General features: G+C 37.9%; 2 pseudogenes; one reads left to right on the top strand and one right to left on the bottom strand.

Annotated features, from left to right (window-relative positions):
* Nucleotides 1-14199: 14199 nt before the first annotated feature.
* Nucleotides 14200-14968, bottom strand: LOC149183677 (psbP domain-containing protein 5, chloroplastic pseudogene; annotated as a pseudogene).
* Nucleotides 14969-15172: 204 nt separating this feature from the next.
* On the top strand, nt 15173-52602 carry LOC149183676 (protein MICRORCHIDIA 6 pseudogene; annotated as a pseudogene).
* The last annotated feature ends 19487 nt before the right edge of the window (nt 52603-72089 follow it).

Here is a 72089-nt window from a genome sequence, read left to right as displayed (position 1 = left end):
TGAACCTTCATTCCATCCACCTCGTTGAATGAAATGAAGCTTGGGGGGCATGTACCTCAAATTGAGTCATTATGCGGGGGCATGCAAACTTATCTCAAGCATATTTTTTCGTTTCAAGCTTGTGTAAACATGAAACCGAATTTGAGCAGAGTTCCCCATGGTTCAAGCTTGTGTGAAAAATGAACCCATGCCCAATTTACATCTCGTGATTGCCATTTTTATCAACTAATTTATGCTAGATGAGCCTTGGTTGTTTCATTCCATCGCCACCATCTCTTTGGCCAATCATATGCTTTCACTTGGTTGTTTTACATTTCCTAAGGGATTGCAGTGATGAGTGGTTTTATTAGCTAGCCTTTTGACCATTACATGTGTTGAGCAGTTCCACCATTGCCAGAAACACCTGCTACCCTTTATACCACTTGTTCCTCTAGGAAAGTCACCTTTAAGCTCTTTTCTGACTCATAAAAGATGAAAAGATTCCCGAGTATTTTTTCCTTTTTTGACTTGTTAAAGAGAATAAAAATGGGGGGTATGCTTTCAGCTTTTTTCCAACTCTTAAAAATGAAAATATTGTCGAGCTCTTGTCATTTTGAACTCATTAAAGGCTACGAAATGTCATTCACCCAGTATACGTTTACCCCTTTTTCAGGTTAGGATGCACTATTTATGAAAAAGGTACTCCTTGACTAAAATGATCAAGTGGTTCTCTCAATTATCGTTTTCTACCTTTTTGAGCTTGAGAGACACAAATGTACGAAAAGGGACCATGAGGAGTTATCTTTTCTATGTCTTTTTCAAACTCTCTAAACATGAAAAAGATACCGAGTTACATCTTTGTCGGACTCATTAAAACATATAATAGCATTAGATTCGTCACCATGACGAACATGAGCTTCTCCTTCCTAGGATTCGTTAAACTTACTAGGTCCTATTCATCTGAAGGATGAACTTACAGTGCAAGCATATGCTATCCCCTTCAAGCTTGCGATTAAAAAATAATTGGGGTACCTGGCAGGAATGGTGGGGGAAAATTTGGAAATTCAATCAGTTGTGTCAGCAGCTCACTATTGAACATGACACTTTATGCTTTGTGTCAGGTTGGGATATCCTCCTTTGTATTGTTGACCTTCCTGGGTTGGGCCATTTATTTTTTCCTTCCATTTGATCTCTGCCACATCATCATGACCACCAATCCTATGGATCCAAAAGCTTCCAAACTTCCAGTTGTGTTGTTGATATGTTCAATAGTTTTCCTTCTACAGTTACACTTACCCCTAATTCTCTGTATCATCCAAAATCATTTTGCATCCCTTTGTCTCGTGTTGATGATGTGGGATACATTATGGCCCTCCTTCAACACGGTCACTTCCTATCAACTTCAGCTCATTATCCAAGAAGTTGACTGAGAGACTCCCTTCCAGTACCTTAGAGCTTGCATGCCCTAATGGAAATTTCTTCGCACTCGACGACAAGTTCACATCATCGAATTTCAATCGAGTGATTTCATGAGTGTTCGACTTTAGTTCCTTTATTCACATTTTGTGAATTTTTTTGATAGTACCTTGAGGACCATTGTCATTATTGGTGGTTTCTCTCACGCTTGTTAACAGTTTACATCATCGGTTGGTAATCAAGTAATTTTCTAACATATTCGACGTCAATGCATCTATTCACATGTTAGAATTTTTACTTTGATCAGGTCGTGTTGGAGCGTAAGACCCTGGGCTCAGATTACAAAAGTCCAGGTTGCAAGGCGATGTGACATGATTATGTTGATATGCATGTCTCTCTCAGATGGATGGTTGCGACCATACCATGAGTTATCATATGTGATCCTTCTCATTATTGGATGGTTGTGACCATACCTTGGTTTCGATATGATCCTCTTTGTCGAATGGCTGCGCCCATGCCTAGATCCATTTACATGATCATTCTCTGGATGGTTGCATCCATACCACAATTCATGTATCATTTGATAGAGTTTTCAGTTATGTATATGTATCTATACTTGCTTGTAGGTTTTCTAATGACAGACTCCGGTTCCCCGCACTGATTCATAAAGCATTTCACCCCTCACTCTAGTTCGGTCTTCATGCTTTAGGGGTCATCTGTTACAAAAATTTTTGTCATTGTCCCTGTACTCCCCGTTCCTTGATCTTAGAGGACCTTTACAGTGAACCCTACATGCTTTCCCTTCATGAAGAAACTCCCATTGTGTCCCTCTTCATGATCAGAACAATTCCCTTTTGCACCATTTCCCAAGAATCTTCTGTTTTTCCTAGTTTACAAGACCAATTCTAATGAACCTTGTCCTCCTTGCGTTGATATTTAGGGATTAACACAATCCCTAGCACCGACTGGAGTGACTGAAATTTGTTTCAGTTGCACTGTTCCTCTTTTGGAAAAATTTTAAGTAAGGAGCCGAAGCTTCCAACTCTAGAAGATTCATAACGAAAGTCTGGTAAATGGTTGAGCTGAATGGAGTTGAGGATGTCAGTTTGGGCTCCTTTCCCCTATAAGGATGGAACTACCTCAAGAGATAAGACCTTCTCCCATCAGAAGAGGAACCATCTCCCATCCATTCATGCTATATAAACCTCCCTTTTTCCCATGCACAAGCTAGTGTTGAAGTGCTAATTTGGTGTGCTAGTGCTAGTTAAGTTTGGAGTAAACAACAAGCTATTCGTTTATTTTTTCCTTCCATTTGATCTCTACCATGTCATCATGACCCGTGATCCTATGGATCCAAAAGCTTCCAAACTTCTAGTCGTGTCTCTGATATGTTCAAGAGTTGTCCTTCTGCAGTTACACTTATCCCTGATTCTCTGTATCATCCAAAATCATTTTGCATCCTTTTGTCTCATGTCGATGATGTGGGATACATTATGGCCCTCCTTCGACACAATCTCTTCCTGACAACTTCCGCTCATTATACAGGAAGTTGATCGAGAGATTCCCTTCTAGTACCTTAGAGCTTGCATGCCCTAATGGAAATTTCTTCGCACTCGACAACAAGTTCACATCATTGGCTTTCGATCGGGTGATTTCATGGGTGTTTGACTTTAGTTCCTTTATTCACATTCCGTGAATTTTCATGATAGTACCTTGAGTACCATTGTCATTATTGGTGGTTTCTCTTACGCTTGTTAATAGTTTACATCATCAGCGGGTAATCAAGCGATTTTCTAGCATGTTCGACATCAACACATCTATTCACATGTTAGAATTTTTACTTTGATCGGGTCGTGTTGGAGCGTAAGACCCTAAGCTCAAATTAAAAAAGTCCAGGTTGCAAGGAAATGTGCTACGCCCATACCATGAGTTATCCTATGTGATCCTTCTCATTATTGGATGGCTGCGATGATACCTTGGTTTTGATATGATCCTCTTTATCAGATGGTTGCGCCCATGCCTGGATCCATTTACATGATTATTCTTTAGATGGCTACATCCATACCATGATTCATGTATCATTTGATAGAGTTTTCAGTTATGTATATGTATCCATACTTTCTTGCAGGTTTTTCGAAGACAAACTCCGATTCCCCGTACTGATTCATAAAGCATTCCATCACTCACTCTAGTTTGGCCTTCATGCTTTAGGGGGCATCTACTACACAACATTTTGTCACTGTCCCTATACTTCCGATTCCTTGATCTTGGAGGACCTCTACTGTGAACCCTAGATGCTTTCTCTTGATGAAGAAACTCCCATTGTGTCCCTCTTCATGAGCAAAACAATTCCCTTTTGCACCATTTCCCAAGAATCTTCTGTTTTTCCCAATTTACAAGATCGACGCTAATGATCCTTGTCCTCCTCACACCGATATGCAGGGATCAACATTGTCCCTAGCGCTGACCAGAAAGACTGAGCTTTGTTTCAGTCGCGCTGATCCTCTTTTGGAAAGTTTTTTAAATAAGGAGTCGAAGCTTCAAGCTCTAGAAGCTTCGTAACAGAAGTCTGGTAAATGGTTGAGCCAGATGGAGTCGAGGATGTGAGTTGGGCTCCTTTTCCCTATAAGGATGGAACTAACTCAAGAGATAAGACCTTCTCTCATGAGAACAGGAAACATTTCCCATCCATTCATGCTATATAAACCTCCCTTTTTCCCAAGCACAAGCTAGTGTTGAAGTGTTAATGTTGGTGTGCTAGTGCTAATTAAGTGTGTGGGAACCTAGTTTTATCGAAGGAGAACGACAATGTCAAGACAATGGTTGTAATCTCTTCTTGATTCAATATATATGCAACTATCAATTGATTTCATACATAATGTGTCATCTCACATGTTTATGGTTTAATGTTTCTTGACTTGTTCAGTAGGTTGAATTACAATTTGTCTATTATCATGGTTTTTGTTTTTTGTTGTCTACCTGTTTCAAGTTTTCGAAGAAGGAAACGGGAAATAATTGGAGCGAGTAAGCAAGGTCATAACCAAACGTGATAAGCTTACTAAGAGGTAGGCCCTCTTAATTGGTTCTAACCTAAGGAAATCTTCCATAGAATGTATCGGTTGTGGCTAGACCCACTATTGGGCTAGAGGAATTGTTTGTGTCCGCACTCATAATTTTACTTCACCACACTAGCTTGTACTAGCACCGTTTTAGTTTTTGTTAGCATCTCACTGCTGTCGCATGCATGAAACTGTTTTACACGAATGGTTGCCAATTCGACGACTTGCTTCAGCCACATGCATGTTGTTCCATTTTCCATATCTTTCATTCACTATTTTCATGCATGATCATTCACTCCTACTTACACTGAGTATCTCCATGCATTCACTTTCACATTTGCTTTCAGTTGCCCGTCGGCAAGAATGAGCAGCCTTGGTTCGGACTCTACCTCACCAAGAAATCATTGCGTAATCCTAAGAGGGAAGGCTTTGTCTTCCTCTCAGGAAATATGCATTTATGCCTAGGAGTTTTTCTCCAGTCTTGCATTGCATACTTCTGAGGGATAGTGACTTTTGGGCCAGAAAATTGCGTAATGTAGTCAATGAGCCTGCAACCATTGCTAGCTGAAATTTCACATTGTGCAATTCTAACAGTCAACAGCCAGCCTGGATAGTGCATTGTGCAATTCCACTAGCCAGTCATGCCTCCTAAACAACCCAGACAGTCTTTTGCACAAGTCTAGCAACCATTCTCCTAGCCTCTCAGAGGAAATTGCACAATCCTTGCCAATCAATCCCCAGGTATGTTGCATGTCGTTCCTGACTTTTCTTTGGTTTTCGCTCACAGATTTCTTGCCATGCATGTCGCTTTATCTCTAGATCTACCAGGTGCATGTCCGCCTCTTAGCAATTTAGGATCAATGGCCTCCAAGAGAGCAGGATCAAAGGACACTGACGTAAGTGCAATAGGAGCAGCAGTTGAGCGAGTGTCTACAAGTCTGCCGATCTATGAAGATACCAAATTGATTGTAGACAAGGACATCAAGCTAAAATGGAAAGAGATCAATGATGCATTTGCAGGCACATTTGGGGAAGACCTCGAAGACCACCAAGTATATGTGAACATCCACAAGTCTGGCTTGTACTGGATTGTATACAGATACCCCGCATTCCCATGCACGGACATGATACACTGGATCATCTCAAACATTGATCCTGAGACGATGACTTTGAGTAGTGTTAGTGGGACGAATATTGCAACCTTCAGGGCCTAGGATTATGATGAGATCTATCAGATGTCAGAGCCCGTGACATGGAGACTCCCTTCAGCTTACCCAACAATAATGCCAACTCCAAAGACATTTTGAAGAACTAGGTAAAGGAACTGGCTAGATTCAGGATGACACCCAACCAGATCTACAAGACAAATATACTACGGAAGGCATATCAATACTTGGTCATGTTTGCATGTCGACCGTATGGCCAAGAAAGCATGGAAACCTTCCCACAGAGTTGGGTGATTGCGCTGGACCAACTAGCCAGAGAGGGAAAAGCATGTAACTGGTCCAACATGTTGCCTCATCAATTGAAGGAATAGGTAACAAGGGCTCGAAAACCGCCCAAAGGTATGGAAGCAAAAATCTATATGTCTGCCTACATATTGGATGCAATCTATGCCCGACAGGAGTTCCCGAGCTTGAAATGGGCATGGACATCGGAGGAGATTGTTGTGAACACTTATTGTAAGATGTTGTCCAAATGCAGCTTCAAAGGAGTTATCACATAGTTATCCAATAATTTTTTCACCTCTGTTTACAAGATGATATTCGAACAACATCCACCCTGCATGTCGAAGGCAACAATGGAGGCATTGATAGACATAGTTGATTGGTATGCCTCACCGTCCGACACCTTCATATGGATGTACAATGTGGAGAAGCCTTCACATGTTCTACCGAATTTTTCCTTAGACATACTCATCATGCAAGAAGTAGCATATCACATCTCAGCAGGATTGACAACTAGGCTGCACCGGAAGAAGAAAGTACCTTGGCCCAGTCTTCCACTGTGCATTGGGTTATACGAGATTTAAATTTTCAAGAAAGTGGATGTTGAAGCAGAACAAATGAGGAAGTATCCATTCAACCTCCGAAGCTACAATCCATATGACCCACATTGTCTTGTGAAAGATCATTGCACGAGAGTACAATTCAACTGGATCCACAGGGCATGTCATTGGGTGGAGGAGGACCCATGGAGATATTGTTACAACTCCTCCAGACTCAATGAACCGGTCGGCTTTACTGTGGAATGGTTAGCGAAGCAACGTGAAGCAACATCCTGGAGAGCACCAGAAGCAGCAACAACAACAGAGGTGAACATACCAGTGTGCAACAAGGGCAAGAGGAAGATTGTCAATCGCATGGAGGAAGAGAAAAGCTGCAAGTTCCAAGTAGATCCACTTGTGGAGAAAGTAGCTATTGCTATAGGGGCGAAGAGGAAACAACACGGCAAGTGAAATGTGAAAAGGCCGAGAGAGAAATGGAGAATGGAGGAAACAGAGAAGGAGTTGCATGAGTTGAAGGAGCAACTCCAGAAGGAACAGGAGATGCGCAAATAGGAAAGGGAAGTGCAATAGGAACAAGCACATTAGGGGGTGGAACTTGTGTAGATGAATGAAACAGTGCCCGTATAGGTAGTGGATTCATCAGAATAGATGGCATCAGGAAAATAGGGTGAACCATTGCAGGAGCAGGACTTCGCTCAAGAGATAGAGTGAGCACTTTAACAAATGGATACGAATATGGATCAACAATAGTCAAAGTAGGACATCGACCCCATGCCTCACCACCAAGAGGTCGACCCATAAGCTTCCCTGCACCTAGAAGACAAACAAGTCCCAAGTGACCAAGGAGACACCGAGATCCTTGGAGATCAGTCGAAAGGAGAGATGCACAACATCTCATTCGACGTGTCTCAACATAGAGTTGTGAAATCTCGCAGAGTGTCAACTCTGGAAGGTCACACATCTCTTGCGTAGTATGAGGAACATGTGATCGTGTTTGATGTGCACAAACATCCAGTAGCATTAGCTAATGCTACTAGAGCATATGCCGAAGCCACTAGCCCGAGTGTTCGCTTTTTGATAGCTAAGAATGAGCGAATGACTAAGGAACTACAGACAACCAAGCAAGGAGGAGAGTTGGTTACAACATCCGCCCGAGCAAAATTGAAGAAGTAAATACTTGATGAACTATTGTCCCTTGACACAGTCATTCGTGCATTGTATTCCAAGTTTGGTATCATGCATAAGGCAGTCGTCCATCTCAATGGATGGCAGCAGCGATGTGCTAGAATAACACGTATCTTGTCGAATGTGAATGTTGTTGTTGATTACATGCAAACATGGATGATGAGATACAAGGGAGCCCCACTTCACTTGCCTAAGATGATGAAGCCCAGAGCAGTCGAGCTAAAGGCATGCATCCAAAGTCAAATCTGGAACTATGAAGAGCTCTCGCAACTCATCACTAGTCTACAAGCTTCCCATGCACATGTATTCAAGAGTATGGATGTTGTGGTGCGCGCACATGCGATCCCATCTATTGGGACTCTCACCCAGGTGAAGACAAAGGCACAAGTCTGACTAGAGCTTGAATCGTACTTTGACGAGTTGATGCGCATAGCCACCAGCCTAGACTTGTCAATCAGTGCAGACACCATGCACAAGTATGTTGCTGGTCCAACTGTGTTGAAGACAATGATGCACATGCTTTCAGATGAGTTGGATAGAGGAGCCTGAGCAATGTACAAGGATGTTATGGAGGCAAGAGTCAGGTTCCAGAATGATGTCACCTTGGAGTTCACTGACACCATTGTGGACTAAACAATGTAAACTTTGAAACGGGAATTGATATTGTTACCCGTTTCGTAGAGATAGCAAAAAAGTGACCTGATTTTGAAAAGGGGTGATGCAGAACACACATGTTTTTTTTAGAGCATAGTTTTTGGCACTTTATTTTTTTTTATGTACATTACGTTTTAGAATGGTAGTGATTTTCATACTGATTTAAAAAAGTGGGTATTCTGCATCGGACCCTTTTTTTAAAAAGACCTATTTTTTGACTTTAAATTTTCTAATGTATGAAATGTAAATAATTATTTTTTAAATTTAATAATTTTTGAAGTGGTGATTTTCTTCATATTTTCTTGTTTTCTATTTTAATTTTAATTTTTTTGTAGTGAGGTTTTTATTGTTTTTCATTTTTAAATTAGAAGATCGATATTTTGAATTTTCGATATTATACATATTTATACATCCTTAATTAATTTTTCAATCCACATGAAATAATTGTTTCTAAAAAACAATATTTTTTAACAATGGACATAAAAATAACCATTTTTAACATAAATATATCTAAAAAACTACACATTTTGATAATTTTTTGCTAGAATTGACATGTCAAACCCACAATTTTTATACAAAAATTTTAACTAAAAATGGTTAAATAATAGTTTTTTTTTATGAATTTCATGTCAAAAAAATAATAATAATCATTTTTTTTTTCAAAAAATAATGATTAACTTAAAAATTAATGCGAAAATCACATCTTAGAAATATTGAACGCATAACAACCTTAATTGAGTGTTTATTCTTCTCATAAAATGTCAAAGTCAAAACATTGCAAAGCTTGATTTCCAAGCATAACTTAAATTTAATCAACAATGTCACATAATCCAAACTCTTCGTCCTCTAGGGTTTTATCATTGTCTTCTTCCACAATATTTTCTGCTTCCTTTTGCTCATTTTCCTCTTCTAATGGATCTTTGATGTCTGCGAATCTCCCAATGTATGTCTTTCCAAACATTCCATGTAATGGTGGTTGGGGTTCCTTTGCCTTTTTTGCCACACGTGATTCACTAAAGTCCCCTTTCTTCAACCCAATTTCTTGCATTACATCTGGAAGAAATTGAAGAGCATTAATTCTTTGCTGAATGAAATTGCACTGTATTGGATCTTTTTCAATTGCAATGCAATTTCTTCCTTTTTGAAGGCAACATGCTAGTGTTGTACCTAATTATCAAGAACAAAATAAATAATGAAATAAATTAGTACAATGACATATAAATTAATAAATAACATATTTAAATTCAATTCCATATAATAAAACTTACTTGAGCCAGAAAATAAATCCAAAACCCAATCTCCTTCATTTGACTGCCGCAAAGACATGGCTAAATTGAGCTCCTAAATAACATTGGGTTACATTGTTTAAGTGCTCAAACAGCTCGATCAAGTGCTTAAAAAGAGCTCAATTGAGCAATAATTTTTTCCACCCAAACGTGCCATCTCTTGCCAAAAAGTGTAACCCGGCTCCATGCTTTCACCCTTATAGATTATGAATTTCTAACAATCTATATCCTAATTATTATTATTATCCAATTTTAAGGTCATAGCCAAGCCAAATACCAAATTGGTGTATGAAACCCCCTTGTTTATGGGATAAGAGACCCACCTCCATGCAACGATTTGATTATTGTCTACGAAGGCATACCTACTCTAACCCCTTCTGGTTTTTGAACCTATGACCTCTTAGGAGGAAACACATGCTCTTAACCATTAGGCACTTGACCTGAGATGACTCATGTATAACTCTAATGTTATAGGAGCATTTTCTCAAGAACTCTATCCAATAATTAGACCTCACACTCTATTGACCTCTAATTTCAATGCTGTGTAATTTCAAAGATTACCCTCCAAAACTCATTTAAGGCCATAAATCACACTTAATATTGCTTTACTATATTTGTGAAATTTCTAATTCTTTATAACTAATCATCTAGTTTGGGTTGTTGTTTCTAAAAGGGTATGGCCCAAAGCTTAATTATGTCCAATGTCACTTCATAATCTAATGATATGTAAGAAAGATCTCTTCCACTTGCATTAATAAGACAATAGAAACCTCACATACTCAAAACAAACCTATTGAAAACCAATTTGATTCAATAGACCTAATAAAAAAAAACATACAAGAGAATGTAAAAATGAACATTTTATCATGAAAGGCTGAAATGTTTAGAAATTTTCTTGAATAACTATTTCAAATACCATTTAAGAAAAGATGGTAATGCAAGCACATAGAACCAATAAATAAGATTTCAAAGATGCAAGAGAATGTTATTGCCTAGGGGACAAATCTCTAGTCTCTCTACAAACAAGCTACACCAAAACCATAAAAAAAACTAATCAAGTTATTAAACCTTCCTAATTTTAGTTTATTAAGCACAGGTCACTATGTGTTAAATATCATAGTCTAAAAATAAAATAAGTAACTTGCACCTCATACTTACATTGAAAAGAAACATTAATACAAATGATCCAATTTCAATTGAGAACAATAGTTTATTATAAGGAAAACAAAAATAAAAAACCCTTCTAATTCTAATTGAAACAAAGAGAAAATTTCAATATAAAAAACTCAACACCCATATCTAGATACATTATCACCGCATCTCTTTGACTACAAATCAAGCACTGGAGAAAAATTTTAATATAAAAACCTAAGCATCCATATATAGATACATCAACACCCCATCTTTTTTAGTAAAAATCAAGCACTCCTCTTTGGACACTAAAAAGGAGGGATGAATGAATCTATCTTGGTTTATGAGGAGCAATGAAAGGAAATTTTTTTATAATCTTCTAGTTTAGATCGACTAAATAAAAAGGTCTAATAACTAATCATTTAATTTGGGTTGTTGTTTCTAAAAGGGTATGGCCCAAAGCTTAATTATGTCCAATGTCACTTTATAATCTAATGATATGTAAGAAAGATCTCTTCCACTTGAATTAATAAGACACTAGAAACCTCACATACTCAAAACAAACCTATTGAAAACCAATTTGATTCACTAGACCTAATCAAAACAAAAATACAAGAGAATGTAAAAATGAACATTTGAGTATACTCAAATATTGAAATTTGTGATCCCAATTCATAATTCTTTATTTATTTCTATGTCTAAGGAACGGGCAGTTGCTGGAATGATTTGGATGGCCCTTGCCCCCTAGCTAGAGCAAAAGGTTAGGCATTCGCTCATCTTCGTTTCCCATGGTTGGTATCACATCTCGTTCGAGGGTCAGGGTTGAGGGTAAGTTGGTTGGTGGAGTTAGTTTAAAGCTTGGGAAACGTGGGTAACGAGTCAGGGTACAAATGAGCAGATCGAACAATCAAACTAGTAGAACAACAATACCTACTAAGTTGTTCCCTTTTTTCAAGCATGCGTTCCTTAAGAGAAGTTTACTTATGGCACCTGCTCCAAGCACTAAATACGCTGGAAATCAACTCGTTCATGAGAGTCCCGCAAGATATGAGAGTGGCAGTCGATGTATCATTTGCTTTAACAGCCCCCAGGGGCTCCATTTGGATCCATGCACTCCTCACTAATATCTAAAAGCATGTGTGTGGGATCATTTTTTCCAAAGTCCAGGCAATCTATCCCGTAGTCAAGCATGGTAATCAGAAAAAATGCATCAAATATATCTCCTACCCAATTTGCAAGGAAGATTCTTAAAAAGCATAAAAACATTATGCCATGCCTTGTTCCAGGTGGAAAGAGTGTAGGCATTTCTTTGTTTGCTCCATATCGCTCGAAGCCCAAGTGATGCAATTCCTAGCACATGTTTCATTTTGAAATAGGTAAAAGCTCTCATCTCATCCTAACACTTTGGTGTTATAATTATATAGTTTTTTTCCATCCTGCGCAGCTGGAACCAAATCATAAGTATTTGCCCTTAACATTTTCAAAACACTATATATCACTATGCAATTCCTAGTAAAACTATATATTTATGTTTTCGCGATCCTTCAAATGAACAAATCTTAGTTTATGGTTCTTTTCGATTGTGATTATGTTTTTGGAAAAGTGAAATAATAAGACTTACGTAAACTCTGGATATTAATGAAAATCTGATTATATAAGTTGAGCATATTATTATCGAGTTATGTGATGTGGCAATACACTGATTTTCATATTGTACAACTGTACATCGATTGGTGCGTTTTTCATTTGATTTCATGGCGTACATTTTGCTAACAATGTTTACAAAATCCAATCCATTTAATGTTGACAAAATACGATCTATTTAATGAAGTAAAAAATTACAATAAAATTTTTTCCTTTTTGGAAATGAAGTTCTAAAACATCTTTAATCCAACTCTTTTACAGGGCATTGACAACAAACAAGCAATTCACATCACAGGGCTCAACCGACATATTGTTGAGCATAGATGCTATTTTAGATTTGTTTTTCAACCTCTTCAATTTCTTGCAATGATAATATGAATGTGTTGTGCCTTATTTTCATAAAAAGTTCACATCACAGGGCTAATGTAATTTGTCTTATTTTTTTTTATCTATTGTAACAACGTAAATATCTATCTCTATTTTTGTGTCTTCATATAATTATGTGTATCTCTATGTAAGAAAGAAACTATATAGGTACAAATAGAAAGTAAATAGTATATCTATCTTAAGAAACTAAATAGTATATCTATTTTAAGAGGAACATGATTATTCACAAATGAATGTACTATCTATTTGCGATGAACTTGATGATATATATTGTATTATCAAGATTCATTGTCTCGATTTTTGTTCGTAGTTAGTCACTTGATGATATATATTGTATTATCGAGATTCATTGTCTCGATTTTTGTACGTAGTTAGTCTGTTTTATCCATGTCTCAATTTTTGTACTTAGTTGGCCTGTTCTATCCATGTTTATTTAATGTTTATATATGATATTGTTAAATTTATTTATTTAATTACAATAGTTTTTTCTTTTCTAACATATTTATATTGGTACACGCATATGTATGACTTTTTTGGGACATTAATCAAGAATTTCCATTGCAAATTTGTAAAAGAGAGATCTCAAATATAGTTTTTACTTCTCTATCCTAAAAAGAGCTTTTTGTCTTGAATAAAGCTTGAATGATCTTGGATCCAGTTTCAAGTGCAGATCAAGAAAATGTTACAGAGTATACCTAAGTAAGCAGCAAAACAAAGTCAAAGGTAGATGGTCCTTTCCATTCTTGTCACAGACTTCCATCCACCACTGTTGTGGCTCTTGTTATAAACTCATTTCTTTTATCTACCACTGTTGTGGCTCTCGTTATAAACTCGTTTCTTTTAGACAAATTGGTTAGTTTTCTCTCACGGCCATTAGCCATTTGGACACAGAGTTTATGCGATATGTATATATTCCCAAGCGTAAGTTGCATTTTCTTTAACTTCATGATATTTAGCTGCATTTTTTTACAGTAAATGTTTACTTGTCTAAGTCTTGTTTATAGTGGATATGACTCTTGGTGAAGAAATTTATCGAACTCTACATATAATGTTTATTTCAAGACGGATAAATTCCTTTTCTCTTATACTAGAAAGGAAGAGGGTTTCGACCTATCTATATTTTTCCTACCTTCTTTTAACTGTTTAGAAAAGGAGGTCTCAATTTAGTTGGTTGTAAAACCTCATCTTTCTTCTTTGTAGTTTTATAACAAATTTCTTTAAACAACATTATTCACACACAACCATGATTTTTATTTATTCATAGACCCCACATATACATACATATATAGTATTGGATGCCCAGTAAGCACTGTTTGGGGCGATTCATAGTAGATGTGGCGATTCTGAGAATCGCCGGGTGGTGGGGCGATTCTCAGAATCGCCCCATCTGCTACGAATTGCCCCAAAAAGTGCTTACTGGGCATCCAATACGATATTAAGCGGAGAAATCCTAGCCCTGCGAAAGATCTGCGGTGATGGCACTGCTGGGAATTGAACTGGGGTCGCCTTGGGTGTTATTGTCAGAAAGAACAGACTCGGCGACATCTTTTGCATCCCATGTGTTCTTGTCCTTCGAAGTCAGAAAGCGATTGTTTGGAGGACCTATCGAAATAGAAATAACAAGGTTGTCTTTGATGTCTTGACGTTTGGAAACAATGCGCTGCCAGGCATCGGCAGATAAGGGCGCAACTGAAGAATATCGTTCTGGCTTTCTAGACTCGATCCACTTCAATTTGTATTGTCGCTTGGGTACATTCAGAGGATAAGAAAATGTGTAACCATTTATCTCATCAACCTGTAAACCATATTCTGGCTCTTCAAATATTTTATCTGTATCAAGAGCTCTCCCAGACTCAGCAGCAAATAAAAATGATATTGGCCCCCAAAACCCGTACAATAGCAAATCCCTCCGACAGATATAATCTTTATTTGATCCTAACACTGTCATATCTCTGTTCTCTGGCACTGCCTTCAAATCCCCTTTAAAGTTGAAAGACTTCACTTTATAAGTAAATTGTTTGCAGTGCGGCTATTTGTTCATCAGAGAGGCCGAGACTTCGCCGGTCATCATCATTCAATTCATGGACGAAGACGATCCTCCAAGGTGGCGAAAAAAGATCACGGCAAACTTCTTTGATTAAGTAGATGAGTAACGCTATTGCGAAGAGTACTGCTGCAATTGTCGAAGAGCTAACTAATACCTGCCACTGCGCGTCCATAATTACTCGATTTCTGTTTCCAGATGTATAACGTGTCTCAGGTGGCGATTTTTTTTTTTTTTTAAGAATGTCCCGAGTTGATCTTCTCTAATTTATCAATGAGGTACATGTTTTATATCCCTCAGGCATTTTCAAGACCAATATATAAGCCGACACATATTCTCAGTGATTTTTTTTTTGTCTTAAAATATATTAAGTGTCCCCATGGGGTTACATGGACTTTCAATGTAAGTTGTAACTAAAATTCATTGTCCCTGTCTAATAATATTAGACATTAGACATTAGTTGGAGGTAACATTGATAAAATTATGAGCTCAAGATTTAAGTTACTATGGTGAAGATAATATAGAAAGTTCGGGCTTTCATATGGTCTATCAAGAGTGTTATTTTAGTTCATTATCATTCAAACAAGGGGCCGTTAAGTTTGGTGTTATCCGTGTCTAAGATATTTAGATGAAAATTGATCGAGATTAGGTTTTTACCTTGATTAAGAAGATTTTTAAAATGATTAAGTATAAGGGAATGGAAATAGGAGTAGTTTTTAAAAGCAAAATTCAAGTGTGTTTTCTAGTCAATTCATCTTTATCTAAGATATTTACATGAAAATTGATTGAGATTATGGTTTTCACCTTGATTAAGAAGACTTTTAAAATGACCATGTTAAGCATAAAGGAATGGAAATAGGAGTAGTTTTTAAAAGCAAAATTCAAGTGTGTTTTCTAGTGAATTCATGGAAAGACAATAGATGAGTCTAAAATATTTGAAATGCTTTAACAATAAGGTTATAGTTATGGTACAATAATATATTTTTAGTTAATTTTATTAGGAATTTACAAGAGATTAGATATATTCATTTAACATTGAAAGCTTTTTATTTCGAGGATTAAGAAATACTTCTTTATTATATTAATTTATCCATAAAGGTCATTTACTTTAAAAAAAATAAATTTTGTTACTTTCACTTTAGGTTTGGTTTTTTATCCAATGGATTTGTATAGATCTTGAGGTAATAGATTCCTTAAATATGACTCAATGATTGCTAAAAGTATTCTTCCAATGTTAATGAGTTTCTATGTCTACAATGTAATCACAACAATGAAATAATAAGCATTTACTACCAACTAGATGATCATAGCCCCATAAAAGGTTTTTATATCCCTCGTTACTTCCCCCATTTGGGTGCTTTTCATTTATTTTATTTCTCCCTTTTCTTTTATTTAGATATGAGGATGGGTAACATCTAATTGATAATAGTGGGGGAAGTAATGCACTGAATAACCATATTAATAGGGGTGTCTCCTTATATTGGGTGTAAATTCTTGACCTAATTGACTTTTTAGAATTGTTGCCAAGGGAGATGTTTTTATGCTGTTGTTAAGATATTCACAGTGAATTTGATAAATGTAATCCTTTCTCAGTGGTAATTGATGTTAATGGAGCTCCAAACTTAGTTTGTTCATTTTGGTTGTGTTTCCCATTATGGTATTAGCGTCCATGTGCTCCTCATGAGTCACCTGCAACAAAATAAGACAAACACAAAATACCATGTAACTATATTTAAAACGCCATCAAAGTTATTATAGTGGTTCGTACGATGACAGTGACAGTGACCTTCCTTGAAAGGTTTGGAAAGAAATTAAAATAGATTATTATTATGGCTTTAGATACTCTAATCAAAGTAAATCAAGTGGTCGTAGGTAGCTCATCGTATTCTCCCTACATGTGGGGTATGATTTCACTGATGATGCATTATTAGGATTGTGATTGACACTAGAGTTATCTTCTGGGAACTTGCTTGTTTTTTCCAATTATTTCATTCTTGAGAGAAAATCCTCTGGCATATAGGTTTGGGATTTATTGATAGCAAATGAAGTTATGCTACCTTCATTTCTCGGGAACACATTTATGAGGGAGTAACAAGGTTCTTGAGGTGTAACTGAGTTCTTTAGAACAAATGAAACTTGCTTCTGGGATTCCTTGTGAACTTTTTTTGAACATATTTTATGGAGAGGGTGATCAGTTTAGCAAGGGCCATTAGAGGAGATTCACTATAATCTGACTCCAGTTCCTCTTTTTAACGAAATCTTGGCCTCCTATGAATTTGTCATGCTCAAAATTAAAATAAGGATAATCAGGAAAACGTGCTTGATGTGATATGATAAATTTGTCCATCTATGTTTAGGTGAAATAACCATGGCATGTAATGGTTGAAAACATGTTGAATTTATACTTAGGAAAGAAAAATGATATTCTACCAAAAACATTAATTTGTTTTTTTCCTCATAAACAACTTTGTTTGGCACATAAAAATTTGGTTTTACTAGCATTTTTTAAAAAGTTTGAAAATTGACCCTAAAAAAAAAAAATCATCGTTCCAGTATCATCACTTTTTTGTTTTATAGCTATATTTTGCACGAAAACTTCGTAGTAAATTTCGTAGTCACTGCCATTTTTAAAACATGTTCAAAATTGACCCCTAAAAAATAAAATCATCGTTCCAGTATACACACTTTTCATTTTTAGCACTGTTTTTGATGTTTTTTCGGGGTTTTTGGCCAGAGTTCCCATTTTGAGTTTATAGTTCCCGTTTCAAAGTTTACATTGATACTACCAATCTTGGCATTAGTTCGCTACTATTGATCATCATGAGGATGTTGAAGAGTTGGACTTGCCACTGTTGTCTGAGTCATAGTGATGTCTTGCATGGCTTTCTCAAGCCATTTTTGTCTCACATGGGTACATGTGCATTGTAATGTACCGTCTTGTCAAGTGTAAGTTCAAGTGTCGATAGTTGGTTGTAATAGTGATAGAGTAGATGAAGAGTCATGAGGGTAGATGAATTGTCACAAAGGGGAATGTCAAGGGCCACCCCACCCTTTTCTATAAATAGTCCCTCATAACTCGTTGTAAAGGCCTTTGGTCAGCAAAGCTTCCGATAGTACTATCTTAGAGAGAGCTTCGACAATATTGTAACGAGCATTGGCTTCTCCACTGTGAAAAGCTAGTATATCTCTTTGGAGGAGCAGGAAGTTGTGGCTATAACATTCCGTTGTCGGAACTAGTGGTTGGACATGGATGTATTGTATGACTGTAACTTACACTTCTTAATATAACAAGAGCCAACACGTTTCATGCATATGTTGTATTGTATTTCAGCTATCTGTCTACTCTAATTGATACATGTATCTTTTTGCTTATGCATGCATGTATAGCTATTTCTATGTATGTATGTATGAATCTTTCTGAAATGTGTTGTTGGTTTAACCATCACTTTGGATTACTAGCTAACTTGCCTTCCATGTTGTGATGCATTTTTATTCGTGTGTTCCCTTCTTGACTCCATGCTATCACAGGTTTCCAAGGGGCGCACTCATCTCAATCCCTGTGTATTAGAACCTCTCATGCACCTTCCTTGACTTACTGCATATGTCACACCCTTGCTACCAACAGGGACATGTTACTTGCCTCTGTGTGAAACTGCAAGCAAGGCATTACCTTACGACCCACTGCTAGAACTACTACACCAAACGGTCTAAGATCTAATTGGGACTTCTTACTGGGGAGATCCCCTAACATGTTGGCATGTCCAACACTGTCAACATGACTATTACATATCAAAAGGCACACCCTTGTGTCGTTATTTTGGGTATCTGGAATTTCTTTTTCACAGAAAGCCTCTCACCCTTAGAATATCTTTAGAAATAAAATATATTTATGATTATATCAAGATATCTTCAAAAGCCAAAATTCAAACCCTCCAAACAAATACGAATGATTAGATAAAACCAGTCCTTGGAGTTCTTTGATAGAGCAAACCAAGGAAACCCTGGGATTTGTGGGGTTGTAGGTGTCTTGTTCTCTTCAGATACCAATAGTTTCCCCTTTAACTAATTCATGGAAAGGGCTCTAATAAATGGTTAGAGTGTAGGACATTGGTTTTGTTGGCATTATGATACAAGTGTTGTCCTTGATGGCAACTCACACAGATGACAGATCATAGTGTAGCAGGTCAGTAGCAAAGAATTGATGATCAGACTACAAAGAATGAAGAAAGAAAAGTATATACGCAGGTTCACTATATACCAAGTCATGTACACACGTAGGTTCACTATATACCAAGTCACGTATATACGCACATTCACTATATACCAAGTAGTGGATACACGCAGGTTCACTATATACAAAGGTGCATATACACGCGGGATTGTTGATCAAAAGTCACATATGCGTATGCACGCACTTTCATGCATGGAAAAGCACGTACATGTGGGAAAGCTTATTTTTGGGTCTGTGGTATTTAGACCTATGGTTTTGGACCTTGGTATTGCATCCGAAGTGTTGAACCTAGGTATTGGGTCCCTAGTATTGGTTCTAAATGGTTTTGGACCATGGTATTGAGTAAGGCCTAAGACTATAAAAGGAGAAGAAGATCATTAGGCAAAGGCATTCAGAAAGTCTTGAATATCTGATGATGTATGAGATCTAGTATGCAAGTTATGGGTTCATGATGCTTTGCTTGATCTGAGCTAAGGAGGAATCTCAGCAGTTGATGGAGAACAAGATCTAAGGATAGATCAGGATTAAATGGTTTGGAATGAATCATCTCTATATGGTTTGATCATGCTTGTTCTAGGTCTGTATACTAACGCATGCAATGTTCTGATCTGGGTATATCTTAAGATTGAAATAGCTGCAAAACATGAATGAATATTTACAGATGTATACGCTAGTTGACTTTGATAAAAGCGCGTACATACGTAGGTTAGATACATCTAAGTAGTGTATACAATATGAACTATGATGTTTGAAGTTACAGGTGGTTCTGGTTGTTGATGCAAAGTTTGAGTTCTGGTGACTGTTTACTGGTGTCAGTATTCTGCATATTCAGTTTGGTTGATTGTGTTTAGCTTTAGTGTTGATGGATGAGATCTATAATGGATCAGGATCATAATGACTTATCTTTATGTGATCTGATGGACTAGATCTGGTTGCTAACATATGTATTATCCTTGTATATGTAATGATCTGGGTATGTCTGAAGTCAGGAAGTGCAGCGAAGTTATCAGTAAGTAATTGTTGACATATACGTTGGTTCACTTTGGTGAAGTTGCGTATACACGCTGGTTCGGCTCTTCCAAGTAGCATATGCATGATTTCTGATGATATAGTTGGTTCTGAATATTGTTGCAGAGTTCTGTGTTCTGCTCTGTGTTCTGGTGATTGTAGTTTGTTGACTGGGTTTCAGTGATTCAGTATTGGGTGATTCAGAGATTGATGATGCTAGTGTTGATTGATTTTGTGCTTCAATGATATTGATGGGTCTAGTATGAAAATTGGATGAAACGTGGCCTTTCAGATTATGGTGTTGTGCTTCAGGAGTATCCAATCTGAAAATTTATGAAACGTGGTACCTGGAGGATGAAAGAGAAGGTTGTAGCCTTCTGTAGGTGGGCACCTATGTACTAGTACATCAGTTAGGACAAGAGCTAAGGGAGTGGTAGCTCCCTTCCAGTAGTAGCTGGAAAATGAGTAAAGGTTGGAGCATTCAGTAGGCTGGCACCTACGTACTAGTACATCGGCTAATACAAGAGCTAAGGGGGTTGTAGGTCCCTTCCAGGAGAAGCTGGAGAACGAGAAAAGGTTGTAGCCTTCTGTAGGTAGAAGCCTGTGTATTGGTATAAGACTGCACTAGTACAGAAATATTGTAAAAATAAGTTTCTTATTAAAAGAAGCTAGAGACGACTTGCAACAGGTGGTTTTCACCCACATTGGGTTTCCACCTTACATCATGGTGTTCATGTGTGCTTCTTGTGTGTGATGATCTATTCTGTTTTACTGCACCTGTTTACTGTTCATATGGTTCGTAAATGTTCTGATGCACTAACTAAAGATCAACATTTAATGGATTAACTGAATCATAAGTTTACTGGATATACGCTAGTTGCATTAGACATAGTTGCGTGTACACGCAGGTTCCCTTCACTGAAGTAGCATATATGAATTTGAGTATGAAAATGAAAAAGTGTTTGATTTGATAATACTAATTCACCCCCCCTCTCAGTATTATTTCCAACAATTGGTATCAGATCTGGTCCTTTGGTAGAAGCTTGATCACTTGAAGGAGATCCGTAGAACAATGGGAAAGAAAGCACATCAAAAGAAGAAGACAGCTCAAAGGAACAATGACAGCCTGCCGTTGAGTGGAAGCAAGTATTCAGATCCTGAATCACCTCAAATTGAAGATGAACAAGCAAATGAAGCATCAAATAAAATCATAGATCAACAAGAGCTACTGAGCAAAAGGGAGAGTGCACTCAAAGAAGAAATTATCAGTTTAAAAGCTCAGCTGGAATGTGCCTTCAGAGTTCGTCAAATGCTGCAGGAGCTGAATGAAGAACAGGAAAAAGAGATTATCAAACTAAGGCAACAAGTGGAAGAAGGAAGAAAGTCTGAAGAAATTTTGAAGAAGCAATGTCTGGAAAAGGAAGAACAACATCAGGTTGAGGTAAATATCTTGAAAGGTAAATTAGAAGAAAAGGATAAACTATTACGATTTCAAGACAGTAGTAAGATTTTGGATGATATTCTTGGTAGTCAAAGGTCGCCTGCTATCAAAACTGGTCTTGGTTTTCATGAATTTGTTGAAGGTGAATCTAGCTCACAAGGTGAGGCAAGGAACTCTAATGAGAAATCTAAAATGACCAACAAGGAGATGAGAGGACAACAACCAAGGAAATAAATTTCTCAAAGAAAATCTTTTTCTCCTAATTGTGGAAGTGATAGACGATTATTTCCTCCAATGAATAATGTTGAATGTTATGTATATCATAATCTTGGACATGTTGTAGCCAGATGCAGAAGTAGAATGGTTCAAGATCGTCACAAAGAAAGATCATCACATTCCAGGTACTTTAAGGGATATTGTTTTTCTTGCAATATGTTTGGTCACAAAGCTATTGATTGCTACAGAAGGAATATGAAACATGTAAGATGTTATGCATGTAACAAGCTTGGACATATAGCAAAGGAATGCAAGAACAAAGTACGAGCACCATACCAAAGGGAGAAAACATCATCACACTTGAAGATATGGAAGAAGAAGGAAGTACTGTCAGAAAGATGTGGCACAGCACAATGTACAGACATAACAGACTTAGAGGAAGCTGAAAGTGTAAAACTTTAGTGTTTTCAATCTCATATGCAAGTTTCATAAAGAGAAGTCGCTTGTATACGCGAGTTAGACAGTGCACAATTGCGTATATGTTAGTTTGAGAAAAGAAGTGGGACAGGCTCAGGAAAAGGGTCTGATATGATTCAGTCCATTACTTTCTCTGTTTGATAATGGTTACAATCTGCTGATGATGTGTGGAAATGTCTTGATACTTGTAAGATGTTTAGAAGTGTTTTTGTTGATGATGATTCCTTGATACTTCTTGCTGATATATGCATGACCAGATCTGACAGTAAAACAAGATGGCACAGGTTCAGGGGGAGCATATACTTTTATTAATGCATTGTTGGCATTATGGTTAGTAGTCCTTGGTTATGATGCTTATATGGCTAAATAATGCATCTTTCTATGATATGGTTATGAGTTTTCCATGATAAAGTCTCATATGATTCTTGGGGTTACATAGTTGGTGTTCAAATCAGATTTGTGATTGATTCTCTGATGATGCATATATGGTGCTTACATGGTGATCTTCATAAGGATAAGGAGAAGCACAAAGCTTGAATACACAATTTCATTACTTGATGATGAGTCACTCATATGTTGTTGTCGACATATAATACAGTTATGATGCAGGATTCCTATAGTTCTTGGCGTTCACATGGATGAGGATTGTTGTTGTTGATGATATCAAGAAGTCTTGACAAAAGATCTTGAGCTCAAGATACATAGTGCTACATACAGTATGCCGGATACATGGATGATTACTCAAAGTTGCATTGTTGGAGACATGATGATGATGAGTTCTTACCTATATGATGATAGGTTGATATGTTGATTGATGCAGTTGAGGGATGTTCCCGAGTAATGATACATGGATGGTATATAAGATCATACAGATCTTGATGATGATGAGATGACTATGGTGTTTTTCACATATAATATAATGTGAATGATTTTGTTGTCATATGCAGAATTCATTCATGGAAGGCTATGATAATGTTCAAGAGGATGAGTTGATATCTATATGCAGACATACCTTGATTACAGGTTGATGACTTCTACACTAATGGACATATATAGGTTGCTAATCTGGATGTTGTTGACAGATCATACATTGTGTATGATAGTTGCTGATGACTATCATGGTCTTATTTAGATGTTTGGTCTCTATTATAAATGTCATGTAAAGGTCATATCAAGACTCTTGATGTAATAGTTTGTCTCTATCTATTGTAGTCATTTGATGAATCCCTTTTGGTCATATGTTGTACCCCACTATGCATGGGAAGGATGATGTAATATTTCAGTCATGTATAAACAATTGGTATCTAGTGTATCCCCACTTGGTTGGGTGGATGAGTCAATATTGGTATATCCCCACTTGGTTGGGAGATGGATGTATGTATGAGTCTTTGGTGATCGGAAGGTCATTTATGATAGAGTCATGTTCTTATTGTAAAACATCTTTTTGCAGACCTTGCTTACAGTCAGGGGGAGCATGAACAACACACTTCAGCAGAGCAGAGATTTCAACATGTAATCAGAGAGAGCATGGACAAATTAGTACAACTTGGCATATATAAAGGGGGTGCTCAATCAGAGATTTCAGCAGGTACTCAGGGGGAGTATGGACAGTGGAATGTATATCAAGGAAGAGAATATCTTGGTCTGCCCTTTGCCCTTGATGTTAAAGGGGGGGAGTGACTTGGTATGGTTGTTGCCGTCAAGTCCAAAGGGGGAGATTGTTGGCATTATGATACAAGTGTTTCCCTTAATGGCAACTCACATAGATGACAGATCATAGCGTAGAAGGTCAGTAGCAAAGAATTGATGATCAAACTACAAAGAATGAAGAAAGAAAATTATATACGCAAGTTCACTATATACCAAGTCATGTACACACGCAGGTTCACTATATACCAAGTCACATATATACGTAGGTTCGCTATATACCAAGTAGTGGATACACGCAGGTTCACCATATACAAAGGCGTGTATACACGCGGGATTGCTGATAAAAAGTCGCGTATGCGTATGCATGCACTTTCATGTATGGAAAAGCGCATACATGTGGGAAAGCTTATTTTCGGGTCCGTGGTATTTAGACCTATGGTTTTGGACCTTGGTATTGCGTCCGAAGTGTTGATCTTAGGTATTGGGTCCCTAGTATTGGTTCTAAATGGTTTTGGATCATGGTATTGAGTAAGGCCTAAGACTATAAAAGGAGAAGAAGATAATTAGGCAAAGGCATTAAGAAAGTCTTGAATATCTAATGATGTATGAGACCTAGTATGCAGGTTATGGGTTCATGATGCTTTTCTTGATCTGAGCTAAGGAGGAATCTCAGCAGTTGATGGAGAACAAGATCTAAGGATAGATCGGGATTAAATGGTTTGGAATGAATCTTCTCTATATGGTTTGATCATGCGTGTTCTAGATCTGTATACTGATGCATGTAATGTTCTAATCTGGGTATAGCTTAAGATTGAAATAGTTGCAAAACATGAATGAATATTTACAGATGTATAAACTGGTTGACTTGGATAAAAGCGCGTACATACACAGGTTATATACATCTAAGTGGCGTATACAATATGAACTATGATGTTTGAAGTTACAGGTGGTTCTGGTTGTTGATTCAAAGTATGAGTTCTGGTGACTGTTTACTGGTGTCAGTATTCTGCATATTCAATTTGGTTGATTGTGTTTAGCTTTAGTGTTGATGGATGAGATCTATAATGGATCAGGATCATAATGACTTATCTTTATGTGATCTGATGGACTAGATCTGGTTGCTAACATATGTATTATCCTTGTATATGTAATGATCTGGGTATGTCTGAAGTCAGAAAGTGCAGCGAAGTTATCAGTAAGTAATTATTGACATATACATTGGTTCACTTTGGTGAAGTTGCGTATACACGTTGGTTTGGCTCTTCCAAGTGGCGTATGCATGATTTCTGATGATACAGTTGGTTCTGAATATTGTTGCAGAGTTCTGTGTTCTGCTCTGTGTTCTGGTGATTGCAGTTTGTTGACTGGGTCTGAGTGATTCAGTAATGGGTAATTCAGAGATTGATGATGCTAGTGTTGATTGATTTTGTTCTTCAATGATATTGATGGGTCCAGTATGAAAATTGGATGAAACATGGCCTTTTATATTATGGTGTTGTGCTTCAGGAGTATCTAGTCTAAAAATTTATGAAACGTGGCACCTGGAGGATTAAAAAGAAGGTTGTAGCCTTCTGTAGGTTGGCACCTACGTACTAGTACATCAGCTAGTACAAGAGCTAAGGGGGTGGTAGCTCCCTTCCAGTAGTAGCTAGAAAACGAGTGAAGGTTGGAGCATTCAGTAGGCTGGCACCTATGTACTAGTACATCGGCTAGTACAAGAGCTAAGGGGGTTGTAGCTCCCTTCCAGGAGAAGCTGGAGAATGAGAGAAGGTTGTAGCCTTCTGCAGGTAGAAGCCTGTGTACTGGTATAAGACTGCACCAGTACAGAAATATTGTAAAAAGAAGTTTCTTATTAAAAGAAGATAGAGACGACTTGCAGCAGGTGGTTTTCACCCACATTGGGTTTCCACCTTACATCATGGTGTTCATGTGTGCTTCTTGTGTGTGATGATCTATTCTGTTTTATTACACCTATTTACTGTTCATATGGTTAATAAAAGTTCTAATGCACTAACTAAATATCAACATTTAATGGATTAACTGAATCATAAGTTTACTGGATATACGCTTGTTGCATTAGACACATTTGCGTGTACACGCAGGTTCCCTTCACTGAAGTAGTGTATATGAATCTGAGTATGAAAATGAAAAAGTGTTTGATTTGATAATACTGATTCACCCCCCCTCTCAGTATTATTTCCAACAAGTTTCACTAATAATAACCGTAGTGGAGAAAGGATGGCTTATCTTCAAGGATTTGGAGATTCAAAGTTGACCGTTGATTGGATCAAACAGGATGCATAGATGCATAGTATATAGTGTATACCTTTAGCCAATCCTAGAACAGATAAGGCTTCTAATTGGTAGTTTCAATAGTTTATCTCTCACATATGTTCACACGGAACACGATGTGTTGGCTGACAGTGTTTTAAAATAAGGTATTGAAGTTCTAGACGTCTTGGAGGTGGCATAACATATGGAGGAAGGGGATCATCCAAAAAAACCCAAACATTTTCTCATCTAGCCTTAATATATCTCCTATTTTCTTGCTATTTCTATTACTATTTGAATAGGTTCTCTATATGATGTTTTTCTTTCTATCTTCCTAAAACTATGGAAGACAAACTTTATGTTGGTTATGATGGTCATTTTTTTGATTCCATTAAAAAATTTAGGGCCCTATAATAGGAAGAAACACCTTTTTCTATGTAAGAGGCAGTAAAATATTTTAGGTAAAAGTTAGCTTAGGAGTTATTTTTTTCTTCACTGTATATGTGCCTAGTAGCACTCGCAAAATGTGAATACTTTTTATTTTTACAAAGTTACAATTTTTTTCTTGAAATAACAAATATGCCTTTCGATTTGAGATCAAATGTATATGACATTATATATAGATTAGAGATCCTAAATGGGCCTCCTAAGGATCGATGATGGATCTCGGTGATGGATCTAAAATGGGCCTCCTAAGTAAATTATAAAATAATAGTGGAAATATAAAATAAGATTAGATTACATCATCAAATTATAGAGGGAAAAAGGAAAAAACTGCTTTTTCAACTCGTATTTTCAACTTATTTCTCTATGGGTTTACTCAAAGTTAAACTAGGAACACTCATTGGATGCAGAATTTGATTCCTCATCCAAGGAGTAACCATGTTGCATACTTTTGATGGACCCTTCTACACGAAAAATGAGAAATACATGAAAATCGTGATTTCAACCATGTTTTTTCATGTATTTCTCATTCTTCGTGTAGCAGGGTCCATTGAAAGTATGAAACATGGGTACTCCTTCGATGGGGATTAAATTTTGCATCCAACGAGTAGTCCCACTTGAAATTTGAGTAAAACCTTAGGGAGATAAGTTGAAAATACAAGTTGAAAAAGTAGTTTTATTATTTTATTATTTTTTAATTTTTTTACTTTTTTACCCAAAAAATGGTGAATCATCCCCCATGGTTGACATCATCATCTTGAATCCTATTGGTTCTTATAAAGCTTATTTTGGTTGTACATTTTTCTTAGGAGTCTCATTTTAGACCTCAAAAGTTCTCTAATAAGTTTCAATGATCACTCCATTTAAGAGTTGAGAAGACAACATCCTTCTAAATTCTTTAAACGCTAGGTGAATATTGCTAGTAAGAAGTAGTAATTCTAAAAGAGTTGATGGATACTTCAACATATCTATTTGTTTCCTTCCTATTATGAGATTTTACTTGTAGACCATCTTACAAGGCAGAAAATGGTAGAGTCTATAACGAAGATTATAACCGTAAGGAAGAGCATCCCATATAATAACTTGTAGACCATCTTACAAGGCAGGAAATGATACACTCTATAACAAACGATATAAATGTAAAGGAAGAGAATCCCCTAGAAAAACTTGTAGACCATCTTACAAGGAAGGAAATGGTACAACCTATAACAAAGAATGTAACTATAAAGGAAGAGAATCCCCTCGAAATATGTTGTGAGTTTGGAATCTGTGAAATTGTTGGTCTTCTTTCATAATCTGTTACAAGCAAGGATAAAAAATGCACCATACTAACAATGCCTAATTTTGTGTGTTACAATTAATGGAATATGTACAACACTATGAATAAAATATTATAAAATAAATCCATCAATGGACCTATTTCTGGAGTTGCTTCTAGTCCTTCTTAACTTGGTACAAGGCCATTTACTCTGTCTCTAGACTTGGTTAAGCCAATAGATTATTGTCTTCTACACCAATTCACCCCTCCCCCCCAACCAACAAAGATTAAATAATATGTCATCAACTTTCTTCCATCAATGTCTATAACCCAATCAACATCATTATAGTTGCTTCCCTCATTTCCTAGCCCTCCAATTACTCTATAGCTAAAACCCAATCCCTTAGTGCCTTGCAGGCATGAGAATATATTTCTCATTGCTAACCAATGATTCAAGCTAGGATTTGAAATGAACCTACTAAACCCTTCCTTCCATTGCACGACAATATATGGCCTTATGCAAGCCATGGTATGCATTGGCCTTTCCATTGCACCCTAATAAGAAATTTAACAATATGGGCCACCTTCTCAATAGTTTTCAGCTCCATCTCATTGGAAAATTTTCAGTTTTGGTTGAAAAAAGTTGATATAGCTTGTTGTCCTTCATTCAAAATTGTTTGAGGAAAATTCTTTGATACTTCTAATTATGCATATTCCTAGTCATTAGAATGTCATAGTAATAATGCAACTCACCTAGATCCTTCATCTCAAACCAAAATAACATTTGATTTTTGGTTGTTGAAAAACTTCATGTGGCTCTCTATCAATATTAGGCCATCAAATCACAATGTAACTACAATAATTTAATTTGTATCAGTCTAATGAGGTGACCTTTTGGCCCTTTTTTGGGTAGCTTTTCTCGTCAATTTTGCTAAAGATTTTTCTAGAATTTAGTAGTTTTACGTTGTTGAGTCCTCACAAACCAAGTGCCCCAAGGGTTTTTTGGGGTGCTGAATCCCTTTCTGCATTCAAAAAGGAACTTTAAAGGATAAATAGTGCAATCTCACAAGGAATTGTAGCTCCACATAACCTACACACAAGACAAGAAAAATCAACTTCCCTACTCTACAATAGAAAAACTCTAAACCTAACTACAAAACAAAATAGAAACCCTTCTAGATCCACTTGAATGATTCATTGACAAGCAAATTTCTTAAAATTTTCATTAAATCAGCATAATTAAACTAGGAGAAACATAAGATATTCTATTACAAATAGAAAATAATAATGACCGACATCCAAAATAACCTACTTTTATCTGTATGATTGGATATGAAAGCCTAGAAATATGAATTGTTTTTCACTCAAATCAAAGATATAGTTCATAGGATACATAGAAATGAAAATACTATAGCAATGGTGGCCATCTAACAACTTTGAATAAGGATCCGGAACAATTTTCTTGAGTTCTCAACATGATATTTTGAAAGGTCTTTGGAGAACTGCACAAAATCATTCACATAGAAGTTATTTTCTGTGAGTAAACTATGCACATTAATAACCATTATAATTTGCTACTAAGGATAGAAAATACTTGCATGAAGAACAGTGTATCTTAAAAATTCTTGGATATATTACAAAAGGTTTTATACATTGAAACTGTGAATTACAAATAAACATGAAAAAGTCATGATGGATGAATTAATAACCAAAATCATCTTATACTAGTTAAATGGGAATAAATCATCACTGGGACCTAATTTAGGTGTATGTTATAATTGCATCCAATCATACCTTAAAAAAAAATTCCTATTATACTTTATAGTTGCACACATGCGAGTTAGCAATATCTGCTAGAAGATAGACATCATTCGATCATCAACATAGGATTCCAATTCCATTCTTGTGCATTTTGAATTCCTAATCTCAACAACATGAGAGGAAGTTAACTTGAAACCTTGATAAGTGGAGGCTAAAATCCTTTGACCACCATTTTTTGGGTTCAGTAAGATGGCTCACATACAACTACTAACATGGTCTGGAAGAAGCATTAGAAGCCATAGAAGAATCTGCCTCATGACCCTAATGCTCCTCAAAGCCACTGAGGCTCCTGCTATTATAGTAACTATCAGAGCATTCATCCAAGGATTCATCAAAATACGTAGTCCATCCAGACTTAGAAATGTCTTGGTTCTCATCACGAGTCCCATTTTCCATTGAAGGGCACTTATTATCCATTATGTGCCTAAATTTTCGTCCACTAGAAGAAAAAAAAAGAGGTTTCTTCTTCTGTTATTGCAATTTATAGATAAGCACAAAGAAATAGTTGTGGTTTGCAGAGCTAAGTTGAAGTACAAATGCATAAAATAATGGCGTTCAATGTTGATCATATAAGGACACAACTAGCTCTCAATATTGCATATCCCAATGCACATGGATGCCAAACATCAACAGGTATTATATGACAAAAGGGAAAAGTCATGGTCAGGGACACATGGCCCAACCCAGTGTAAGAAATCTCCTAGAGGAGAAAGCATTGAAAAGAAAATCCTTGTTGACAGACCAATAACTATTCAAGGCAATCAAATCCCATGAAATCTTTAAACAACTTAAAGGAAAAGAAAAAATCAATTGCCCCCCATTTTTTTCTTCAGTTAGATAGACGAAACCTTTACTAGCAAGTTATAACCAATCTATGGACGACAACTGAGACTTGCATCACTAGCATTTGTTATGGGCATGGACCTAATCCAGAACCCTATATTGCACACTGCACTTCTCTTAGCTCTACATGATGAAGAGAACCTACTATTACACCTTGCCAAAATATTTAATATATTCACTTCTTAGAGACATAAAATCTCTGTAAAATCTATTTTGTGGAATAAGGTAAACCCTAAATTACATGGTTAAAACATGGATGAAATTATAAATAGTCCACACAATCATGGCACAAACATTCCATTTTATGATTCTAGGAAAAAATTCTACCGATGACTTGTAATTAGCCCCAATTACATGAAGCCAACTCTATTTATACAAGACTGGAACCTAGGTGGTTGGTACAAAATATAAATCACCAAACCCCTCAAAATTTAGTAAAAATAACATACTAGACAAAACCTTCAAAATATAAAATAACCTATTTAATTTATGTGAGAAGAAGTCTTGGCACAAAGTCACCATTACATAGAATCGATGCAACAATTAGATTCAAAATCATCTTTCCTTAATTAGATTCAAAGACCTTTTTCCTTCCCCATCCAAAAATCTTGAAAATATAAATTATTTTCAACTTAACTTTGATTTTCCATCTTGATCATCATTTTTTGACAAATTTGAAAATGGTTTAATCTAGGAGCTATCATACATTGATAACTACCTTCCATCATTTTTCCAAAACTTAGCAGAAATTTCCATTGATATCATAAAATTTCTTTCTTGAAATTATTGCTCCCCAAAAAAATGAGGGTGAGGAAGAACCAAAACTGAGAGTAGGGAAAATGAAACAGTAAAGAAGAAAATTTCATAGATTTGATTAGGACATCACTCTTATGATTACCATAACATAGAAAGGAGAAGAGGGAATTTAACATAGCTCAAAGTAAAGTTATCCCCTGATCTATGTTATGACTATTTCATATCTACCTATTTGAATGTCGAGACAAATCAATAAGGTTTGCCTCATATTCTCCCCTCTTATTTCAACCAGTATTCTCCATTTGGGTAGTAGCAACTATTATTCTCTCATTACTCATTAGGGTAGGAACCTTGTCTAAGTAGAAAATAATGGTAAGAAGATCCAATATTTGGGCATTGCCTTTGAAACCAAGAGGATAAATTGGAAAAGGGGGTATAGAATTTATCTTAAGAGAAACATTTATCTCATCACAATAGGGAATTTGAAAAGTATAAAAAATAACTTGCCTAATAACTATTTGTAGATGTAACAAAGCACAAAATGATCTTGTGAGTACAACGAGAAACCAAATCCACACAACATTCTAGTGTGTGCCTCATATATCATGAGATCCCTCATCTAAACAATCGAAACACATGAATACCCACAAAGTGAAATGATCAGTAGTAGCCTTTTGTACTTCAATGTGCTACACAACAATCTATTTCACCAACTAAACAGTGGTTGAATTTTACAGAGGCCATATTGAAGACATATGCTAATTGAATGAAAATCTCAAGCAATCAGGTGTAATTGTGTTCGTTGAATTTAAAAGAAATAAACAAATAAAGGGGAAAACTAATTATTCTTAATCTAATATAGGTGTAGCTTGTAGATACGAGGCACATTCTATAGATGCCACGTTTTTGTGTGCCTTTTTCTACTGTGCGGCAACCTCCATTCTTTGATTTGTTTAAACATAGCTAAAAATATATTTATTGCACATAATAGACCCTTGTCTCTAAAATTTCAAACAGCTTAGCGAAACAGCCATTAAAATGAAAATAAATTAAGGCAAGATGGTTGGCCTTCTACAGTTCAAAGAAAACAAAAACAAAGGCTTCAATCCAATGCTAAACATGGAGGAAAACAAGTGGGTATCAGTACCTTATCTGCGTTGCCTGCACTGCAGCCTCCCTTTCTAATTCTGACTTCAGTAATCCATCCTTTTGGAATCCATTGTATGTAATATACATCCCAAAGAAAATATGGTTTTGAAATTTGGTGGGTAATATTAAACACGAAGTGTGGATGTGTACCTGTAGGGAGAATAGAAAATTAAATCCAGATTTAACTAATATATGAAGAGATAGGGATGATGCATGGTCATCTGTAGAGAGTGCCCAACTACAAGTTAAAAATCGAATTCTTGAGATGATTGATATTATGTTAAAGGACATTTTATGGATTGAAACCATAAAATAAAATAAGAATGGAGATGGGTCATGCACATCTTTGATGCCATCCCCTACAATGTCCAAGATTTGCATAATTTAAGGATCTATAGGATAGTATGCATCCCACCAGACATGGGAGGAAGCATCAACACACACCATGTATGTAGTGGTGCATATGATATCCCCACCACATTTTCTAATCCCGTGGTAAGAAACACCTGCATTCTTGAAACCTGCAAAATTAAAAAAGACAAAAACTAATCCATGGATTCAAACCTAAATAATCAATGAATAAGACCACTATCACAATATTTATGCACACACTATTGTAGGGTATTAATAGAAATATATAGGCTTCGTGTTCTGTTGATGCCTCGAAAATCGTTGCAACAACATTGGGGATAACCACCCGGTCCGGACCTTAGTACAGCTCCTTTTCCGTTTGGAATAGTGGCTCCGACTGGGGATAATGGGACCAGTTTCCCAAAAGTGGATAAACGGGGTGAATGGATGATTTATTAACTAAGCTAGTGATGGGCGAATAACTAAATCTATTAACAAGAATACAAGAATTATGACCTATCCCGGGAACCTATTGAGCTTTAAAGTGTAGCGCTTGATGGTCTGTGTCTATAGACAGGCATATAGATGACTCCATCTAACAAACATGGATATTATTTCATTCAAGATTACTGTGCCTAAATAGTTAAGCAAAGCGATTAAAGCGATATTACTACACTCATCATTTATATCATCGACACATACATGGTTAAAAGAAAAGCATACCATAAAACATCCAATAGTGGAAGGAATATAGAACTGCTGTTAAAGCACATGCATATAATCAATAATAGCAAGGATAATCAAATAACAATTCACATGAAAGGAATGAATTCAGACATAGATAGAAATACCATATGAGCTGCTTTGACACTCCCAATATCAATCGCTACTTGTAATTCTTTCTTCAACGCAGAAACATTTTCCATACAAAGACAATAGTGCACAATTGCATAAAAAGCTTCCTTATCGAATTAAGAATAACTGGTCCAGTTTCATAAAAGAATATGACTGAAGCACAATAGTGCAACTTTAGCCTTTAAGTCAGGTATAAAACTTTACGACCCTTTCCAAAACAATGAAAGGGTCTATAAATACTTAATTAATCTATCTATCTATAAAACAGAAATCCTACTTAATTGGTATCAATAAATCTTGATCCTATTTTTCTTCAGCGATCTGGCAGTCGGCGACATGATTCATCAAGTAGGCTACTTGCCTTTAAATCTGAGCTGACTTATCGCAAGCATTGGCTCTACTTCAGGTGGTTTGTTGAGGCGCGAGCTGAGCTGGGTGGCATAGGTGGCATCCTGAATATCGGGAATAATATACCCGATTGCATCTGTTAGGCACTTGAGGGCGGCTCTCTGTGTGTGCGGCTTTACCAGGAAGAACCAATATGTGTCCCAAGTTAAACTGTTAATCCCAGCGATTAACCTCCCCTTTTCTTCCAGATCTGGATAACATGATTGCTCCAATGTTTTCATTGTTGTCAACTTTCCTGGTGTGCATTGGGAAATCATGTTTGATAAGTAGAGAGTGTTATTGACCAATTCAACTAAATTTCTAGAAGTTGATTTACATCTTGAAACCGCCCTCTCTGCTTTCATTAACTGGGACTGCCATTCAATGAAGAGTATATCTTTGTGTGATTCTAAGATCCTGGGTAAATTGGCCGCTTGTCCTTGGTCAGAATCTTGCCAGTCGAGAAATGCAGCTATCGTTTCTTCAGCTTGATCCAATTCAGTCCTGGCCTTGTCTACTTGCTTACTTATAGATGTCATTAATTCACATAGTGGCTCTGCCTGGGCTATTTGTTGACACAGAAGCTTAATTTGGGATATTAATGCAGTATTTATTTGTAATGCTTCTGCTCTAAATTCAGCCACTTGTGGAACGCCCTTTGTTTTCTTGAGCTGTGATGATAATTGAGCAATTTTCTCATCTTTTGTTTTCATCATTTACTCGTTCGCTGCCTTCAATTGTGCCAATGCCTCTGATAATTCTTTTTGTTTCTGGATTGCGCTTTGGTCAATCCTTTGTTTTTCTGCCTGCAATTGTTGTGTTAGTTGACTGTTCACTTGCTGCTGTGTCAACAATTGCTGCTCTGCCTGCTCCGCTTTCTGCTTTGCTTCAGTTAACTGTGCCTGTAATGAGAAAATCTCCTGATCCTTTGTTTTCAGTAAAAGGCTTACCTCCGATGCCTTGTCTATTGTCGCTGCCGAATAAGCTCCTGCATACTGTGACAATTTTGTCAGGTCATCGGAGGGGTCAAATTCCTCCTTCCAAACTACATTGCCCGTGACAGTTTGCTTTGGGAAAAGGGAAGGTTGATCAGTCCTTCTTCTTTTCCTTTGTCGTTTAACCACCGCTTTATGCCTTGGGCTGTAGAAAACATCCAGGGGAGGAATATCTTCTACCTGCAGAATGATTTGGTCGGAGGGGTCCTTTGGTATTACCTCTACCTCTTTAGAAATGGGTGGGCCGTTGGTCCCACTTAGAACCTGTGGTGAAGTGATATCCTGTGTATCCGTTACCTTTGAAGCGTCTGTGTCCTTATAGCATTCCAAACCACTAATAATGGAATAAAATTGCTTTCATTCCTGGAGCAATTTAGGGTCAATATGAGTATCTATATTGACATCAATGGTGGTTTGTTTTTCCTCTTCAGCTTGGGTCTCCTTCCGCAATTTTTCTTGCTCTTTCTTCTGCCTTTCCTCCTGCTCTCTCTTCTGCTTTTCCTCATGTTCTTTCCTTTGCTTTTCCTCTTGTTCTTTCTTCCAATTTTCCTCCTGTGGCTTCTCTTGTTCTTTCGTTATAACTGGAGGTTCCTTTGACTGCTGCCGATCAGGCTCGCTTGACGATGTCGCTGGGGTTGTTTCTAATAAATCTTGAGGCAGAGTTTGCAACCTCTGTTCTCTAAGTTTATTAAATTCAGTCAACCCTTCATCATTATATTTCATTTTTGTGAATGCTTTAACCTGATTTATTGTCTCAGCTGAAGAGAACAGGTCGTCAAATATATCTTCTTTATGATCAAATTTTGTCAATTTGGCCTGTTCTAGTGCAATATAGGCAACTTTTTTTGGATCAAACTGCCTATTTGGGAGAGTCGCCAGAGTTAATGATTTAATCTTCGTGGCTTCCTTTTCTGCATGTTTGAGATCATGCAGAGTATAGACACCACATCTCAACGGAAAAGAGGGCCAGCCCTGCTTCTTATTTTTCTTGAGAGTCTGTGTAACACTCTCAGCCATAATCTGGTAAGAGATTTCTCTTGCCAACAGTTTATCTGGTATGTATAAAGGGAGAACATGAGGTTCGGCTTGGCTACTGAAAACTCTTATATAAGTGAATTTCTCCTCCCCGAACCATCTACCTATTGAGGTTAAATCAATTTCGGCTTGATAAGAAATATTTGGAGCGGGTTTATCAAAAATAGAATAATAAACAGGTAACATAAAGGCATTGCAGACTTGGTACAAATGGTGCTTATAAGAGGATTTCCATAACTTCTGATGGTATATGTGAATAGGCATCGGGTCTTATGGTTTCCACCTCCAGCCGAGCATGGGAAATTCAGAATTGAAACACAATGTATCTAAAATATATGCACTGTAATAGAATGGGGGGATTATCCTTTCAGAGATGCGAGTCTTACTCCTAAAGTCAAGAAGAGCTGTGGCTAGTTTATCTGAGAGAATAGTGGCCCAATCCATTATTACACTGTTGCATGCTGCTTCCATTAGGGGAACCATTTCTATAGTGAAATTAGCAGAGTCGTGCAATCCCCATAATCTACACATCATTATTCTAGCGTAGCAATAAGGAGAAGCTAGGGAATCAACCGAGTACTTACCGGAAGACTCATGTTTGTGCTTTGCCGGATTTTGTCTCCAATCCCGAATGGGTTCAGATTCAACTTCGTTCTCGTTTGAGAATTTTTCCAGGAACGCCTTATTCTATATCTTCTCTGGCTCGGGCAAATGATACATTTGCCTTAGATCATCCGCCCTGAATGACCTGAAAATTCTCCTGTCTCTGGTGCTGAAGGTTCTATCCAGGACTGGGATTTCATCAATTGCCCACCGCACTACATCAGTATATGGGAGAATTTGTTCCCTAGCTGCTATCCGATGAAGGAAAGAGTCAGCTAAGTCCTTTAGAGTACCCTCCGATTTCCGAGTTAAATCTACAGTGGCTTGTACTATTGTTGTTGTTGGTTCTTCGGCTTCAATCAGGTTGTAGGTACCTTGCCAAGTAGTTCTGACGAGACCCGAACATGTAGTATCAGATATCAATCCCTTCTTTTTGTCAGCGACAGCTTGTCCTGCAGCTGGCGCAGCAGAAGCGCCTGTGGTCTTCTTGGATTTCTTCCCCATTTTGCTTGAGCTTTCTCCTTTGGATGAATTCTGCACAGAGGCGAAAATAAACGTAACACAGAGAAATGGCAATGAAAACTTCAAAGTGATGAGATATATTGACTGATGCGTAATAAGGGATTAGCTTTTAAAATGGGCGCAGATACAATCCATGGGAGGATTTTAGGACTTACGATCACATTAAATGGCCGTTTAAAACCTGCCAATCTTAAATGCCCATTATATCATTAATCGGCCGAATGATTCATTTAAGCGTGCTGTGGATGTTTTGGCGGTTGCGCAGGTGAATCATTGTTGGACGGATCAAGCCTTTAATATGAAATAAATCGTGATATCCCTTTATTCCAACGGTTTTTTGAAATCTGCGCTTTATCGCAATCGGCGATCGGGGCAAACTTAAACCTTTTATATTGCCATCTTTTGGAAACCCCGATAGCCGATAGCGATATCGCATCGCATCGGGAGTATTGGCATCATATGAGATATGTATTGTATATCGCCGATCGCCGATCGCCGATATCGCATCGCATCGGGGGTATTGGCATGGGGGCGCTTTAAAATGTGCATCGAGTATTGCCGATTGCCGATTGCGATATCGCATCGCATCGGGGTGAAAGGCTTGGGGCGCTTTAAGACTGCGTATAGAGTATCGCCGATAGCCGATAGCGATATCGCATCGGCGGAAACCAATATGTCACTTATTTGTGTTCTCTATGTCATTGCGATATGCGATCTTGCGATCACTTTATCGCAATGATAAAAGATTGTTTTATTTGATCAAAATGGGTTTTTTAAAAGGTTTTTATATAATGTTTTCATTTGGTTATCGGACCTTTTTGAACAATACAATATTGATACCAATTAACTTCTAAAGGGACCCATTTCATATGATAATTTTGTAAATAGAGATGATATGAAATGGGGGGGGTTGTTGTAGAGCACAACAATTGGCGATTCGCTGGAAGAACCAGTTATCTTTGAAAAGCATAGAAATACTTAAACTTTTTCAAAATAGAGTTCTAATCAAAGGGGAAAATTCCAATATAACTAGGTATATATGCATTCCAAGTAAAATGAATCTATTTTTGCTAATTTCCTCTCTTTTTTTAAGAAAATAGTTACATTCTAAGTTTTAAATAGGCCTCAATTGGTTTATAATGATAAAATAGAAAACTTTTCCAAATCAGCTTTATAGTGAACTCTTCTGTCATAGGTAGAGCCTCTGCTACCAGCAAACGTTTATAGTTTCGACAGGGATACCTTTTAACCATGTTATTGTCCATTGTTCCATCCAATTAAGAGTGTGATTAACAGAATGAATTCAAAACATGTTTTCATATTTTTTATTTCATTTCCTTTTTCTGTTATTGATAAGATAAAAAGCCATTGTCCTGGTTTGGTGGCCAGCTATTGACAATGCCATTCACTGGTAGTAATCTAACTGAACAAGCTGGCTCGTGATGAGACCCTTTGTCTTATAATTCTAAGCCATTACCTTGTTTTGGTATGCAGTATTGGTAATGTCGGTTAAACTATTTTCCCGATGATCATGGTAAGCAGGCTTGTAATAAGACCTCTTATCTTTTATATCAAATATTTTAGAATTACACTCCGAGTAATCATAAACTTTAGTGAATGGGATGAACAATCTTCTCCTTAAGAGTAAATGGATGACAGGGTAAGAGTTGAAGATGCTGAAATTGGATTAGCTTCTATCTTGATATTGATAACCTTTCGAGACCAATTTGAAAACAGAAAATGATTTACAATACTTCTAAACTTTGAGAGGGGTTCACAAAACTTGAAATGTGGTTTCAGAATACAATGATACCTAATTTCCTAGAAATTATCTCTTTTGGTTGTGAGCTCTATTATTTAAAAGCAAATATCACAGTACTTATGTGGATCAAGTTTTTAATCACAACAAAGGTCAATGGAAGATACCTTACAACATTATTTTCTACAAATCCTACAAACTACAAAACTCTATCAAACTGAAAGGAGAAGGGGTTACCTCCTCAATTAAAGAATTTCTTCAAGATAAGGCCATTAACAGGGAGAGAATCTCTCAAACCTGATAAACCTTGCAATATGAAGGTTGAATGGCCTATCTTCTCACAGATCTGAAATGGTCCAAGCCACATCTTCTGGAACTTGGTGTGTTTTCCGTTGTCCTCATGGGCTTTGTCCCATTTCAGAACTAAATCACCGACTTGAAATTGTTTTGAAACGGATGAGACTGAATCAAAAGTTTCCTTGATGACTTGCTCATGTTTGGCATGAATAACTCTAGCTTTTTCTCTTTCCTCTTCTAATTTTAGAATTTGATCATGTCTAAGTTGAATAGAAGAGGACGAACTTTCCTCAATGAACTGAACTAGGGCTAGAGAAGGAAGAACAAGATTTGTGGGCAATACTGCTTCCTTTCCATACACAAGGTTGAATGGGGAAGATCCTATAGAAGCTTTCTGTGTTATCCTATCAGCCCATAATGCAAACATTAGGGATTTGTGCCAGTTTTTATGATTCTGTTCGATAGTTCGCTTAATGATCTTGATCAGATTCTTATTAGTAGACTCTGTTAAACCATTACCCTGGGGATAGTAATTAGCAGAATATTTCAATTTAAATCCTCTTTTAATAGCGAAATCAAACATAGCATTGCCTGAGAAATAAGATGCATTATAAAAAACAAGAGCATTTGGAACACCAAACCTGGTAATGATGAATTGATCTATGAACTCAATGATTGCTTCAGAATTTGTTGTCCTCAAAGGAATTGCCTCAACCCACTTAGTAAAATAATCGGTAGCAGTAAGGATATACTTATGTTGTTTGGAAGATGGTGGAGTAATTTCCCCAATGATGTCCAATCCCCATTGCTCAAATGGTTGTTCAATGTTGACCGGTTGCAGAGGGAAAGCTGGTTTTCGTTGTCTTCCACTAGAAGTTTGACAATTAAGGCATTTCCTTACATACTCGTGGGCATCTCTAAACAGAGTGGGCCAATAGTATCCAACATGAATAATTTTGTGAGCTGTTGTGTCAGCTCCAAAATGTTCTCCTGCTGGTCCATCATGTAACTCCTGCAAAACCTTTTGTGCTTCAAGTTTCTCAAGGCATCTTAATAAGATTGAATCATAATTATGTCTAAAAAGCACATCATCAATAATTGTGAAATTTTTCGCTTTTAACCTTATGGCCCTTTTGTTTTTGTAAGACAGGTTAGGAGGTGCATATCCATTTTTCAAATAAAAGATTAAATATGCATACTATGACTCAGAATCAGTAATACTTATCTGATTGATTTCTTCAGTTTGATCTGTATCACCTGATTCTGGAATGTTGGATGCTCCTGCCAATAACCTGCAAAAACCTTGGCCCCTAACAATCTTTGCTGGCCTAATTTCTAAGTCATATTCTTGAAGCGCTGTGACCCAGTTTGCCCTTTTTTCACCCAGTTCTTTTTGGATTAATAGTTGCCTAACTGCAGGGAAAGGAACTATGAATTTTGTGTGGGTTTTCAAAAGGAAGGGTATATAATGTTTGACCGCTTTAAATACAACAAAGGCTTGTTTTTCTACCTCGGAATAATTCAATTCAGCACCCTGAAGACTTGAGCTAAAAAATGAAATGGGTGCTTCTAGATTGTGATCATTTAGTTGCGTGAGTACTGCAGCATAAGACAAGTTGGATGCGATGGTATACAATGTAAAATGATTAGAAAATTTTGGAGTATTTAAGGTTGGGGCATTGATTATTGATTTCTTGATTAGATCAAAAGCTTCTTTTTCTGCTGATCCCCACTTAAAGACTGAATTTTTCTTAATCATTGTTTGAAGTGGCAAAATAATTTGAGAAAAATTTGGAACAAATCTTTTAACAAAATTGATCTGGCCTAAAAATGACTGCATCGATTTTTTATTGTGTGGGAAAGGGATTTCAGGGATTTCTTTGATCCGATTAGGATCAATATAAATGCCATCTTTGGACACAATAAAACCCAAGAGCTTCCCTTGATCAAGAGCAAAGAAAGACTTTCTAGGGTTAAGAGAAATACCATATCTTTTGCAACGTTGAAAAATTTGATTTAGATCATGCAAATGATTATACCTCTCCTTAGAGAATACAGTAGTATCGTCTAGATAGACGACTACTGTTCTATTAATCAACCCTTTAAAAGCTATATCCATAGCTTTTTGGAATGTCGCTCCTGCATTTATAAGTCCGAAAGGCATTTTCTGATATGCATATGTTCCCCATTTTGTTCTGAATGTGGTTTTAAGCTGGTCATCAGGATGAACCAGGACTTGGTTATATCCTAAGAAACCATCTAGAAAGGACATCAATTCAGAGCCTGCTACTGATTGAAGTATTTGCTCCATAGTAGGTAGTGGGAAATTGTCTTTCAAGCTTGCTTTGTTCAAATTTCTGAAATCGATACAAATCCGAATGTCGCCATTTTTCTTTCTGACTGGAACCATATTGGAGACCCAGTTTGAGTGTCGAACTGGAAAAATAATCTTGGCTTTCAAGAGTTTGTTAAGTTCAGTCTTTATTTGACTCTCTAAACTTGGATGTATTTTTCTTAACTTCTGCTGAATCGGTTTCTGATTAGAAAGCATTGGAATGGTATGCTGGATAATGGATGTATCATATGTCTTCAAATCATCGTATTTCCAAACAAAGACCTGTTTATTTTTCCTTAACAGTCTAATGAATGCCTCCTTCTCTTCCAAGGAAAGTCCTAGTCCTAAGTTAATGTTTTGAGGAGTTTGCTCGGTGCCAAGATTTATCAATTCAAACCTAAGGGTAGAACTTTGGAGCTTTGCATTAGTTACATGTTTAAACCTGTCTTTGATATCATAAAGATCCTCGAGCTTTACCACTGGCTTAGGGATTGAATTTTCCTGAGGTGTTTCTTTCATTTGTAGGTCATGGTCATTTTCCTTAATAATTTGATCGTCATAGGACTTTTCAGAAGTTAGAAATTGTAAAATATCCTCATCATGGTTGAATACCCTCCAATTAGTGACATTGTCAGGAATTGAGGGTCTAAAAAGCAATTCTACGGAAAATCTATCTGGGCTGTAGTCCTCAGAAGGTAGGAGCTTGGAAGCTACATTGGCTAGGAGATCGACTGCCGAGTTTTGAGACCTAGGGATGGAGGAAATGTTGAATGCAGAAAAGTGCGAGGTAAGTTCTTGTACTAGCGATTGATAATGCTTGAGGTGATTTGAAAGACAATGGATTGCATTCCTCACCTGTTTAACAATAATTTTAGAATCACCGAATACTTTTAGATATTGCACTTTAAGGCCAATTGCTTTATATAGTCCCTGGACTAAGGCTTCATATTCAGCTGTATTGTTAGTGCATTCAAATTCTAGCCTACAGGCCAGCATTGTCTTTTCCCCTTGTGGACTAACCAAAATACATCCTGCTCCTGAGCCCTCACTAGATTTGGACCCATCAAAATATAATGACCAAAATAAAGAAGTATTAATAATTGTATTTATAGTTTTCTCAGTATCATTGAAACATCTTGATCGATCTGTTTGTGAAAAATTTTCGATCTGAGATGTAGAATGGTTTACTGAGAACGGAGAGGGTTGGGCAACGAAGTTTCCAAAGAATGACTTTGATGAATAATTCCCTAAAATGTTGTTGTTGAATGCTACCGGCTGGTTTTGTTGTTCGAATTCTGTAACTGTATGGGTCATATGTTTTTCCCGATCGATCCTTATTTTATTTGGCTTACCCTTGTAGGGAAGCCACATATGTGACCAATCAGTGGAAATATACCCATGCAATTTTTCAGACCAATCCCTACTCAAAATTAAACCGTAAAATTCAGGTATATCGGCTATTAGAATATCAATCCTCTGTACTATTCTGGGATCAGCAGATAACCTAATAGTTACGGAATTAATTTCTCCCACAACCTGCACTTTGGTTCTGTCCAACTGTACAATATGGATAGCAGACTTCTGGGGTTCAATGTTCAGTTTAGAACAAACTGAAGCTGGTATTATGTTAGAAGATGCCCCAGAGTCAATCAAATAGTTGTGCAGGTTTCTGTTATAGATCTCATAGGTTAGAAGGAAGGGTGGAGTATGAGAATTTGATCTATCTCCAATAAGAACTGAAACGGTAGCTTCAACCATACCGGGGGGAGGTTGGCCTGAATCATTAGCAGCTTTAGCACTGGGAAGAGGTGTAGAAGGAACAACATTCAATTCTTTGAAAAGTAATTTCTGCTGATGCTTTAATTTACTAAGTTCAAACATAGTAATGTTTGCTTTAGTTTTCTTCATGTCATCAACGATATTGTACTCCATTGAATCAGATACCACTAATGTTTTAGATGTTGAAGGAGTATTAGAAGTTGAAGGCTGGTTTTTGGGAACTGCTGCAGGTGATTTCTTTGCAGGTATTTTTTCTTTGGTTGTAGCGGCACCTGCACTCCTTTTCTTTGATGTTGCCTGGACAGGTTCGGAAGTACTTTTACTCCTAGTGGTGACTGGGAATGCTTCTTCTTCATTATCGGAATCGGAGTTGGGGAGTATAAAATCCCACATTCAATGACATTCTACTACTTCTTCTTCATCATCAATTGGTGAGCTTGTTTCCTCTTCCTCTTCTTCTTGCTCTGAATCTGCATTAGATATGACATTCGGTGGCTTTGATTCATTTTTCTTATAAGCCCTAAAGGGTCTTTTGGTTGAGGTTTCAGCTACCTATTTCTTTATTTCAACCATTTCATTTTATAAAGTTTTTAGGACTTTTTGCAAACCCTCCATGTCGTATGGGTCTTTTGGGGTTTTCTTTCTTGAGTCCTCTTTGAAAGAGACTTTTTTGGCTTTTCTGTCTTCCAGAGCAGCTTTCTTTTCTAGAGCATTAATGCGATTTTCCAAAGCAAGTGCTTCTCTCATGTTTTCAGCTAAGGTAGGTTTCCCAGCCCTGTCTACAAAAATGGCTATATTGGCAGGTAGGGCGGTGATATACCATTCGCTTCGAATTTGTTCACTTGGTTTGGAGGCTGTAGGGATTTTATTCAGGAGTTTATTGAAGTGGGCATTAAATTCTTTAATTGGTTCCCTATGCTCTATTCTCAGATTGGAGAGATCGTTTATTAGGGTATCCAAAGACCTATCATCTCCATATTTGGTAAGAAACTGCTCTTGGCAAGTGTTCCAACTAGTAATTGAACCAGAAGGTAAAGAAAAATACCAGGATCCTGCTGATCCTTGCAAGGTATATGGAAAAAGTCTAACAACAACATCTTGTTCTGTTACTCCTTTCAAGTTGACTGCCAACATGAAATTATTAATGTGTTCCTCAGCCTGGGTCCCATCATCTGGGTTAAACTTGGGTAGCCATTTTTCAGGAGCATCTGGTAATGGATGCAATGTTGTAGGCATGTTGACTGCACCAGGCCTGGTCCATGGATCTGCCATTGTAATAGCAGCAGTGGTTGATACTACTGTTGGAATTCCAGATGTCTAGGAAGGAAATAATGTTGAGGAGTGAGCAGGTTGGATTGTTGAAGCTCCTAATCCCTGATGAACAACAATATGTAATGGGGGAGTGGATGGTTGACTTTGCAGAGGGGAAGATGCAATGGAGGATGTGGATGAAAGCTCTTCACTGTCAGATCCTTCAGTATATTTCTTTGCCTTTTTCCTTTTGCGTAAAGGGAACTCAGTGGGTTCAATATCAAGCTTTTCGCTCTGAAGTCTGGTGAGAGGGTGAGGTAAATTGAACTGCGAAGTCGCACTGCTTTGTGATACCTCAGATTTCTGTGGTGGAATCGAGAAGCTCTGAAGTTTGTGGATAAGAGACTAGACTTCAGGCGATTCAAGACTTAATTGTTCTGGAGTATGATGGGTTTGAGCAGTGGTAGTTGATTCCTCTTCTTCTTGTTTGGATACTGGAGAACCAGTATGCAAATAGGAAGATTGAGGGGATACGGAGGGAGAATTACTCTTAGAATGGCTTATAGATTTTGGTTTATGTGCCATTCACAGTTGGGCCCTCCTTCTAGCGCCAAAAATGTTGATGCCTCGAAAATCGTTGCACCAACATTGGGGATAACCACCCGGTCCAGACCTAGTACAGCTCCTTTTCCGTTTGGAATAGTGGCTCCGACTGGGGATAATGGGACCAGTTTCCCAAAAGTGGATAAACGGGGTGAATGGATGATTTATTAACTAAGCTAGTGATGGGCGAATAACTAAATCTATTAACAAGAATACAAGAATTATGACCTATCCCGAGAACCTATTGAGCTTTAAAGTGTAGCGCTTGATGGTCTGTGTCTATAGACAAGCATATAGATGACTCCATCTAACAGACATGGATATTATTTCATTCAAGATTACTGTGCCTAAATAGTTAAGCAAAGCAATTAAAGAGATATTACTACACTCATCATTTATATCATCGACACATACATGGTTAAAAGAAAAGCATACCATAAAACATCCAATAGTGGAAGGAATATAGAACTGTTGTTAAAGCACATGCATATAATCAATAATAGCAAGGATAATCAAATAACAATTCACATGAAAGGAATGAATTCAGACATAGATAGAAATACCATATGAGCTGCTTTGACACTCCCAATATCAATCGCTACTTGTAATTCTTTCTTCAACGCAGAAACATTTTCCATACAAAGACAATAGTGCACAATTGCATAAAAAGCTTCCTTATCGAATTAAGAATAACTGGTCCAGTTTCATAAAAGAATATGACTGAAGCACAATAGTGCAACTTCAGCCTTTAAGTCAGGTACAAAACTTTACGACCCTTTCCAAAACAATGAAAGGGTCTATAAATACTTAATTAATCTATCTATCTATAAAACAGAAATCCTACTTAATTGGTATCAATAAATCTTGATCCTATTTTTCTTCAGCGATCTGGCAGTCGGCGGCATGATTCATCAAGTAGGCTGCTTGCCTTTAAATCTGAGCTAACTTATCGCAAGCATTGGCTCTACTTCAGGTGGTTTTATGAGGCGCGAGCTGAGCTGGGCAGCATAGGTGGCATCCTGAATATCGGGAATAATATACCCGATTGCATCTGTTAGGCACTTGAGGGCGGCTTTCTGTGTGTGCGGCTTTACCAGGAAGAACCAATATGTGTCCCAAGTTAAACTGTTAATCCCAGCGATTAACCTCCCCTTTTCTTCCAGATCTGGATAACATGATTGCTCCAATGTTTTCATTGTTGTCAACTTTCCTGGTGTGCATTGGGAAATCATGTTTGATAAGTAGAGAGTGTTATTGACCAATTCAACTAAATTTCTAGAAGTTGATTTACATCTTGAAACCGCCCTCTCTGCTTTCATTAACTGGGACTGCCATTCAGTGAAGAGTATATCTTTGTGTGATTCTAAGATCCTGGGTAAATTGGCCGCTTGTCCTTGGTCAGAATCTTGCCAGTCGAGAAATGCAGCTATCGTTTCTTCAGCTTGATCCAATTCAGTCCTGGCCTTGTCTACTTGCTTACTTATAGATGCCGTTAATTCACATAGTGGCTCTGCCTGGGCTATTTGTTGACACATAAGCTTAATTTGGGATATTAATGCAGTATTTATTTGTAATGCTTCTGCTCTAAATTCAGCCACTTGTGGAACACCCTTTGTTTTCTTGAGCTATGATGATAATTGAGCAATTTGCTCACCTTTTGTTTTCATCATTTGCTCGTTCGCTGCCTTCAATTGTGCCAATGCCTCTGATAATTCCTTCTATTTCTGGATTGCGCTTTGGTCAATCCTTTGTTTTTCTGCCTGTAATTGTTGTGTTAGTTGACTGTTCACTTGCTGCTGTGTCAAAAATTGCTGCTCTGCCTGCTCCGCTTTCTGCTTTGCTTCAGTTAACTGTGCATGTAATGAGAAAATCTCTTGATCCTTTGTTTTCGGTAAAAGGCTTACCTCCGATGCCTTGTCTATTGTCGCTGCCGAATAAGCTCCTGCATACTGTGACAGTTTTGTCAGGTCATCGGAGGGGTCAAATTCCTCCTTCCAAACTACATTGCCCGTGACAGTTTGCTTCAGGAAAAGGGAAGGTTGATCAGTCCTTCTTCTTTTCCTTTGTCGTTTAACCACCGCTTTATGCCTTGGGCTGTAGAAAACATCCAGGGGAGGAATATCTTCTACCTGCAAAATGATTTGGTTGGAGGGGTCCTTTGGTATTACCTCTACCTCTTTAGAAATGGGTGGGCCGCTGGTTCCACTTAGAACCTGTGGTGAAGTGATATCCTGTGTATCCGTTACCTTTGAAGTGTCTGTGTCCTTTGAGCATTCCAAACCACTGATAATGGAATCAAATTGCTTCCATTCCTGGAGCAATTTAGGGTCAATATGAGTATCTATATTGACATCAATGGTGGTTTGTTTTTCCTTTTCAGCTTGGGTCTCCTTCCGCACTTTTTCTTGCTCTTTCTTCTGCCTTTCCTCCTGCTCTCTCTTCTGCTTTTCCTCATGTTCTTTCCTCTGATTTTCCTCTTGTTCTTTCTTCCGATTTTCCTCCTGTGGCTTCTCTTGTTCTTTCGTTATAACTGGAGGTTCCTTTGACTGTTGCCGATCAGGCTCGCTTGACGATGTCGCTGGGGTTGTTGCTAATAAATCTAGAGGCAGAGTTTGCAACCTCTGTTCTCTAAGTTTATTAAATTCAATCAACCCTTCATCATTATATTTCACTTTGGCGAATGCTTTAACCTGATTTATTGTCTCAGCTGAAGAGAACAGGTCGTCAAACATATCTTCTTTATGATCAAATTTTGTCAATTTGGCCTGTTCTAGTGCAGTATAGGCAACTTTGTTTGGATCAAACTGCCTATTTGGGAGAGTCACCAGAGTTAATGATTTAATCTTCGTGGCTTCCTTTTCTGCATGTTTGAGATCATGCAGAGTATAGACACCACATCTCAAGGGAAAAGAGGGCCAGCCCTGCTTCTTATTTTTCTTGAGAGTCTGTGTAACACTCTCAGCCATAATCTGGTAAGAGATTTCTCTTGCCAACAGTTTATCTGGTATGTATAAAGGGAGAACATGAGGTTCGGCTTGGCTACCGAAAACTCTTATATAAGTGAATTTCTCCTCCCCGAACCATCTACCTATTGAGGTTAAATCAATTCCGGCTTGATAAGAAATCTTTGGAGCGGGTTTATCAAAAATAGAATAATAAACAGGTAACATAAAGCCATTGCAGACTTGGTACAAATGGTGCTTATAAGAGGATTTCCATAACTTCTGATGGTATACGTGAATAGGCATGGGGTCTTGTGGTTTCCACCTCCAGCCGAGCACGGGAAATTCAGAATTGAAACACAATGTATCTAAAATATATGCACTGTAATAGAATGGGGGGATTATCCTTTCGGAGATGTGAGTCTTACTCCTAAAGTCAAGAAGAGCTGTGGCCAGTTTATCTGAGAGAATAGTGGCCCAATCCATTATCACACTGTTGCATGCTGCTTCCATTAGGGGAACCATTTCTATAGTGAAATTAGCAAAGTCGTGCAATCCCCATAATCTAGACATCATTATTCCAGCGTAGCAATAAGGAGAAGCTAGGGAATCAACCAAGTACTTACCGGAAGACTCATGTTTGTGCTTTGCCGGATTTTGTCTCCAATCCTGGATGGGTTCGGATTCAACTTCGTTCTCGTTTGAGAATTTTTCCAGGAATGCCTTATTGTATATCTTCTCTGGCTCGGGAAAATGATACATTTTCCTTAGATAATCCGCCCTGAATGACCCGAAAATTATCCCGTCTCTAGTGCTGAAGGTTCTATCCAGGACTGGGATTTCCTCAATTGCCCACCGCACTACATCAGTATATGGGAGAATTTGTTCCCTAGCTGCTATCCGATGAAGGAAAGAGTCATCTAAGTCCTTTAGAGTACCCTCCGATTTTCGAGTTAAATCTACAGTGGCTTGTACTATTGTTTCTGTTGGTTCTTCGGCTTCAATCAGGTTGTAGGTACCTTGCCAAGTAGTTCTGACGAGACCCGAACATGTAGTATCAAATATAAATCCCTTCTTTTTGTCAGCGACAGCTTGTCCTGCAGTTGGCGCAGCGGAAGCGCCTGTGGTCTTTCTGGATTTCTTCCCCATTTTGCTTGAGCTTTCTCCTTTGGATGAATTCTGCACAGAGGCAAAAATAAACGTAACACAGAGAAGTGGCAATGAAAACTTCAAAGTGATGAGATATATTGACTGATGCGTAATAAGGGATTAGCTTTTAAAATGGGCGCAGATACAATCCATGGGAGGATTTTAGGACTTACGATCACATTAAATGGCCGTTTAAAACCTGCCAATCTTAAATGCCCATTATATCATTAATCGGCCGAATGATTCATTTAAGCGTGCTGTGTATGTTTTGGCAGTTGCGCAGGTGAATCATTGTTGGATGGATCAAGCTTTTAATATGAAATAAATTGTGATATCCCTTTATTCCAACGGTTTTTTGGAATCTGCGCTTTATCGCAATCGGCGATCGGGGCAAACTTAAACCTTTTATATTGCCATCTTTTGGAAACCCCGATAGCTGATAGCGATATCGCATCGGGAGTATTGGCATCATATGAGATATGTATTGTATATCGCCGATTACCGATCGCCGATATCGCATCACATCGGGGGTATTGGCATGGGGGCACTTTAAAATGTGCATCAAGTATTGCCGATTGCCGATTGCGATATCGCATCGCATCGGGGTGAAAGTCTTGGGGTGCTTTAAGACTGCGTATAGAGTATCGCCGATAGCCGATAGCGATATCACATCGGCGGAAACCAATATGTCACTTATTTGTGTTCTCTATGTCATTGCGATATGCGATCTTGCGATCGCTTTATCGCAATGATAAAAGATTGTTTTGTTTGATCAAAATGGGTTTTTTAAAAGGTTTTTATATAATGTTTTCATTTGGTTATCGGACCTTTTTGAACAATACAATATTGATACCAATTAACTTCTAAAGGGACCCATTTCATATGATAATTTTGTAAATAGAGATGATATGAAATGGGGGGGGGTTGTTGTAGAGCACACCATGTTCTTATCATAACAACCTAGGATTATGCACTATATCCATGCCTGCATCATACATATTGCAAAATATTATAGTGGAGCCTAAAAGTCTGTTGCTAAGTTTATCCAACTTATACCTAAGAAAAAAATTAAGCGCCATTAATATGTTATTTATTTCCTCAATGTATTCTCTTTGGTGCTCTTACACTCCCACAAGAAATGAGTGCACATCCCAGAGGCCCTAATCCCCCACACACAAATTTCTCGTGCTCGCATTATGTAGATGTTGCAGAATCATAAATATACTTAGAATTAAATTCAACAAGAATCATAAATACACACAAATTGGATGCACACAAATTGTTATTCGACTCAACAAGACCGAAATGATTATTATTGGTGTTTTCAAGAAACCTGAGATTAGGAGAATAACTAACTTCCACATACCCTAAACCCTGAACACGAATATTTTTAGGATAATTGACAAAAATAATGAAATGATTATTATTGGTATTGTCAAGAAACCCTATATTAAAGAGAATAACTGACTTTTACACACCCTAAACCGTGAACACGAAGATTTGCAGGATAACTGACCTCAACTTCTTTGTTGATGGCATCAACAAGTAATTGGTTGAATTCCCCAGGCATAAGAAGCACAGGAAAACCAAAAACGTGCATCGTAGAATGTTTGGGACCATTGGATGAAAAGGAAAAATATTTCCATAGTAGTGGTTGCCAAAAATGAAAGAGAATCATGAAAATCCAAAATAGTTGGAGTCTATGGCTCTCCCTCGAGTGAAATTTTGTCACATGTGAACTATGTATGTGATCTACAGGGTAGAGATGTTTCCATAGTAGTTTCTTGTGAAGGAAGGGAGAGAGAGCCCACGCTAAGGGGATGAAATATGGAGTGCGAGATGAGTTTTTATTTTTCTTTTTTGTTGTAGTTTAAGACCATTTTTTTTTTTTTTTTTTAATTTCATCTTAATTTAAGACAATTAAATATAAATTTATTTGTTTAATACAAAATTAAGGTTTTGTCTTAAATAATCATATTAAACACCCATGTGGTGTATTAATGTATCTCAACAAGAAAGGGTATCTACACACCAAAATATTTTTGCAAGAGAATATGATAGGTCTAACCAAGCAATGTAAGAGAATGATCAGATACTAAATAGGAAAGGAGAACAACAATGATTAGTAACTTCTTTAAGGCCTAGTCCATTAGGCCAATTGTTAGGAAAATTGCAGAATAATACTGATATTATTAGAGAAATTTTGGAATTCCTAGCAAATGATCAAACCATAGGCATACATATATTCATCTCTTCAATGCAAAATCAGTTTGGAGTTCTTCCCTGAGAAAATCACTAGTTTTGGAGAGCAAGGGATTATGATGTTCAATCTACGCAAAAAAGAACTATAACAGGTGGAATGGACCATGTTCATGTACACCCTAAATTTCTTCATTCTAATGCAACTTCCCACAAATGGGAATTTAGAGCAATTCCAGAGCTTATGAGGGCTCTCACTATCAATATTATACTTGGACAAAAAACTTGGCCACAATATTGCAGTGGTCTCCCTATGCATCAGAAACTGAGCTTATGAAGCAGTTCGATGACATTGGTCCTCATGGAACAAAAATTATTGTTTACAACCTTTGGCTTAATGATGATGGCATCCTGGAGCTTGATTTTGACACAGATAAGGAGGATATAAGATTGCGAGGTGGACTGAAGTCAGGAACAAAACATGCTACTGAATTGATTTAGTCACATATTTCTTACCGTCATTTATATTCATTACGTGCCTATGCATCTATTCTTTATCTGAGGAAGATGCCAAATTTTCAAATCATTCTAAGGGGAAAGCTAGTTGAATATCATAGTTTAGCTGATGATCTAAAATTTTCCAAAGTAATAATCTACAAGCCACAACTTGGTGTTGGGATGAAAGAGGTATCGGTTGCAAAACAATAGGATTTACAAAGGAAGCTCCTCTCATTAATGTTCACGGGTTCAATATTTATCATAAAAATCAGCTTATTATGCCATTTTGGAAGGTTTGGCAAGACAATAGTAGTAGAGGAAGAGGTGTAGTAGGTGTTCTTGAAGAAAAATTTCATAGAACCTACACACGATATAAATTATTTTGAAAAAATTACATTCCTCCTATGGTTAGAGTGAATACACAAGTAGGTGGATCTTAATTTATGGAGCGACAATTGTGATAAAATTGGATATCAAGGAAAGAATGAGTCAAAAAGAGAAGATCCACAGAGTGATTTATCTTCAATTCAAAGTCCTTTTCCATTGTCAAGTGTTGTTCGAGGATTGACAAGTGTTGTTCTAGGAGTATCATCTCAGCAAATTTCAAATAGTGAGGGCATGGTTCACTTGACAAATCTTGTTCACAATCTTCAAGATGTCACTATTGGGAAGGAACTACAATAAGTTTCAGGTACGTAAAACAAATTACTTAATAACATTCATTAGGAAAATATGACAATATAAAAATATTCATGAGGTGAGAGAAATATTTTCATGAACAAATGGAGTTAAACCATATGATTACAAAGTTGGAGGCTGAATTGAAGGATGGGAAACAAAAATTTGCACAACTTGTATCAAATGTGGAAGCCCAAAAAAAGCAAAGACTAGAGAGATTGATGAAAGTACATGGATAATAATGAGAGACTTTTGAAAGAAAGAGAAGTGAAGCATTTAACATAATCCATATAATGTAAAAAAATTTGATAACTATACCCACTTTACCACTCAAGGCTATCTAGAAGCGACTAGGACACATACCCTTGCAGATATGCTCCCTCCCTGAGTTTTCTTTTTACAAAATTCAAACCATATCTCAAGGACTCCACAACAATATAATTCTAGTAAATATGATAGATCCATGTCTACATACTACCTTTACTTAAGATAACAGACCAAAAAAATGCATGCATTTGCAGAGCAAGCATAGAACGGGGTAGAGAATAACACAGATGAGTAAAACTAGTAAGTCATTTATTTAGTTGCACAAGTAGTTCATAATTAAAAAACTTTCTTCAAAAATAATGCACAAAATGCATGAGTGACATTCAAGCATCATTTGACTCTGTCATTCAAAATAGGCTAGTTTTCATCAAGACATTCTTCTTTGATTCTCATCACTTCATGTAAAAACTCAAATAGAAAATACACAATCTAAAGCCAACGATAATAACCTATTCCTAAATTTAATTATGAGCTATTTATTAAAATTACAAGCGGAAATTGCTCATGAGGGTTCTATACCCATGGTTTATCTCTATGTTACAATAATAGAAAGACATTCAAATTTACCAAAACATGCTCATCCTCTCAAACACCCATAACTATGACATCCAACAATAACAATAACACATCAATGAAATTCACTTTAATGAGGTGAACTATCCTAACATCAATGTAACTTTCTTCCTCTTTTTACCAGATTCAAGAGCCAATCTAAAAACAATGATCATCAACTATTACGATATTAAATCAATGGATTCAAATCTCACTAGAAATTCCTCAACCCAACCACCTAGGAGAAAGATAACAACAAAAGGAAACCCTTCACATAAAGAAACCCCATTACAAAAATAAAAATTACAAAAATTTTAGTAGATAATTACAACATTTTTAGCAAAGATTGGGATACACACATGATTCCTGGTAAGAATAACATGGCGCCACGCTAACTGGTACGAATAACCTTGGCACCATTGCCAATCAGGTACTTGATGGTTAGAATGATAGCCTTGGTATGTGTATCATTGATGATGTTCTGATTTTCATGAGAGGGGGGGTTCAAATTAGCTCGCGTTCCTTCAAATCCCATACACTCTTATTGGCCATGGAGACAACTCCATGGTATGAAGTCAACAACCTATGCTCTAGAAATTGTGATGAGATCACTCTAAGAGGCCAATAGGCTGGAAGTAGAGTTGACTCATCTAGTAAGAGTAGTGGAGAACCATCATCTAGCTATAGTAATCATTTCTAACTTCATAATTGAATAAAAATACCACACAACAAAGAGGGGTTATTTGGTCGTCTTATGGATTTGCAAGGGAAAGGGGCATCTAAATCTTTATCTTCATATCTTTAGCAAAAAAATCCACAGTGGATTCTTACAAGCCACTCCATACCTCACGCTACCCAACAATGGATTTGTAGGATTTTCATCGAAGGTGATAATGGTGTAGATCTATCCTCCTTTTCCTCCATAGGTGGCGCTTCAGAAACCCATAACACAGTTTGCGAACTTCATTCAATTTTGTGCCCAATTTTCATCTCTTTTCCAGAAGTTGTCAGTGGTGTTGGAGTTTCTTCTTATAGAAGAAGACAAGGAGTCCAACAAAAAAAGCGAACCAAAAGTTACATGGTTTTACACAAGTTTTAAGTCTAAGATCAGTTCATATGAAATTCATTTTGTATAGGGTTTACATCTTGTAAAGATAATCTAAAGCATATTCAAGTTAAAAATCCTGACAAACAAACCCAAAATAAGCCCTAATAGACTGACCTAAGATATACCCTTACTAGACATCCATGACAAGAATCAATTCAACTCTTGGAGGTTAGATAAATGTTTCTGCATAATATCTGAGCATTGAGTTCATCGAATTTCTCCATCAGCTTTCTCCATATGTATGCTCATTAGAAATAGAAATGAGTATAATCGGGCTTATAATCTTGGTGTTGAGTCAAAAGAATTTGCAAAAGGCCTTGCCGAAGAATCCTCAATTTTCATTAAATATTTTGGTGACATCTATATGATATATATAGGCCATTGATTCACTTTACAGGGATGTTGTGATGGTTTTATATAATATGCATGTTCCATAAGCCATAAAGCCTCTTTTAAGCCTTGATACATTTTTCTCTTCTCACACCATGTTTATGGCTATAGAAACTATCTCTAGTGTGCAAAATTATGTAATGGCATCCATATGACACTTATAGGCCAAATATTCACTTTTTAGGTTGTATGTGATAAGTTTGAACTATGTGCATGACTCATGAGCTATAAAAAAAATTATTAACTAAGGAATTGACGATACTCTTTATAGGATTTCTAGTGACTTAAAATTTCCTTTCACACCATGGCACCATCTAACACATGTAAACTAAATATACCCTTTATAAGGCCCATATGGTGGTTTTGGATCATGTACATGGTCCAACAACATTGAATTCCTATCTTAGGCAATAAGAAATGATGGATTTTCTTCCTTGGACCAAATCTTAGGCATCAAGAACTATACTTTGATGAGTAAGAACTTGTGACCATCCCATATGACACATGTAAGCCAAATACTCCATTTATAAGGTATGTGTGTTGATTTTAGACTATATATTTGAAGAACACATAATGTCTAAAGCCTGAAAATTTTCATGGGGAACTTATGGGTTGTCACAACAACCCAAACCACTAAAAAAGGCTTACACATGGAATATCAATGTCTAACACATTGTTCAATGTGAAAATCTAGGTATTTGGGCCAAAAAGACTCTCTAAGGTTCATGGGTCATGTGTAAGACCTTGGGCTACCACATAGGTCTTACAAAAGGAATTTTTTGAATTTTATAAATATATGTTTGTCACTTCAAGGTTTGGTACACCATGTACAGTTATCATAGTCTTTACCATGGTCGAGGGTTAAAAGATAGAGTATTATGCCACAACGTTCACCTCTATGACTCATGATATATGCACAAGGGCCATCATAGATGCTTCATAGAAAGAATATAGAAGATACACATGGGATGTTGTGGAAATTTTGATAATTGTAATATATGCATTCTTCTTTCATTCCATGTCAAGATTTATCATTCAAATGCAAGGTATGATGTGATAATAAAAGCAATTGTAAGTTGAGGGACCAAAATAAGGTACTTTTAAAACTTGTTTATGGATTGTATGGCCCTTAAAATCTAGATTACCATTTTGAATCACTTCATTTCCATTTCATACATAAAATTTATGCATGAAATGGTGGTTGATAGTCTTGATCTCTACACTGATAGAAGATTACATTTTAGATAGTTTTCCATAAATTCTTCATGGAAATTGAAAATATATTCAAAACTTATTTCAATCAATAATATATATAAATATTATTTCATGTCTTTGTAATCGTGCCAATCCATCATTGAATTAAAGTTTTATTTCCAAAAAAATTGTTTTAGAATATTGAAAATATGCATAAACATAAAATATTATAAGCAAACCATAACTTTACTAATTTAACATCCTATCAATCATAACAACATTTAATCAAGAAAAAAAAGGAGACAAAAAAGCAGATCATATTGCTAAGAGTAATGGTTTGAGTTACCATCACCAACCTAAGAAAAATTTTAGGACTTGAGATGCTCGAAAAAAAAGAATAAATCAATGAACCATTGAGAGATTTGAATAGAGAAGTAAATGCATGACTCGACTCCTTAAGAAGGGGTTTATGATGTTTAACACATCATGCGGGTAGGAAAGGGATATATATATCTCTTGCTTGAGATTTGTAGAAACTACTATAACAGAGCACACTAAAGTCAGGAAATAAATGGTAAGGATACACCCAAATGTATGGAAGGAAATAACCAAACGTAGCTAAATGAAATGAGTGTTACAGCATACCCCTCCCCATTATAAGTAAATTGTAGGAGAAGCCTTGATATGGTTTAGATTATGCCTATGATACTACTATTACTAGTGTATTCAAAAGGATCAATTTAATTAATTAAGAATGGTGAATTAGGCTATTTTCAATAACGGTAGCCGAGCCAAGGGCCAATGGGTAGATCATCGGGTAGTGTGAGGTGAACCAATCGAGAAAAGGTATTTGTGATGATACAACTACTAAGCTATGAACTATTTTTCATCTATCAAATTCTCGAGCAATGGGAAACCACTTATCAATTGATCAAACTAGGCGTTGCATTGAGTTGGAGACTCTTCATCTAGATATTGGTGAACATTGATCATTGGAATGCCACCCCTATAAACTGCATTGATGCACAGCTGGTTCATTGCTTCATCACCATGTTTTTGTTCATCGCCATGAATTTTTCATCACCGTGCATTGTTTGGTATCATAAGTTTATTGTAGGAGTGCACTGCCTATGGAAAAACATTGAACAATCCTTCATTGAACATGGTAAAACACATGGAAAAGGGAAAGATAAATCACATGAATCTTCTCATTATCTTGTGGCACTTGCAACAATGGAGTAATTGAAGACTTATTTAATGCTTCACTTGCTTCATGGAAGATGCTTAGTTTCTTGATTCAGGAGCAGCATGCCACATGGCGTTCAAAAAATATTTCTTTGAATAATTCACTGATAATGTTGATGGAGCAGTATACTTTGCAGACAAGTCAAAAATCAAGCCATCAAGGCTTGCACCATTAGGCTCAAATTTCCTGGACTCCTAGACATTATTCTACATGATGTTCTATACCTCTCAGAGTTGAGGAGAATCTTGTTGTCTTTGGTCCATATCTGCTGGAAAGGACATTCCTTTCATATCTTTGATGGCAAGGTCGAGGTCAGAAAAACATCAAATCACTCACTTTTCATGACTGGGATAGAAGAAGAAAGACTTCTGAAGCTACAAGGAACCTTTACTTGTGCATAAAACTTTTCATACAAATATCATTATGATGAAGGTACACTTCCATCAATTCTTTTATGGCATGCTATATTTTAACATCTAAACTATGATAGTGTTTGTTTGTTGAATAAAAATGGTGTTAATAGTTTTCCAACTATTCCTAGGAAATTTAAGCAATGTGATGCTCATATCTTGGGAAAGCACAACAAATAATCATTTCATGATTCTCATTCTAGAGCACATAGAAATCTTGAACTCATTAATTCTAAATTGTGTGGCCCTATGCTTGTTCCTTCTACAAATGGAAATAAATATATGATGACATTTATTGATGACTACACCAAAACGTTTTGGGTTTATTTACTGAAGAACAAATCTAAACCATTTAAAACAATTAAGAACTTTTATGCATGCATTAAAAATGATGCACAATCTCATATTTTCTCTATTTGTACTGATAATGGAAAAGAATATACCTCAATTGAATTTGAAAACTATCTTCACAAGCATGGGATCAAACATCAAATAATTGTGCCTTATAATCCCAAACATAAGAGAGTAGTTGAAAGAATGGACATGAAAATCTTAAATATGGTATGTTCAATGATATTTTTCAAGAATGTTAAGCCGATGTTTTGGGATGATGTGATTCTATGTTTTTTTTATATAAATTATAGGTGTCCATATCATGCTATCAAAAGCAAGACTCCTTATGAAATGTGGTATGGTCATGTTCCTTTGGTGAGGCATCTCAGGGTTTTTGGTTCCACCTGTTATGCCTTCATACCTAAGGAATAGAGAAACAAACTCAATGTAAGGAGTTGAAAATGTATCTTCTTGGGGTACTCAAATACCTCCAAAGAATACCGTCTCTATGATGAAGTGAATGGGAAGTTTATAATATATATATATATATATATATATATATATATATATATATATATATATATATATATATATATATATATCTGTGTGTGTGTGTGTGATTTTTGGGAAATTGGTGGTGTATGGGTGATTGTGTTAGTGTTGGCATTGATGTCAACCAAGGTCAGTATGATGATTGGGCATCCAGGAGGAATCCCATGGTTATTGGAGTTATTTGTTGAAAATCATCTTAGTAACAGGCTTACTGGAAAAGCCATAAAATGATGACTATAGTGATGGTCTAGATGGAATCCCATGGTAGCTATGAGGCTACGGTAGTTGGGAGTTCAGGATTCAAAGCATAAGAAAGAGAGTCAAGGAGTAAAGTGTGGTAGAGAGTTTACAGCCATATTAGAGGTAGAAGATGGACTCAAAGCCTATATCAGATCCCCTCCATTGGAAAGTGCTCTAGAAGAGATTTCTAATGGTGTGTGGAAGTCCAAAAATATACTTTTGGATCAAAATATATGTCTTGCCAAAGTTCAGGGACTTCAATTCCTAATAAGGATGAAATATCGAAGATCAAAGCCCATCGGAACTCGATATCGAAACCTTGGAGACAAGGATATCAAAACCTCGAAGACAAGGATATCGGAACCTCAAAGACAAGGGTATCGTAACCTTAGAGACAAGGGTATTAGAACCACAGGATCAGAGAAAATGGAGTAGGCGGTATATCGAAGGTTGGAGTATTGGGATATAGGAAGGACTAAGCCATCAGGACCTCGAAGCATAGGGCCATCAAGGATCGGAACCTTGTAAGGTCTTAAGATTTTCATTTCTTTAGGAGTTCCAAGGTTTGTGAAAAACAAGAAATACAAAGGACTTCGTCAAAAAACCAAAGTGTGATGGACCCCTTTCTCTCTCCTCCTATAGGACACGTGGTGGCATGTCAGTCGACCTCAGAAATTGAAGTGGATGGTGATGTCAGCATATTAGAGGATCGAATATCAGAGGATTAGAGCATTGTAACTCTTGTGAAAATGATGTTTAAAGACATCAGAGAATGAAATATCGTAACATTTCAGTTGTGTATGTTACAATAAAAATGGGATCTGATATAGTGCTAAGCCAATGGTCACAGGTCTCGATCCTACGAGGAAGAAAATGCCAAAGGAGCCAAGGGCGAACGGGGCCAAGGATATTGGAGAATGAAATATCATAACTTTCCTCTTGTGTAAGTTATGATATGTTGTGTTACGATAAGGCAATACAATGATTTTAATGCATGTATTAGTCAATATATAAATAAATGAATGCATGAATCGAAGAGTTTATTGGAGTTCCTGCAAGACTTTTTCAACTTCATATTTCTCAAGACATCTAAGGAGAACAAAATCATAATTTATTCTAAAAAGAACATCGTTCGCGAGCTGATATTGTTTGGCTTTCAACATTAGAGCTCTTTTCTTGGTATGATCGAGGTTTGAAGGAGCGTATCCATTCTTTAGATAATAAATGATATCAGCGTATAATGATTCAACATCGTTTAGGCTTACCTTGTACATTTTTATCTCTGCGGATGGAATTTCGGACATAAGCGATGATCCGGCCAGCATTTTGAAAAAGCCTTGACGTTTTACAATACTTGCTGGTTTGATTTCTATGTCATATTCCTGTAAGGCAGTAACCCAATTGGCTCTTTTCTCAACCACATCCTTCTATACTAGAAGATTTCTTACCGCTGGAAACAGTATTATGATTTTTGTATGTGTTTTGAGTAAAAAAGGTCTGAAATATTTAATTGCTTTGAAAACAGCATAAGCTTGTTTCTCCATATCTGAATAATTTAACTCAGCCCCTTGTAAATTGGAATTGAAAATGCAATTGGGGCTTCTTCCTTTTCTTGATTTGCTTGAGTGAGTATCACAGCATATGATATATCAGAGGCAAATGTATATAAAATAAAAGGATCGGAAAAAATTGGAGTTGCTAAATATGGAGCATTAACAATTGCTTGTTTGATCAGATTGAATGCCTCATGTTCATCTTGGCCCCATTTAAATTTTGAGTTCTTTTTAATCATTGCTTGTAAAGGAGACACGATTCTTGAAAAATCTGGAACAAATCCCTTTACAAAGTTAATCTAGCCAAGAAAAGATTGCATGGCTTTCTTGTTGTGAGGTAGGGGTATTGCGGAAATCTCCTTGATTCTATTAGGATCAATGCGAATTCCAGATTTTGACACTATGAATCCTAGAAGTTTTCCTTCACTTAATGCGAAAAATGATTTTTTCGGGTCAAATGAAATTCCATACCTTTGATAACGTTGGAAGATTTGTTTTAAATCTCTAAGATGATTGTTTCAATTTTTGGAATATACAGTTATATCATCCAAATAGATTACCACTGATTTATTAACTAAACCCTTGAATGCGATGTCCATGGCTCTCTGAAATGTGGCACCAGCGTTAATTAGACCAAATGGCATCTTTTGATATGCGTATGTGCCCCATTTAGTTCTGAATGTGGTTTTTAATTGATCATCGGGATGTACCAACACTTGATTGTATCCTGAGAATCCATCCAAGAATGACATTAATTCTGACCCCATGACTGCCTGCAGTATTTGTTCCATGGGAGGCAAAGGAAAATTATCCTTTTGGCAGGCTTTGTTAAGATTTCGAAAGTCAATGCAGATTCTAATGTCTCTGTTTTTCTTTCTAACAGGGACCATATTGGAAACCCATTTGGAATGTCGAACGGGAAAAATTATTTTGGCTTTCAATAACTTATTGAGTTCATATTTGATCTGGTTTTCTAGATTGGGATGGATCTTTCTCAACTTTTGTTGGACAGGTTTTTCATCATCTATCATTGGAATAGTATTTTGGATGATGAAGGTGTCGTATGTTTTGAGTTCATCATAATTCCAAGCAAAGACACTTTTGTATTGTCTCAAGAGATGAATACACGCTAATTTTTCTTCAGGAGCTAGACCAAGGCCTAGATTGACATTCTGTGGTTTGGTATCAGTTCCTAGATTTACTAATTCATAGTTCAAAGTTGAAATTTGGAGTTTTGAATTGGTAGATCTTTTAAAACGATCTTTCAAATCATAAAGGTCTTCTAACTTGACTATTGACTTAGGTATGGCATTGTTAGTGCTATCTTTGATCCAGGTGGATATTGGTGGCTACCTGCCAAGTCCACTTGGACCCCCACCATTGTCTTTCTCAGCATTTTCAGTTTCCTTAATTGTAGCACAACTTACTATTTTTAGCAATTTTTCAGGTCCTGAACTTCCGGAGCCGTTTTGAGGCCCTAAACGACGTTTTTTGGGGAATCCGGGGGCAACACGAGTCCATGGTTCCATGGACTGGTGTTGCCCGTTCCAACAATGATAGTGCTCGGATAGATCTTTCTAATGAGCTATTGTACGCGTCAAACAGAGATCATATGCCAAAGTTACGACCCCGGGAAGTTGATGTACCAACTTACCCCCAAACGGGGCCCACAGTTTGGCGTTTCATCTCCTAGGGTTAGGTTTTGGAATGTTAAGGGTTTTTCCAATGTTTCTCAACAATAAATAGGCCTTCGAGCGTCATTGTAACACAGTTCAGAGGCAGGTAGCCATCACATCTCTTCTCAGAGATAAGCTACCATCGCCCTAGCTAGTTTATTGCCATTTCTGTTTGTAAGCATATTTCAGTATTTTCCATTAATGAAATGAAGTATTATTTCCGCTGCATCTTTGTGTATATGGTTATCTCTGTAATTTGTTGCGTTCCTGTTTAAATCCGGATCAGTGGTATCAGAACGGTCTGCTTTTTCTCTGTTTTTCTTTGCATGTCCCCAACAAGGTCGGGATATAAGGAGTTAGGGCTTGAACTGGTTGAACCTTTGCAAGACCAGCCTCGCAAATCCCGACGGCCTCCCATGGCGGACGAGAAGAAAGACAAGGGGGCAGGAGATCCCATCAAAATCTTGCTCAAAGAAGCGCTCGAGCGACAACGGAACGCGATGATGGACAGCTTTGCGCAGATCCTTCAGCGGCTACCCAGAAGCGGCGCATCGGCTTCCAGTAGCTCCTCTGGAAACGCCACACCCCTTAAGGTACAAGTTAATTTTGAAATCCCCATATTTGAGGGTCAGATAGACGCCGATGTCGTAGATAAATGGTTAAATTTGCTAGAGGGTTATTTTTCTGTTCATGAATTTTCGAGTCGGGAAAAGATTGTTTTTGCTCTTCTCAAAGCAGCCCCCCACGTCAAGGACTGGTGGGAAACCTACTGCGAGCAGAAGGATGAAAGTACTGGCTCACTATTTTCAGCCGCACCCACCTGGGATTCATTCCGGGATGCCATCAAGGAGCAGTACTACCCTGTCGGAAGCTATGAGGATGAATACATAAAGTGGACCACGCTGCGGCAGGGAAGGGACCAAGACGTGCCGGAGTTCACCAATCTTTTCCATACCCTTCGCACAAAGTTGGGTATCAAGGATTCGGAGCAACATTTGATACTCAAATACCGTGGCTGCCTGCACAAGTACATCCAGGAAGAAATACAGTTCCTAAACATCCCCTCGCTCGGCACAGCATACCGGTATGCCGTCAAGGTCGAGCAGAAGTTTAAACAAAAGAAGCGAGACTTTGGATCTTCGAATCCAAAGCAGGGGAAAGGTGCCCCTAAACCACAGAACAAAGGACAAAGCCAAGGCGGGACAGCCCAAGACAACCAGCCGAAGCTGCAAGCAAAGAGCAACGCCGCGAAGCCGAGAAAGGACACTGGAAAATGGTGTGAGTTCCATAAGAGCTCCACTCACAACACAAGTGAGTGTCGGGCCAAGCAGTCACTGGTGGCTGAGCTAAAGGTTTCAGAATCAGATGCATGTTCCGACTCTGAGTCAGAACCCGATAAGGGGTATGAAAAAGGGAAGCAGATCATTGATGCGGATCCCAGCGCCACTGTTGCTACCGCAAAGATCCAGAAAAATGAACCCGAAGATCCAGAGGAGGAGGAGCGTCTCTTCCACTCCCAGATGTGGGTAAAGGGCTCCCCGATACAGTTCATTGTTGATAGCGGGAGTCAAAAGAACCTCATTTCGGCAGAGGTCGTGAAGCGGTTGGGCTTACCGACCACAGCACATCCACAACCATACACCATTGGGTGGCTTCACCAAGGGCGAGATCTTCGCGTGAGCCAGCAGTGTCGCCTTCCATACAACATCAAGCCCTTCACGGATGAGGTATTGTGTGACATTGCTCCCCTTGAAGTTTGTGATGTATTACTAGGACAACCATACTTGTGGAAGCGACATGCTGTGTATGAATCAAGGCCCCGTGCTGTTATTATTACATTGGGAAATAAGTTGTTCAGGATACCAGAGGTAGCACCACCTGCCGCCATCTCTTTGATTACTGCAAAACAATGCAGTAAGATCATTTCCAAAACCAGGAAATTTGTTTTCCTGATGATACGCCCTCAAGGGAAGAAGAAGACAGTGGCCGCGGCCTCCAAACGGGGTCCCTCTGCACGGCAGCTACAGATGGACAAGATTGTGGAGGAGTACGAAGACATCTTCACCTCCCCGGCAGGGGTTCCTCTGCACTGTCAAGTCAAGCACTCCATCGATCTGACCCCAGGTGCGCCGCTACCCAATGGACCAATTTATCGGCGCTCCGTTCTGGAGAACAATGAAATCAAGAGGCAGATTCAGGAGCTCCTGCAGAAAGGTCACATCCGTCCGAGTTCTTCGCCCTGTGGGAGCCCGATAGTGTTGGTACAGAAGAAGGATGGGACGTGGAGACTCTGTATTGACTATCGGGCGCTGAACAAGATCACTGTCCGTAATAGGTACCCGATCCCACGGATTGATGACCTCCTAGACCAACTAAAGGGGGCGAAATATTTCAGCAAGATCGATCTGAAGTCAGGATATCACCAGGTACCAATTGAACCCTCAGATGTGTGGAAGACTGCCTTCAAATCCAAGGAGGGCCTCTTCGAATGGTTGGTCATGCCTTTTGGATTGACGAATGCTCCTGCAACCTTTATGAGGCTAATGGATGACATCTTGCGGCCATTCACCAACTCCTTTGTAGTAGTATACTTGGATGACATTCTGATCTTCAGCCAGAGTTGGGAAGAGCACCTCCACCACATCCGACAGGTTCTCCAAACACTGCGGCAACACAAGCTATGTGCCAATTTGGAGAAATGCACTTTTGGCATGACCGAGGTTCAGTATCTGGGATACATCATTGATGAACAGGGGGTGCATGTCGATCCAGCCAAGGTCCAAGTCATTCGGGATTGGCCCTCTCCAACCACTCTAACAGAGCTCCGCAGCTTTCTAGGTCTTGCCAACTTCTACCGCAGGTTTGTGTTGGGATTTTCTCATATTTCTTGGCCCTTGAGTCAAGTCACCAAGGGCGGGGCGAAAGCAAAATTCTTTTGGTCTGAATCTCAACAGAAGGCATTCAGGGAGTTGAAGGATCGCCTCTGCACGGCACCAGTGCTCGCGTTACCAGATTTACAACAACCATTTGAGGTCGAGACAGATGCCTCTGACTATGCTATTGGGGCAGTCCTTACTCAACATGGACATCCAGTGGCATATCACAGTGAAACACTTTCAGACACAGTCCGGAAGTACCCCACTTATGATAAAGAGATGTATTCCATTGTACAGGCCTGCCGACAATGGAAGCATTACATTTTGGGGAAGGAAACGGTCATCCACACAGACCACCGACCTCTGCAGTTCATACAGACCCAAGGGAAATTGCAGAATGATCGCCATCAGAAGTGGTCTACATACCTGCAACAGTTTCACTTGAATATCAAGTATAAAAAGGGCAGCACCAATAATGTTGCAGATTGCCTCAGTCGACCACCGATCATGGCGCTAACCACCGTGCTCAACTCTTGCGGGCACGAGACTTCTGATTGGCCACTTCTCTACAAAAGCGACCCAGAATTCGGCCACACATACCAGACACTCTTGGAGGGTCGGCAGGTTGCAGATTTTCACCTCCAGGATGCCCTATTATGCCACCTCGGTCACCTCTGTGTTCCTTCAAGCGAGCGTGCCAAGATGATTTGGGAAGCACACTACAGTCGGGCTGCTGGGCATTTCGGGGTCGAGAAAACAGTGGCAGTACTGCAAAACTATTTCTATTGGCCGAATCTTCGACAGGATGTTGGGAAGTACATCCGATCATGTACTGCCTGTGCCATTGCCAAACCGACCATTAAGAAGCAAGGCCTCTATACCCCGTTGCCTACCCCTAGTCGACCTTGGGAATCCATCTCCATGGATTACATGTCAGGCCTTACTTCCACTAAGCATGGAAATGACTGTGTTTTTGTGGTCGTCGACAGGTTCTCAAAGATGGCCATTATGATGGCCTGCAAGAAGAATATCACAGCAGAAGCCACTGCTAAACTCTTCTTTGAACGAGTGTGGGTGCACTTTGGGATCCCACAGTCTATCATCTCAGATCGGGACAGTCGGTTTCTCAGCACCTTTTGGTCCAGTCTCTGGTCAATGCTGGACACCAAACTCACGAAGTCCACAGCCTTCCATCCTCAAACTGATGGCCAGACAGAGGTTGTCAATAGGATGATTGTGCACATTCTGCGCATGTATAACTCAAAGCATCCACGCACATGGGACGAGAGCCTCCCCTACATTCAGCACAGCTACAACCGAGCTCTTCACAGCTCCACTGGCCATAGCCCTTTTCAGGTGGGTTTGGGATTCCAGCCACTATGCCCCATTGATGTGGCCATGCCACTTGCAGCTACTCACATGAATTCAGCTCATGTCCAGTCCGAAACAGATAAGGCCACCAGCTTCATTGAGCGCATCCAACATATTCGCCAGCAGGTCCATGACATTCTTGAGAAATCAAATGCCAAGTACAAGCAGCGACATGATCAACATCGGGTGCCACACAAGTTTCAGGTGGGCGACAAAGTCTGGTTGCATTTGCAAAAGGAACGCCTTACTGGAGCCTATCGGAAATTGAGACCACTTCGATATGGTCCTTACACCATTACTAAGGCTATGAGAGACAATGCATTTGAGCTCAGCATTCCCCCATTCCTTGGCCTGCACCCAGTATTTAATGTGGACCGCCTTCGGCCATACTTTCCACCATTGCTAGACACATCCGACATTGTAGAACAGCTCAAACCCACAGAATTAAATCCAGATTGCATGGAACAAGCTGCAACTGATCGGATCATGGACACACAGATCAAGAACACTCGCCAACAGAATATCCAACTGTATCGAGTTGTCAAAGCGGGCCAACTCCTTCAGCAGGGCAAGTGGCTCACCAGGGAACAAGTTCAGCAGAAGTTTCCTCATCTCATGGAGGAGCTCAACGCAATGGGGACCATTGCTTCCTAAGGGGGGAGGAATGATCCAGGTGGATATTGGTGGCCACCTGCCAAGTCCACCTGGACCCCCACCATTGTCTTTCTCAGCATTTTCAGCTTCCTTAATTGTAGCACAACTTACTATTTTTAGCAATTTTTCGGGTCCTGAACTTCCGGATCGTTTTGAGGCCCTAAACGACGTTTTTTGGGGAATCCGGGGGCAACACGAGTCCATGGAATGGACTGGTGTTGCCCGTTCTAACAATGATAGTGCTCGGATAGATCTTTCTAATGAGCTATTGTACGCTTCAAACAGAGATCATATGCCAAAGTTATGACCCCGGGAAGTTGATGTACCAACTTACCCCCAAACGGGGCCCACAGTTTGGCGTTTCATCTCCTAGGGTTAGGTTTTGGAATGTTAAGGGTTTTTCCAATGTTTCTCAACAATAAATAGGCCTTCGAGCCTCATTGTAACACAGTTCAGAGGCAGGTAGCCATCACATCTCTTCTCAGAGATAAGCTACCATCGCCCTAGCTAGTTTATTGCCATTTCTGTTTGTAAGCATATTTCAGTATTTTCCATTAATGAATGAAGTATTATTTCCGCTGCATCTTTGTGTATATGGTTATCTCTGTAATTTGTTGCGTTCCTGTTTAAATCCGGATCAATCTTGTTGCAATTGTCAGTCATGTTGGTCTTCGTCAATTATTTGATTGGTGTAGGATCCTTCAGATGTGAGGAAACTCACGATATCAGGATCGTCGTTGAAAATCCTCCAATTGGTAATGTTATCAAGAATAGATGGTCTAAAAATTAATTCAATTGAAAATCGATCAGGGCTAAAATCTTATGAAGGAATGAGCTTGGAAGCTACGTTAGCTACAAGGTCTGCGCTAGCATTCTGGAGTCTGGGAATTGATGAAATATTAAATGATATAAAGTGTTCAGTCAGATCTTGAACTAAAGATTGGTAATGTTTTAAATGACCTGATAAACAATGTATAGTATTACGTACCTGCCTGATTACAATTTCAGTATCTCCGAAAACTTGAAGGTATTTGACGTCTAATCCGATTGCTTTGTATAATCCTTGGACTAAAGCCTCGTATTCTGTGGTGTTGTTGGTGCAATCAAATTCGAGTCTGCAAGTTAGCATAGTTTTATCTCCCTCTGGACTTATTAACACGCATCCTGCTCCTGATCCTTTGTTAGACTTAGAACCGTCAAAAATGATTTCCAAAATAAAGATTTATTTACAGGATTATCTATAAAATTAATACATTTAGAACTATCTATTTGAGAGAAATTTTCTACTTGAGATAAAACAGAATGTTCTAAGTAAGGTGAAGTATGAGCATTAAAATTTCCTAGGAAAGAATCTACTGAGTAGTTGCCAATGATGTTATTGTTGTATGCTACTGGTTCATTTTCTCCTTCCAGTTCTGTTACTATGTATTTCTGATGTCTTTCCCGCTCAACTTTTATTTGATTTGGTTTACCATTGTAAGGGAGCCACATGTGCGACCAATCAGTTGCAAAGTATCCATGAAGTTTCTCTGACCAATATCTGCTAAGAATTAAGCCATAAAATCCCGGAATATCAGCAACTAAAATGTCGATAACTTGACATACCTTTGGATTGGATGACAGCCTTATGGTAACTTGATTTAATTCACCAATCACTTCGACTTGCGATCGATCTAATTGAACTATGCGCACAGCGGATTTTTGTGGTTGAACGTTCAATTTTTCACATATTGAATTTGGTAGAATATTCGATGAAGCTCCAAAATCCACTAAGCAATTATGCACATTTTTATTGAAAATTTCATAAGTAAGAAGAAATGGGGGAGTATGAGATCTCGATCTTCCTCCAATTAAGGCGATATCGTTTGGATCAACTTTATTAATCGCATTAGTTGGAGGTCTTCCCATGTCATGGGAAGCTTGAGAGATTACAGCGGCAGGCAAAGGTGCAACTGGTACAACATGTAATTCTTTCAAAAGTATCTTTTGCTGGTGTTTTAACTTGCTCAATTCGTAAAAAGTGATATTGGCCCTAGTCTTTTTCATGTCTTCTATGATATTATACTCCATTTCATCTGAAACGATCAGCGTTTTAGATGGAGTTGATGGGTCTGTTTGGACTGGGCTGGTTTGAGTCGCTTTAGGTGTCGTTTTCTTGGCTGTGACTTTATCCTTAGTCATCGAGCTTGCGCTCTTTGGCTTAGGGGTAGGTTGAGGAGGATCAAGTTGATTTCTACTGCGAGTACTAACCGGGGATGCCTCTTGATCCTCTTCATCTGGGAGGATGAAATCCCACATACCTTGTAACTCTACAACTTCTTCTTCATCGGTATGTTCTTCAGTAGCGATTTCCTCTTCTTCTTCTTCGGATTCAGCACTTGTAATAGCGTTAGGGGGTTTGGAATCGGTCAAAGGGTTTCTTTTAAAAGGTCTGTATGGATTTTTAGAAGAAGTTTCTGCCACTTGTTTCTTAATGTCGACCATCTCGTTAGACATGGTCTTCAAAACTTTTTGTAATCCTTCTAAATCGAATGGATCTTTCGATTGTTTTTTCTTGGGATCTTCCTTGAAAGTAACCTTCTTGGATTTTCATTCTTCTATCGCGTTTTTCTTTTCTAGGGATATAATACGTTTCTCCACTGCTATTGCTTCTTTCATATTTTCGGCTAAAGTTGTTTTGTTAGCCCTATCAACAAAGATTGCTATGTTTGATGGTAAAGCAGTGATGTACCATTCACTTCGCACTTTTTCGCTAGGCTTGAAAGTAGTAGGAATTTTGTTTAACAGTTTATTGAAACATGAATTGAAATATTTGATAGGTTCTTTTGACTCGGCCCTAAGGTTAGACAGGTCGTTGATCAGTGTCATCGTAGACCTAACATCACCAAACTTAATGAGGAATTGTTCTTGGAAGATATCCCAACTAGTGATAGATCCAGATGGTAATGAGAAATATCATGATCCGGCTGCTCCTTGCAGAGTATGAGGGAAAAGTCGGACGACGCATCTTCGTTGGTAACTCCATTGAGATTTATGGATAACATAAAGTTATTTATATGTTCTTCCGCTAGCATGCCTGCCTCAGGATTAAACTTAGGCAGCCATTTTTCAGGATGGGCCGGTAGCTGACTCAAGGGTGCAGGCATTAAGACTGCCCCTGGGTTATTCCATGGAGATTGGGCCATCGTTGATCTATTAATAGAGGAAAGTGTAGAAGATGATCCCTGCGGTTGAGAAGATGAGGATATTACGACTCCAGATGATTGAGAAGGAGATGTGGAAGTTCCAGTGGACTGGTGGACAATGATCTGAAGTGGAGGAGTGGATGGTTGACTTCGCGGTGAAGAGGTTGAGATGGATGATGATGATGAAAGAGTCTCGCTATCGGACCCTTTAGGAGATTTTCTTGCTCTCTTCCTTGTGGGTAGAGGTAACTCGGTTGGATGAACGCCAAATTTTTCGCTCTTTAATCTGGTAAGAGGATGAGCAGGGTTATATTGCGAAGTCACACTGCCTTGAGATTTATCAGATCTTTGAGGAGATATAGAAAATCGTTGAAGTTTGTGAATCAAAGATTCAACTTCAGGAGGTTCAATAGTAGATTGTTCTGAAATGTTAGGGTTTGTAGCAGCGACTGTTGTTCTTGTGACTTCTAGCTCTAAATTTGGAAATTCTAAATGCAACGGAGAATTCGGGGGAGGTGGTGAGGGCGATTTACTCTCAGAATGGTATTTAGATTTAGACTTGCTTGCCATTCACAGTTCGGGCCCTCCTTCTAGCGCCAAATATGTTGAAGCCCCGAAAATCAGGTCTACAACAAGGGGGATACCCACCCGGTCCGGACCTTGGTTAGCAACTCCTTTTTCGTTTGGTATAGTGGGTCCGACTGGGGATATGGGACCAGTTTCCCAATTCATGTGTGTGTGTGTGTGTGAATAATTGATATTTCCTTTCTAACAGTTCCTAAGTGAGATGCTCTAATTCTAACTCTAATCTAATAACATGCAAATTGTATTCTAATAAGCAGAAATATCTAAGTCTACACTAACCCGGGGTGTAATATTTCCGTTATGCTATCTAAAATGATTTCAGATAACAATCGATAATAAAGATCATTCAACTGTTATGAGAAAAGAATCCAATACAGATAAACCACTTCGTATAAAAAGTTAGACGAAACAGTTGTGAAAGTCATATCGCATAATAAGCTACACATACATTAAGCATAAATAAATAGCTATCATCGTACAAAAGTGCCAAATGATAACTCAAGCATTCACGCATCAATATATAAACAACTGAACATGAATATCACTTTTAACACAAAGGCATAATTAGCTAAGAGATAGAAGTACCATTTATAACTAGTTCTACTTATGAGCTTCAAGCGATAATTATTTATCTCTTCTTAATCCAACATCCACTAAGAGTAAAGAAGTGCAACATCAGTAGTAGATATTAATTGCAGATATCAATAAATCTTGTTCCATTCATTCATGAAAACCTCCTCAGAGGGTACAAAAGTGCATGTTCTGGGGATAAGTTTTTGAAAAATTTCAGGACCCTTCTCTAAATGCATGAGAAGGGTTTAAATACTACTAATTAAATCTAAAAATAACTTATTACAAAAATGTAGGATGCGGTTTAAATGACCGTCCTCATTTCAGGCAAAAATAAAACTAATTAAAACTAAAACTGAATCTAAAATTAACAACTAAGTATTTTTGTATCTGATCCTTGAAATTGCAAGCATTCAACATTTTCTTGAGAAGAGTCGGCTGAAAGACTTCAGACTTTAGCTGTCCTGTAAAAACGGAATCAGCGAGAGTTGGTGCCATCTTCTCGGTAGAATTGATGATACACTTGAGAGTCATCACTGGCTGTGTGGTTTTAACAAGTGTGCCCAGTAAGAATCCCAATTCAACTTGGTTAACCTTTGGATTGATTCTTCCTTTTCTTGGGCCTTCTGTCTCCAGCCTGTCTGCAGTTGCTGTACTTTTGGTAGATACCC

This window comes from Pinus tabuliformis, chromosome 3_2 (assembly GCF_031772625.1).
Source record: "Pinus tabuliformis cultivar Carrire ecotype Pingquan chromosome 3_2, CPIR1, whole genome shotgun sequence".
In the NCBI taxonomy this organism is placed as follows: domain Eukaryota; kingdom Viridiplantae; phylum Streptophyta; class Pinopsida; order Pinales; family Pinaceae; genus Pinus; species Pinus tabuliformis.
Note: the sequence above shows the minus strand (reverse complement) of the source record. Positions and strands in the feature narration are given on the sequence as shown.